Raw genomic sequence first — 72089 nt, forward strand, 5'->3', positions numbered from 1 at the left:
CAGACATATGTATTATATTGATAAGCTAGGTCTGTTCTACTAATACCTGAAGAACTTTTATATTGCACTGTTTGCTTTGGTTTCCTTCACGGGCTCTGGTTTTCAGACATCAGTCTAAGATCATTGGTGGGTTAATTGGTTTCTGGTAAAATTGGCCCTAAGTGTGAGTGTGTGTGTTTGATTTCCATCTGGCATCCTCAGAAGATGTCTTTTTTTTCTTTTCTTAATTGCTGTTGATTACTAGAGTTTATTTGGCATAATACCTTTGTGATGAATACTTTCTTTTTTGTCAATAGTCTTATTTTAATCAACAACGTCAATGAGTTAGTACCTTAACCTTAAAGAACAAGCAGTAAAATTAAAAAAACACTTCAGATGGGTTATAAGCTGAAGTTTTTGTAAGTGAACCGAGATTCCTGTGCAGTGCAGAGACACGTCTTTAAAATGCTGCATGTATATATGGTGGACTTAAAATTTGTTCAATTTTGTCACAATGTAAAAGTATATTAAACAGGTGACATACTCCATCTATAAAGATTTGACAAATTTTAATTCCATACTTCCATTGACTGCTTTGGAATACATTCCTTAAATTTCCCTGAATAATCATTGTCTCACAGAGAAGACCTGGGTGACACAACAGGGGTCAGGGCTGTGCTGAATGAAGGTTTGTGTAGACTGGCCAGTGTCTATGGGTGACTGTGGGATCACCGGGGATTCCCCCAACGCCTGTAACATTGCCAGGGGGTGTAATCACAGACAAAACCTAAAGTTTCCTTCATTGAGGGGTCACTATTTGTCATACATCCTAGCTGAACAAGAGACAAAAGATAAGCCTCCCACTGTCACTGACAGAGCAGTCTGGGACACTCTAGGCTGGACTGGACCATTGTCTTTGGAAGATGGGGTAAGAGGAGATGAAATAGATCACACAAGACTGTCAGTCCTGCCTAGCTGTTATGTGACTGACGGACTCACCCCCACATTGAGAAGAGACAACTGGCTTCTGTGTAGAAAGCAGACCATTTCATTTTAACTGGTTAGTCAGATCTAATGAGCTATATTACCCTTGACAAGACTGGACACTTTACATCTAACTTCCTCCAGCTCTCCCTCTACAAACAGCCCCACTTGCTCCTAGTGGAACCAGCCTGGAGCAGCAGAACAGAGGTTTTTGTTTCTTGATAATGTCTGCTGTTGTAAAACAAGTCATCCCTTGGGGATAAAAACTCTCCTTTGAGGCTGGTGGGTGTCTCCTCTGTTTGCCCCATATTCCCAGGACTTCTCAGCTGAGTGATCAAAAGCTGAACTGCAATATGCTGAATTTCACACTAGGTTGCAACAGACCCTAGTGGGAGAGTGGGCAGGGGAAGGGACTCCCCACAAGGGGACACTCATCTTTATCTCACGTAGCCCCACCTACATTAATGCGCACGGAGTTTGCGTGAGTGAGGTCAATAACGAGCAAAATCAGACCCAATCTATGGCTTTCACCAACAACAACCCTTTATTTTGGGTTTTAACCTCCACCTATTACCCCTCAGACTCAATCTTTCTGAAACAGGGTTATCATTTTAGTTTTGCCCGGCACTGTTTGAGCAGAAGAAAGAAATAATAGCGCTATTACCGACAGTCTAGCACAGTAACCACTAACTCCAATAAGTTTAACTAGAGGAAGAACCCAGCTTCAGCTCAAAAAGAAATTTGAAATTTTAAAGTTTTTATTGATACACAAGCAATAACAATTTACACTATTAAGTTCTTACATAAAATTAAATAAGATACAAAAGCAAAGAATAAAAAACACTAGACAGATGTTGTGCAAGGCAAGAGGCATCATAAAAAAAGTTTCCAACATGACCTGCTGAAACATGACTTGTGATCCATCACCATTTGATTGCAACATGCTTGGGCCATAATGTCAACTCCCAGACCCTCTCAGTATCTTTCTCCCCAAATCTTCTCCGGTGGATCAAAATGTAGTCTCTCAAATAAGACACAGCCTTCTGTATCACTGACGGAGGCAGAGTTTTTTCCATTCTATATACCAATGTAGTTCTAGTCTTCCATAAAGACTCCCTTAGGCAACAGATGACCTGCCAGGCTTTGCTTTCTTCCGATTTCAATAGCTTCTCAAGTCCATGTCCATAGAGCACTACCTGGGGGTCACTTATACCGCAAGCCAGAAAGCACCTTATCCAGCTGTTAGCCAATGTCCACACCTCTTTTGCGATGCCACAGTCCCACAGGACGTGCCGGATGGATTCTTCTTGTCCGCATCCTTCCACTGGACACCTTGATGTCTTCACCATGCCTCTCGAATGCATCACAGCCCTTGTTAGTATTACTTCATGTGCAATCAACCAGCACATATCTCTGTGTCTATTCAACAAAACTGTGTGGCCAACCCTTTTCCAAACATGGCTGGGATCCCCAGCCACGAGGCCACGAATTTGACATACTGCACCTCTAACCTGCACAACAAGTTCCAACCTTCTTGCACTTGTCAACACATCCAGTGCCTCATTTTCCAAATTCTGTTCCCTTAAAAATTTCTTTATGATAAAATATGAATATGGGAGGTTAAAAGCAACAGGTGCCGTTAAAGGGATCTCTAAAACTTTCAATGTCCTTAAATAAAAACCACACAAAAAGCGAGACATAAAGGATACTTTCCCCCTGTTCCCTACCGCTAAAGACAAGTGTAATGATACATATTTGTACATTAGGAAAGTGAACAGTTCAGGCATGCCTTTTCCACCCATTTCCACCTTTTTTTCTACAACCACCCTCTTTACTCTCTCCCATTTTGACCTCCAGAAAAAATAAAAAATAGCCCTCTTTAAAACCAATAAAACAGACCTTGATGGCATAAATACAGCACTGACAAACAATAGTAATGGTAAAATTACAGTCTTGACAACTAAAACCTTGCCTTCCATTGTTAATTCCCGTAAACTCCACAGACCGATCTTGCTTTTGACTTTCCCTACCACCCTCTCCCAATTCCTACTCCCCATCCCATTTCTGTCAAAGTTTATTCCCAAGATCTTCATTTCATCTCTACGAATTGTGATTCCCACATTTTCCTCTTCACTCCAGTTTCCATATTGCATCAGCACACATTTGTTTTTATTCAGCTTGGCCCCTGATGCTCCGCAAAACTGGGTTGTCACCTCCAAGCTATTTCTGACTCCCTTATAATCTGTACAAAAAACATTTACATCGTCCATGTATAGTACAGTTCTCACCTCTTGGGCCCCACTCCCAGGGATTTTAATGCCTTCAATCCCATTCTCCATTCTCAAGGCTTGTGCCAGTGGTTCTATACAGCAAACAAAAAGGAGTGGGGATAACGGACAGCCTTGGCGAACACCGCAATTCACATTAACCACATTTGACATGCTGCCATTAATCATTATTCTACTTCCTATACCCTTATATAATAACCTTACCCAAGTGAGGAACCTGGTTGAAAGCCCCATCTTTTGTAGTACTCTAAACATACTCATAAGAGATACGATCATAAGCTTTCTCAAAATCCAAGTTTAAAACCGCCAATCCAATATTCCTCTCTCTCGCATAACCTATGGTATCTCTAATCAGTATCAGGCTGTCCGTGATCCTCCTCCCTGCCACTCCACAAGCTTGATCTGGATGAATGACTTCACTCAGGACAGATTTTAATCGAAGCGTTAAACACTTGGAAAGCAGTTTAAGATCACAATTCAATAAAGTTATCGGTCGCCAATTTGCCAGGTCTGTGCGATCATTCTTTTTGAATAGTAAGATCACAACTCCCGTCTTAAAGCTGTCCGGCAGTTCTTCTAAAAACTCAAATTCTTTAAAAATGGTTAAAAGATCCAATGCTAAAATATCCCAAAAGGCCCTGTAAAACTCAATGGGTAGACCATCCAACCCTGGAGTCTTACCCGTTTTGAAGGTCTTCAAACTTTCCATTAACTCTTCTACAGAAAGGCCTTTTGATAACACAGTATCATCTTTTACACTTTTTGGAATGACTTGCACAAATTTTTCTAACAAATCCTTAGACACTTGTTTCTTTCCAAACAACTCCCCATAGAAATCCTCAGCTACAGTCAACATGTCTTCCATACTAGTTTGCAAAACCCCCTCTCGTCCCTTCAATGCAGACATTAGTCCCCTCCCTACAACCCTTTTCTTGAAAAAGAATCTTGTACATTTTTCACCTTCTTCAAGCTCTTTCACTTTGCTTTGAAACATGATTTTTTTAATCTTTTCTCTAGAGAGATTTAAAAGCTCATTCTTTAATTCTTTGATTTCCTCACTGAAGTCCCACCCCTCTTCTAATAACTTAACATACCTCTGCAATCTCTTTTGTAATCCGTTTTCAACCCTTCGTATCCTAGCCTGTTTTCTCCTCCCCATCTCTATGAAAAATGCTTTTGTACGCTCCTTTACCTCCTCCCACCACTGTGCTCTTGTGCCAAACAGGTCGTACAAAGTCTGCCATTCCTTATATCTTTCCCTGAACCTGCTCCTCACTTCCTCATCCTCCAGAAGTGAAATATTCAGCTTCCACACACCCTTCCCCACAGTAACAACTGTTGGAATAGCAAGTGTACATGACAGTAAACAATGGTCAGAGAAAAAAACAGGGGTTAAGCCTGCAGTTGTGCAAGTAAAATCACGTATCAAAATAAAATCTATACGTGAGGCTTGGGTCCCATTAGACTTGTGCCATGTGAAACCTGCCCTCCCCTGACTATAAAGTTTGAGGGCATCTTTCAGTTTAAAATCTTTACATACAGTTTGCAATAATATTGATGATTTATCAAATTGGACCCGTCTCTCACCCCTCATTCTGCCTTCTCTTTCTAAAAGGCAATTAAAATCCCCAGCTAAAACCAGTGGTTCCCATCCCAATAAATATTCTCTCAATTCCTGAATTAGGACATATCTGTCGTGTGGGCAACTCGGACAATACACATTTAAAAGTTTAAATTTGACATTCATGAAACCCAGATTCACCACCAGTGCTCTCCCTGGTTTCACTACAAGGTACTGACGTACCTCTACCATCTTATTTTTAATTAAAACAGCTATACCATCAGATTTATTCTCATTGGACCCACTCCAAATTGATGGGCCCAATGTCCACAGTTCTTCCATATCCTTATAGCTGTTTTTAAAAGGTAATCCACACTCCTGTAACAACATAATATCAGCATTTACCTTACTCACAAATGATAATATAGTCCTTGCCCTTAACTTGGATAGAATGCTTCTCACATTTATGGACACAATGTTCAGAGCCATACTTAAAGTTAAACCAGGGGAGACTAAAAACTCTGGCTAGAATCATTCAATCTGTGACACCTACTATACAGGCCTTTTTCTTTTTCCATTTGCTCTCCTTGCCTCCTCCTCCACCACCCCCACCATCAATAGGATGGTTCTCCACCTGCCCTCCTTGAGTCTCTAGTTCTAAAGCTGGATCAGTAGGATTGGAGAGAACTAATCCCATGGGAGAACCTGCCATCTGAGGACTCTGAAAATGATCTTCCCTCACTTTTCCACTCGGAGTTAGATCACTTTCTATATCAGATGTCTCAGCAGACCTTTTAGACTGCACCCTTTGTTCTATACATTCCATTTGAGCCCTTTCAGTCTCCACAGGTGGCAGACGATCAGGAGAGATGCTACCACTCAATTCAGAGTCCACCTCACTTTCCACATTATCATCATTCTCTTCTACCTCAGCCTCATCTCCTTCACTCCATTCTGAACCCTCGCTCTCTTTTCCACTACTTTCTTCAACGTCAACCACATCCAGTTCCTGATCCAGGACCACTGCTCCAGCCCTAAATGCCTCTTCAAACTCTTCCTGCTTTTGCATCGGTCTTCCCAGTTTTGTTCTATTTGCAAAAGAATTTGGACAGTCTTTAAACACATGACCTTCACACTCACAGAGATTGCATTTCCTCACGCTTGTACATTCAGTATATGCATGTCCAATTTCCTTGCACTTACCACACACCACCTTTGTACAGGCATCCACAAAGTGACCCAGCTCCCCACATCTCCTGCACAGTTTTGGCTGCCCTTGGTAGAACACAAGGCCTCTATTTTCACCTAATCCAATCAAGGAAGGAATGTGTTTAAATCCACCATAACCATTTTTGTCTTCATGCAACGAAATAGGTACTCTCCATGCACAGTTCCAGATGCCATCATCATCCAAGACTTTCTGAGGCTCACCTTTCACTAAACAATACTTAGACAACCATGTCACAATATCTTCCTTCATCACCATCTCATTAAACATGCGAACAATCACAGTTCTATTAGAAAGATCCGTCAGCTTCTGCCATTCAAACATTCTAATCAGGCCCACATCTTTTTTCTCCTCTATTTTTCTCCCAAATTCTTCCAATAACTTTGCCGATTTGAAACTAATGTCAAAACCAATTCCCTTCGGCAAAGTAATTAAGCAATTGACATCTAATGCCTTAACCTTTAACTCTTTCTGTAACACCTTCCTTGAAAAGTCCAACCGTGAAATATCACCCGAGTGAGCCGAGCCCTCACCACTCTTGTACACCAAACGCGCGCAAAAGTAACGGCGCATGCCGACCCTACAGGCCGCCATGGCCGTTACAAATGTGTCAAAACTAAACAAAAACCAAACCTCTTCTGTGCACCAAACCCTATCCCCTTAATCTTATAATCGTACACAAACTCTACTCTCAACTTCTGCGCTTTAACCCTATAATTCTCCAACACTGGCTGGAGACTCTGTTTGTCCATGCTCAGCAGTTATATAGGACAGGACTCGGCGCGCAGCAGGTGCGGCTCATTGCTCTGCGCTCCCCGTGCGGAATGCGCGTCTCCTCCCTCCTGACTCGTCACACCGCCTTCATACTCTACAGCGGGGAAAAAAAACTCCCCTTTACTGTCTTCATACATCCCTCTTAAATCCCAGAAACACAGAAACTCCGAGGCGTTTCTGTGAGTCAGTACTGGGTTTTTCTGTTCGAGGTTACAAGCAGAAACAAAAAAAGCGTTGAAAGCAGGAAGTTATTTCTGCTCGTAAAAATAAATTTTCTGATTCCTAAAACCTAATAAAATCCATGTAAGTCTCCCTTTCGTTCCCAATGCACATTACTGAATATAAACCAGTCAAGTTCAAGTACTTTTCTGATTTATCTGAATAGTTCTGGCGCAGCTGTTACAACACAGATACAAACTATTTTTTTTTTCAAAGGAGCTCTTGCCTTTTTTAAATTGAATATTTTTTTCAATTCGCTAAGTCACAAGAAACACCAACAACACTCATCGTAAGCTACTGACCAATCACATTCCTGAATTTTAAACCCATTTAGTATTTATTTTTAAATTGTTTTATTTTTTTTATTTTACACCTGTTTTACGTATTCTTGCTGCTGTCCTTTTACAGCCACTTGGACAGACCGCTCTGAGACATCTGCGTTCAGTAAGCGCTGAGCCTGCTCTCAGAGCAAATTGCCTCTTTTACATAGCAGCCCCGACACTGAGAAACGAAGAGTAATGCCTTCTATCTGGCATTTTTCATGTCCAATACGTTTGACATCTACCAAGGGCGACAGAGTTCTTTTGCGACACTATTTCTTTTTTTTCTTTCTGTTCTCTCTTTGAAAACAAAACTAGAAATCGTGCAAGGGAAAAATGTTTTTTTTTTCATAGAGAAAACGTGCACCAGTATGTGTGTTGAGAAGAAATGATTAAACATGATATGTGACCTAATTTACCAGAGCAAATGCTCACCCAGCAAGGTCTGGAGAAGTTGGAGAGGATGACTTTGCATGCACATGTGCTTGCATGCAGTCATATGTGCTTGCATGTGTGCTTACGTGCAAACGGGCGTGGATTCTTGTATGCAAAAAACTTTCCTAGGCTCTTCTGAAGCACATAAAATTATTTGGAGATATACATTTGTCTTGTTTTCCTCTTAGGCTCTAGATTTGATAACTTTTTTTTTTCATTTTTGCATTTTTCATCATTTTCCAGAAAATGGTTGCAAGCCCGATATCATGTGAAGAAACTTCAGGATTCGGGGATCAGTCAATGGATTTTCTTCAAAGTTGGATTTTTGCACTCTGTGGACCAAGAGATGTTGTTCTATAATGTTTTTTTTTTTCAAATTTAAAAATATCATTTTTTCATGGAGCTTTGAAGGGGATGAATTCACCCTCCTTTAGCCAGGACAGAGCTCCAGGAGCCTGGGTAGGATTCTAGCTTTCTCCCCTTGCAGGCACCTGGCACAAAAGACATAATTTTTTTCCTTAAAATCTTTTTTTTGTATTCCTTGTTGTTCCAAACGTAATTTTAATCACTTTTAATTGGAGATTATATTAATCATTAATAAATGACCAATTTCACTAAAAATAATGTAATATAAAACTGATGTTTTTAACTTTATTGTAGTGTTTTAGAATCGAATATATCTTCAAAAATGGTTATTTTTCACTCCTAGAAATGAAAGCTGTTGTTATATGATGTTTATTTTCAAATTTTAAAAAATCAAAGGCATCGGACACAGAACCTCATGGTTTTCCTAAAAATCTTTTTTTATGTTCCCTGGTGTTCCAAACTTAGTTTTAATCAATTTTAATTTGTTATTATGTTAAAAACAGGGTAATACATTCCTAATTGGACTATAAATAATGTCATATTGTCTGCTATAAAACTGATGTTTTCAACTCTATTGTAGAGATTCTAGAATCAACTAATAGAGAATTGAAATAAAAAAATGGCATAAGAAGACATTACCAACAATGACCACAAGATGGAGATATTGTCCAAAGAGGCAAGAAGGGCAAAGCCGCGATAAGGTAAAATCATTTTTTTAAAGAGATTGCTGTCAGAATGCACATCCGTATCCCAAACAGAATCTCTAGTAAAATATGATCATTTATGAAACAGGCAAATGAGTGTCTGCTACAATATGATTGCTACATATCTGCATTTGTTGGTTTTTAAGTAAGAGAATTGGGTTTGTAAGTTTTGAGTAAGAGTGCAGGGGGTTTAAACCTGCGATCCAGTGTGTTGAAGTATTTCACAACACTACCTCTAGCACATCTGGAAATAAATCCTCATAATGATTATTGCCCTGGGCATGTACCAAAAAATCACTGAGCATATATATATATATCACTGTGTTGAAGCTAGAGACACAGAATAACTGCAAACACATCCTAAATACAGTGTTCCTGCACCTTTGACATCATCCAGAATGTATTATTTTTTTAAAGGGATTGCTGTCAGAATGCACAACTGAATCTCAAACAGAATCTCTAGTCAAATATGATCATTTGTGAAACAGGCAAATGAGTCTCTCAGGGGCCCATTGCTCATTTTCAGACACATTTATGCAATACTTTCACCATGCGTTGAGCAATAGGGATTAAAGATACCAGAGGTAAGGTTTAAAAGTGATTCTGAGGTGCAACACATCAGCGATACAGCTAGGCATCTGAAATGCAGGGTTCGAGAGCCCTTCAGGGAACACCGTACCCTAAAGGTACCAGAAGTCCACTAGTATAAGCATTAAGTCACTGTCACCCCTGTTACAATGTGATTGCTAGATATCTTAATCTCTTTGGTTTTTAAGGAGTAAGAGTGCAGGGGGTCTAAATCTGCGATCCAGTGTGCTGAAGTATTTCACAACACTACCTGTAGCCCGTCTGGAAATAAATCCTCAGACTGCTTATTGCCCTGGGCATGTACCAATAAATCACTGAGCATATATATATATATATCACTGTGTTGAAGCTAGAGACCTGTATGTAATAATATAAGTAGAATAGATTATAATAACATAATGATCCAGTGTGTTACACTACTTCACTGCTTCACTGCTCTATGCCGTCTGGAAATAAATCCTCAGACTGCTTATTGCCCTGGGCATGTACCAATAAATTACAGGAGCACATCTATATATCACTGCACTGAAGCAGGAGACAGAGAATCACTACAAACACATCCTAAATACAGTGTTCCTGCACCTTTGACCTCATCCAGAACGTATCATTTTTTTAAAGGGATTGCTGTCCGAATGCACATCTGAATCCCAAACGGAATCTCTGGTAAAATACGATCATTTGTGAAACAGGCAAATGAGTGTCTCAGGGGCCCATTCCTCATTGTCAGACACATGTATGCAATGCTTTCACCATGCATTGAGCAATAGGGATTAAAGACGACTAAGGACATGATAATTCACCTGAAGAACGGGGTCATCGTGGATTACAACAGAATAGAGATCGTGTCTGGTGAGGCAAACAGGACAGTGGTTGTAAGACTGCTGGAGTCCTTGGGCCTTTTTGTACGTGGGAACCTGGTAAATGATTTGAACTAATTTAACGTCATATTCGGGAAATCCAGAGAACGTCTTCACACTTGTCGTGGCTGTTGCAGGAAACACCTGTTGAATCTCACTCGGGATTTCTTGAGAGATCATTCAGAGAGTGAGTCACAATTAGGAGATAATTTGGTATTTCTTAAGAGAACTCAGGATTTTTTTTTTCCTTGGTGGCAATGCGCTTCCGCAATAAATCATAGACTCGGCTTTCAAAATAGCTGCACCAGGTACTCGGACACAGATAAACACAGGGATTTAAAATTCAAGAATATGAATGGTCAACTGCTTCCAGTTGGGGTTTTTACGTTTCGTATTTAGTGATTTTTGTATCAATCTTTTAAAAATTCATTAAAATGCGAACAATATGTAAATTAAAAACAACAGCACCGACAAATGCTGGGGAGACAGGTAGTTTTTTTGTAATCAGATTCCAATGTCAAATACTGTGTATGAGAGCTTACTGTACGTAACTTTCCTTTTCTCACATTTTCTGACGACTATTCCGAAGGGGCACCCTGTCAACTCTTAATACTTTTAAAAAATCTGTCTGCGTGTTTGATTATTTTAAAAAAAGATCAATGTTGATTATAACTAAAGAAATTAATGATCACAAACAAAAAAAAGGGCTGAAGATGCGAGTCGCTTTTGTATTATAGCTGGATGACACGAGCTTATAAATAAATAAAAAATGTTTTCTTCCAATAAATCATACATTTTGTTCCATCCTTCTTACTATACTTCTCTCTTGTAGTAGTAAAGCATTTTGATTGAAACCGAACAATACATTAAAGGTTTCATCTATACACTTATACTTCCGCTGCTGTGCAGCGGAGCCTGATACACCCCAGTGGGCAAAAGACGTATATTAAACGCACACCTTAGACGTATAAATGTGGTCTGAAATTCGTCTAGAATGAAATTCTAATATACGTCTATTGTTATACGTCAATTATACGTCTATGATTAGATGTTCATTATACATAAATGGTTGGAGTTCTATTATATGGATAAATTTAGAGGTCTATTATACGGATAACTTTAGAGGACTATTATACGTATATGGTTAGAGGTCTATTATACGTATATGGTTAGAGGTCTATTATAACATGAATAACAGTTGTGAATAACATAAAACTGTCACTACACATGATTGAGTCCTTGAGTCTGGCACCTAAGACCATTCAGCCATCCTGACAAGCAGTGGAGGCTGGTGTTTTGAATGCGCCCGTTTCTTTGTCGAAGGATTATTAACTACTACTGATAGTTCTTTTCTTCTTATTACAGAGATTTCTGCATTGCAAGACAATTGACGATATAGATAAAGTAAAGTCTTGGCAAACGAAATACGCACGGACAGGGTTGGACTCCGCGATCTTCGGTTTACGAGACCGACACCTTACCGATTTATAATGACATTCACAATAGATTTAAGGAAAACACATCTGCCTGAACAGGGACTTGAACCCTGGGCCCTCAGATTAAAAGTCTGATGCTCTACCGACTGAGCTATCCAGGCTCCAGAAAAGAGTCAACACTGTCGGGATCCTCGCAAGTCACATGTCTCTTCTTGTGCCGAAGCGCAGTCGTACCTGACCCGTCTGGAATGACCACTGACGGACTTTATCCAGAAGTGACGGCGCACTCCCAGTAGAATGAGAGAGAAATACAGTACGACGTGAGGAGTCAAGGGGCTCCCACAATTCATCTTTCCTCACAATACACACTTTTTCACTAACATTTTGACCTTTTCACAATCAGATTTTTTCACATTTAATAAGATCTTTTAATCAACAACATTTAGGAAGGAAAGAAATGGAACATTTTTTGGAACAATAAACAACAAAAAACTTTCAATGCCTTGGTTGTATACGTGTGCACACCCTTTATAAAGGGGGTTGCAACTGTACTGAAATTTAACCAGTCACATTCCAGATCATGTACAAAGGTTATTTGCCTTTGCCAGACGTCAATTGTATTGATTCTGATTAGTCCTAATTTATATCACTTGATCTCATATAACCAACCGATCTGGGAGAACAAACGTTCAAACTGCACAGCGGAACATGAAAAGAAATCCGACTGCTGGTTGTCAGCAAAGAATGTCGTTACAGATTATCCACCGAGCTGTTTTATGTATCCGGCCACCTCTTTCCTTCCTACTTTGCAGTGAGCACAATTCTTTCCGTTTCTTCTCTTGTATATTCTTTTCTATTGTACTGTCCCTTTCCCCCATGTGGAGATGGATTCACAACCGACACCCTGTTTTCGCCCTGTGTTTCTGCAGCGTCAGTCTGTATGAGGAGTGGGTGTTTCACAGCTCCAGTGGCGCAATTGGTCAGTGCGTGGTACTTATACGGCAGTACACAGCGGAACTATGCCGAGGTTGTGAATTTGATCCTCACCTGGGGCAGTATGGCCTGTGTCTTCAGCTACTGAAAGCAACTGGCGAGTTTAGGGGCTGGAGATGAGGTTTAAATTAATTTGAAAGAAACAAGTAAAGGTTTTTTTTCTATATCACACCCAAAGAAGGCTCCACTGCTGAAACATTTCCTGTTCGTTTCAGCATGGAATAAGTAGTTGCAAGAAAATCAGCCACCTGAATAGGGACCCTGAGATGAAAAGTTCGATATTCTACTGACTGGGCTATTCCCGTCTACTCAGTTTCTTTCTGAAACAGCGTTTTTCCAGAAATACTTACAATTTGTGAAATTTAAAATACAATCTTGCTTAAAAATGCAGATGATTTTTTTCCCAAAAACCGTAAATGGAGAAAACAGACCCATTTGAGTCTCTGTGGTACAATTGCTTAGTGCGGTCAGGTTGGGACTAAAATGATAGTAAGGTGCTGGTTCAAGCACAACCTGGCATGCCTTTCTCACTGATCCAACATGAACATCATCTAGGGAAGAAGTGGCATGTAATGTTTAATACATTATTGACTTTATTGATAATTGGAGGGAATGCAAATGCTTTGCATGTATCGAATTACAGCACATAACAACTGAGTACTGTACCTGAGTCGATATCACTGGGCAATTTCCAGTAGTGACCAACATCATCAACTTCACGTAAAATAAGATTCACACATGGAGTTTTATCTTGGAATGGAGGGCGGGAGAATTCATTTATACTCCCGTTGCATCTTGAGCTAAACTATTTTAAAAATATGACGCAGATTTGTTCAAGACATTTCTAATCGCCTTAAAGAGCGTTTTCATGAAGACATACGTCGGCTAGCTCTCCACTGTTAATTGACAGGACTTTTGAAGAAACTGTTCTCATACAACCAACATACAAATTACACATCTTAATAAACATGAATGGAAATCTGTGTTGTGAATAACATAAAACTGTCACTACACATGATTGAATCCTTGAGTCTGGCACCTAAGACCACTCAGCCATTCTACCAAGCAGTGGAGGCTGGTGTTTTGAATGCGCCCGTTTCTTTGTCAAAGGATTATTAACTACTACTGATAGTTCTTTTCTTCTTATTACAGAGGTTTCTGCATTGCAAGACAATTGACGATATAGATAAAGTCAAGTCTTGGCAAACGAAATAGGAACAGGGTTGGACCCCGCGATCTTCGGTTTACGAGACTGACACCTTACCGATTTATAATGACATTCACAATAGATTTAGGAAAGCACAACCACCTGAACAGGAACTTGAACTCTGGGCCCTCCGATTAAAAGTCTGATGCTCTACCGACTGAGCTATCCAGGCTAAAGAAAAGAGTCAACACTGTCGGGATCCTCGCAAGTCACATATCTCTTCTTGTGCCGAAGCGCAGTCGTACCTGACCCGTCTGGAATGACCACCGACGGACTTTATCCAGAAGTGACGGCGCACTCCAAGTAGAATGAGAGAGAAATACAGTACGACGTGAGGAGTCAAGGGGCTCCCACAATTCATCTTTCCTCACATTACTCATTTTTTCACTAACATTTTGACCTTTTCATAATCAGATATTTCACATTTAATAAGATCTTTTAATCAACAACATTTAAGAAAGAAAACAAACATTTTTTGGAACAATAATTAAAAATAAACTTTCGATGCCTTGGTATCACACCCTAAGAAGGCTCCACTGCTTTCTTCTCGTTTCAGCATGGAATAAACCTTTACTTGTTCCTTTGCAGCCCATGCATGCTAGCACAGCTACTTACTTAAATTACCATCAGCTGTGGACCTCCAGCTGACCTGTACACAGATAGATGAGAGATATCTTCTTAAATGAGAGGAGCACGATGGAGTACCGGAAACTTGATAAAGCTCTCGCAGTTAGATTCTGTGTTTTTGTTGCTCCTTAGATATGTTTTTAATGTTTTTTTTTCTTTTTAAGTTGTTTCATTTGATTGTTTTTAGAGCTGTTAGATTACTACAGGGATTTACCTAGGTTTCCGGAAGACTTCTCGTGTTGTGGTTGTTGTGTTTTCGGGTTACAACTATTTTTTTTCTATTGATAGGACCCCACGCATTACTGTGGGACTAGTTAACTTTAGTTCTTACATTCTACCTGAAATTACCTCAATACCTACAACTCTGTTTTTCTTTTTTTTTTTTAAAGGCACAAGTGATGTTTTTTTCTTGAGGCTGATCGGTATCTACAACGGGTCGATTGCAACGAACTTGGCCGCTGAAATTCGTCTTCATCTCTGTAATAAAGACTAGCAATCTGGTATTTGCGATGAAGTTCAGTTTCACATTTTTCAGCACTCTCACGGTTAGTATTGCCTGGAGCGACATAATACCTAACGCATTCGTTTTTGCAGCTACATCCGACGGTAACAAGAAAAAATAGTTGTAAAACCAACAGAAAGCACAGACTGCTATAACTAATCTAGTTATATAACGATTTTAAGTATAAGGATAAACTACTGCAAGGAATCGGTCCACCTGAACAAACAGGATCGTAATGTTGACACCCAATAATGACACTGATATGTGCCGTTCCTGGACGGATAGCCCTCCTTCACATCAAACAGTCCGAGTGACTGTTAGTGTCAATTAGTGTTATCTGACCATTGACAAAGTACAACTTTTTTTTAGGGTGCAGGTTAAGTTAGAGAAAGTGTTCAAAAATCCTTTTGTCCAGAACTGAGAGGGCGACACTCCTCCCTCCCCCCGTGACGCCAGGCCTGTCCCCATCCTATTCCATAATGTCATTATATATAATACCTTACAACAGTGACCATTTCCTTACTAACTGCATGCCTTAAAGTTGCACATCAGCACACAGCAGGGAGCACATTGCTGCGATGTATTATCAATGTTAAATTGCAATCATAATATCGACAACATTAATAAACGCATATATAATTGACATTGCAAACAGTAACTTTTCCGGTTATATACCACAATACATTGCTGATATTCGTTAGTCGCCATTTTGGTTAAATACTTTCACGTTTTTCAACGAAGAAGAAATCTGCAAAAATCTCAGCAGTCCTCTTTTGACAAGTAAGTATAAATAATAATAATACTATTTGAATACATACAGGTCTTACTTAATAGTATTTTGGTTAAAAATAGTACATTAATAAGCAATAAATGGCACATAAAATAGTGTGAAGGTGAAGATCACACAAAACCAACTACAAATGTAGGAATTTTAAAATTTTAGGATTATAAATTGCATGTAGCACATTAGCAACACTACAGTAATGCTAATATAACAATAGTGTAAGAAAATCCTCTTGAAAGACTTACCTCAGGACAGACTGTCAAATAAATCTTTCACTGATTTAATCTCTAGGGATTGGTGTTGATCAAGTAGAGTCAAATAGAGGACTTATTAATAGCCGACAGTCGAAAATGAACCAGCGGCCACAATGGAGAAATTAGCACTATGCCTGATCAGTGATCACATTATTCCTATCCTGTAGTCCTTGCACTGGCTGCCTGTCAAGTTTTGTGTCGACATCAAAATCCTCATGCTCACATATAAGGCTCCGCATGGCTTGGCACCTCAGTACCTTTCTGAGCTGTTATTGCCCTACTCCCCACCTTGCAATCGTTGCTCTTTTAATTTTGGTCTCCTATATGTCCCCCAAGCCCGTCAACATTCCCTGGGTGACAGGGTCTTCTCCCGTTATGCCCCATAGCTCTGGAACTCTCTCCCCAAGGATATCAGAGAGTCACCTTCTCTAAGCTCCTTCAAATCCAGACTCAAAACCTTCTTCTTTAGAAGAACCTTTATTTAACTGTTCCTTACCCCTCTGCTTCTACTGTACTTAGTACCACCATCTACTGTCTCCTCTAACTGTATATCCTCATCCTGCTTATCTTGTGCATTTTTTTATTTTATTGTTGTTATCATTCTGTAAAGTACTTTGAGAAGCCACCTTTAAAGGAGCTATATAAAATAAGGTTTATGATTATTATAAATGATGAACAGTGTATTTAACACAGACCACACACAGTCCTTCATTGCGAAAGATTGCAGGGAATATTCTTTTCACCCGTTTTGTTGGCTTTGTTGCAGGAATTGTCTGGATGCCATCATTGAAGGAGAGGATCAGGGTTTAGGAGAGTCTTTTTGACGCCTGACACTGTGTGGTTCTCTAAACAAGCTTTTCAATTGTGTTGTTGAAGACTGTATCCCGGCTTTGTTGCAGGAAATGTGTGGATGCCATCATCGGAGCAAGGAGAGAATCAGGGTTTTGGGGAAGTCTTTTTGACGCCTGAAACTGTGTGGTTCCTGGTTGTAACGGCTGGCACTCTACACCTAAACAACAGAGAACACCGATGAAATTGCTGAACTGCCTAGCGGACATTATGTCACTTTCTTCTGACCTGTATTTAACGCAATTCTCTGAAAACGTGGCACGTTATATGTGTGCTACCTTTATGAAGGGTCATAGATCTGATCATAGATTCGATCACAATTATCTTAAAATAAGCATGAGAAAATGACATTACACTCTAAGGCTGAGTTCTCCTGTTCCCTTTGCAGCAAATGTGTGTTTTAAAGGAGGTGTCATGTTATTTTTTTTTGCCGTGCCATAAGAACAGCATGGTTGTTTAAATTAATTGGTCTGAAATTGGTTTAAACCACAGGGATGTAACAACGAAAAAACAAGTTCTTCTTGACACAGAGATAGTTGGAGATATTTGGCAGCAGTGGGAATCCAAGTCAATGCCCCCAAAGAGACTGGAGCTTTAATCCAGCTCTTTAGAGCGCTCGGCTGTGTTAGCCTTGACTGCCTCATACTTCACACTGTTGGCTCAGAGAAAACTGGGTGACTTATAAAGGGTGGTAGGAGAGGAAAGGAACAAATGCTTCATTTTTGGACAAAGACTTTATCTACTAAAAGAAGGAAAATATTTGATTATTGTTTGTTCATTAGACATTTTGATCAAATTATTGTAATGCAGTGCCAGGTACAATTAAGGTATAATATGTACACGAACATCATGTCTGAGTCAGTGATGGCAGCTGACTATCGCTGGAGGACAGTTCTTCATGAGTGGGTAAGCCTACATAATGAGGGAGAAGAGATCAGCCATCTGTGACGCAGTGTCCAGTGACACTATCTGTCCTTCTTTTGTCTGCTAATGTAGAGGGTGAATGTAAGGTTTTTCTTGTAAAATATTTTCGAGCGCATTTTTGTTGCTGAAAATAAATCTTGTGCATTTGAATTATTCCAATATTGTCACCTAATTCTATACATTTTATCACCAGTCTACAACATTTAGAGGAGCTCAATTGCATAATGATAGTATTTCTTGCCTTTTAAATACATCAGTCAAAAATGTAGAGAAGGTTCTCCTGTTTTCACCATTATAAGAACTGTGATGTACCACTAATATTTACGCTCATAAAAGCATTGTAATTGTATTGTTCTGTTCTGTTACAGTCTTGAATGACACAAACCTTCTCTTTTACTGCACTACACAGTTCAGCACACAAGGATCCTCAGTCAAACAAACACTGCAATCACTTGATAAAAGCCATTTATCATCCTTTCTCTTGGTGTTGGTGCTACTATTGTATGCAAAGAAGGCGACATGACAATGAAAGGTGTAATCATCTTAAAGAGAGTCTTCATGAAGGTGTGTGTCGTGAAGCTCTCCACTGGCAATTGACCGGGCTTGTGAAGAATCTCATTCAACAACCATACAAATTGCACAGCTTAAGGCACATGAAGTGAAATCCATGAGCTGATTGACACAAAACAATGTCGCTTCGCATTATCCGCAAAGCTGTTTTGCTTGTCTGACAACCTCTTCCTACTTTACAGTGAGCGCATATATTTCAGTTTCTTCTTTTGTATTTTCCTTACTATTTTACTGTCCCTTTCCCCATGTGGAGATGTATCCACAGCCAAAACCCTGTGTTTCACCCTACGTTTGTGCCAGTTTTACAATCTGTGTAGGAGCCTGCCTTACAGAGGTCCAGTGGTGCAATCGATCAGTGTATGGTACATACACAACTGTGCACAGTGGATGTTGGTCTGGACTCTAGAAAGTGTTTAAATTCACAAGCTAATCTGGACCTCAACAACTGTTGATGGGTCACTTCTGTCGGACACACCAGTGGAGCCCACACTCATTTACACACACTGACAGATATACACTTACACACTCACACACATTTACATCCACAGACACAACACACTCTCACAGACACAACACACATTATACACACAATCAGACACTCAAACACTCACAGATACACACCCACACACTTACTCACACACATTCACAGACACACAAATAAACACTATATACACAAATAGACACCGCATACACTCTTAAGTACAGATGCACTATAACTAACACTAATGCAGATACTGCTAATATTACAACAATAACACCATCACCAAAACTTATACTATCATTGTTACTAATACTGACAAAACTACTACTAGACTAATAATACTTATAATTACAGAAATACTGTCATGAAAACTAACATGATGATACTCTGATACTAACAGTATAATTATCACTATTATTAACATGAATACTAGCATTAAAACAAAAATTAAAAGTATCTATCATCACAAACTCTCACATGTATACTTATATTATTAGTAAAACTACCAGATATACTCTCACTAATATTAACATGAATACTAGCATTTATACTAAAACTATCAATAATGCTATCATCATTAATACTCACATAGACACATAGACACTACACATATCCACACATACACTTACAAATATAAAACTACATACTGACAGACACCACACACTCACAGACACACACCATACACACACATTCACAGGCATGCATTCACAGAAACAAATAGACATTACACATACTCACGGACACACACTTATAGACACCACACACTCAGAGACCCCACACGCTCACACACTAACAGACATAACAAGCTCACAGACAACACACACACACAGATACCACAAACACACTTATCTACAGATACATAATAACTAGCACAAATTGATTCTACTAATTTTACAACAGTAACACTATCACTAGCACTGACACAAACTACTAATAATAACAGTAATGATATTATTAAAACTAACATTACTACTGGTGTTAATACTCTAACAGTAACACTTTAGTTATAATTAATATTAACATGAAAATGAACATTAAAACTAAAACTGTCAGTAGCGTTATTGTCATTAATACTCACATGAATACTAGCATTACAACTACCAGTTGTACTCTCATTAATATTAACATGAAGAAACTGGTATTAGTATTACTTGCTGCCCGTGACGTCACACCGCTCTCTGTGACGAATGTGAGACACTTAGAGGCGCACAGGGACGGGGCGCCTGTTGCCGTGGTTACCATTCTTATGATTTATAAACATTGGAAAAATGCATTTAAACTGTTACATACATTTATCAACTTGGAATATAATTTTCTAGCTCTAGGATACAGTTGCCTAAATAATAATATGAATAATCATTGTTTAATTTCAGATTGAACATTATTAACACTAAACGCATTATGGTTATTGATCGATACAGTCTTTATTGACTGTTTTCTAGATATTCAAACAGGCACAAGAAAAGAATCAATACTCACCAATTGGTGAAGTTAATCGATTTTTCTACGGTTCTTCAGTTGAATTAATTGGTTGTCGATAGATAAGTGATCAATAACTCTCCTGCGTGCTCTCTGCGTGCCTCCCGCGGTCTTGCTCTCTTATCCCGGCGATCCTGTTAGTGTCTGTGACGTCACAGCGCTCTTTCTGACAGAGCAGAATGCGTCTCCGCTGGAGGAGACTCCTGTCCGGAGCCCGGGGGGCTTTTCTTACAAATATAACATCTCCAAATAAAAAAAAAAACACCGGGCTGTGAAGAGAAGCAAATCATCACAGTTGGAAAAGGAGAGCGATGGACCTAAGAAAGATATTCATTAAACAGAAAAAAATAGTTTACTTAGCAGATTAATGCGTTACAAAGCGTACCCATGTGGATCAGTAGAGAACGAGCACGAGTCCCTGAAATAAGCGCTTTTAAGGGTTTTACACGAATCTTCAGTGTAATCTTCAGACTCCTGATCTCTCAGTTCCTCTGCAGGTTTGATTATTTAATTAACTGTATAACTGTTATCAGACTCTGTTTAACTGGATATTTATAAGACTCTGAGAGACGTGTGGGAGGTCTTCTGTGTGATCTGAGTCCCACTGCTCAGAGCTACAGACTGGTCAACTGGTCACTATTGTAGACATGACCTTCAGACCATTGGCTACTGATTATCAATATACTGATCACAGTGTCACTACTGGTGTTAATTACATAAATACTAAGATAATTTCACACTCACTTGTGTTATAAAACGTTTATAAAAAACATCTTTGGAGGCTGACATACAGTAAAGAAAGTAATACTGAAGGGCTGGAAGTCCTGGAAAGGGTTAATAGAAACTTCTTGCTTCTGACCTGGAACAGAGCCCACAGCTGCCAGATCAGTGACCCCTGAGCCCAGTTCACAGAGAGGAGAACCAGGAGCTCTGCTCTGTCTCTAAGAGGCTGTGAGGAAGGAGAAAAGGAGGAGATGTGACCTGAGTCCAGGCTGTTCTGTCTGATATTATTCATGTAGTAGCACTGATTGTCTGAATGTACTCTTGTTCTGGATTGTGAGGATAGAGAGCAGTATGGAGTTGAACTTCAGTCTGAGTGTGTGTCTGAGCTGTGAATCTGACTGAGAAGAGAATAATGATTTTTTATTCTGCCTCAGAAATTTTCTTCTTTGCCAAGTGGTGTTACATCCCCTTCAGAGACTCTGCACAGACTGCCAGAGTGAGAGAAGAGAGAGATGGACAGATAAGAGCACACACAGCGAGAGAGATATGTCTTGATTTACTTTAAAGCAAGTGTTCATTTCTTTTCTAGAACAAGCTGTTTCCGAACTTCAAGAAATTCATACAACTTCTGGAAGATAAAATACATATCTTGCTTATTAGGACAGAAGAAATACTGCAAAAAAAATTGCATCTCCGTCGGCTTGATTCATCTTAATACAAGTATTCACTTCCTTTTCTGGAAATTATAGCCTGTGAAAGATTAAATAAAGTTCTTGATTATTCTTCGTCAGTGCAGAAGAAATACTGCCAGCTGGCTGGAAAATGCCAGTATTTTATTTTCTTTAACTACAAACGTATGAATGGTGAAAAACCTGTTCCTGTGCAGCTGTTAAACAAAGGGCTAGTGGTTCAAGCTCAGATTGTTTGTAAAGAAGTAAAGAATTAAGTACCTACGTCAACGTCCAAGAACCATTTTCACGTGTGGAATTTTATCTTCAACTGGCTGTCAGGAGAATTTATTTATACACCTGTTGTATCCTTAGCAAAAATATTTTAAAATTAGAAAACAGATTTGTTAGAGAAGTTGACAATCCTTGACAATTATTATTAAATGAGCACTGTACAAATGTACGTTGATATTTTTTATATGTACCTCAACTGGAAAATATATATATAAACATAATTGCTTTGATATGGATGTTCATTTGAAGGATTTGAGGAAACTATCAAGGATCTCAGAACATCCAAAGATACGTTTGGGCATCTGCATATTTGTAAAGATTAAAGAGCACCAAAAGTGTGAAGTTTCCACACACGAGAGAAAAAATCAGTTTCAATGCACTTCATTAAACTGATGGTGTACTTATCAATCATGCGCATAGCAGAGGATGGTTTCCATTCGTCGACTTCAGGGTAAGGGGCCCGGCACACTTTTGCTGAGGGGAGCTATTCAATACAACTGCTTTTTCACCCGAGATGAAAAGTTTCAACGGTAAACGCAGACGTCACGTTGAGCACTTGGTGTTTTGTAGTACAAATCATCACACGCTGCTCTACATGGGCGTGTCTTCAAGATCATTGAGAACCAAAGCTTCTGCCTTCTGAGGCAACTGATTCTTTCGTCATTAATTCCCAAATCTTCAATGAGAATCAGAGAAACGAAAACCAAACACATGTACACACTCGCGTCCTAGCGTGAAAGAAAAATGATGGAAGCATTTGAGAAATAACAAGAGTAGTCTGAACAGCTCCAGCCTATCAACTGCTCTACAAAGTGATCGCTACCTCCACACCCAGTTTATAACACTGAAAATGACGCAGGAAGCACAGCAAAGTTCTAAAACCAGTGGTTGAAAAGTGTTTAGATACATAAGATGACAATTTCTCATGAGTAAAATCTTCAGCTTTAAAAGATTGTCATCCATATATTTTTGTTTTTCTCTTTTTTACATAACGTGCTTTCGAGAAATAAACTGTCTTGTAATGAAGGCTGCATTAGAAAATGTGTATCTAGCTTTGTTCAATTAAAATCGGGACATCCCAATGGGCAAACGATGTAGAATATACGTCTATTAAACTAATATCTTAGACGTACTGTATAAATGTGGTCCATAATTCCTCCAGAATGAAATTCTAATATACGTATGTCGCTATAGGTCAATTAGACATCTATGATTATATGTTCATTATACATAAATGGTTGGAGTTCTATTATACAGATAACTTTAGAGGACTATTATATATATACTGTATGGTTAAAGGTCTATTATACATCAAAGATAGATGTTATAGGGGTAGAAACTAGTAAATCAAGCCAATGATTTGGTTTAGAAATGTATTCTGAAAATATACAATCATTCACACCTGCAAAATATGTAGTTCAAATTATACATTATATACAATATTGTAATCAACATATGGCTGATCATCATATAAACACAACTAGTAAACTTCAGCTACAAGTTCTAGTAACATGGCAATATATATATATAGTAATGACAAACACAGACTAATTACATGAACATGCTAATATCTAACTCAAAACCACATTTCGATTCAAATATGTTTTAGAACTGACAACTTCTGTATTTCCAAGAAAATATTATTAATGTAGTACAAATGCTACTTTCAACGGCACAAACACAGCACTAAAGACTGAGGTGGGTTTCATCGTTTGTGTTGTTTGTAGGGGGGCCAACTTTACGGAGCTGAAACAAGCTCATCCGTCAGCTGCGGGGTTGAAGGTGAACATGTATCATATTCTAATGGCTTCTATTTCCATTGATGAATGAGACAAGGAGATCCTTCACGCGATTAAACGAACACATTACTATTTCAGTCTGATGTAGAGACTACATTTGTGTCAGCAGTACTATGAATTCAGGGGCTGCATCTCTAGCGCTTCATCTAAGAGGGTTTTCTTTACTTTAGCACACGGTTACATTCACCTACAAAACATATTCTCTGAATGCCAAATGGCTCAATAACCCTGTTTTCCCCTGGGAATCACCAACCTACAGTCCCATCCCCTTCAAACTTATAACAAATATATTTAAAGAACTGTGTAACACAGAGCTGGAAAGGTGAACCCAGGATGGCTGGGCCATTGATTAGTTGGAGTGATCTTTTTATAGGTGAATAATTGCAAATGTTTGAATCCGATTCATATTGAAATGTTAAACAACTGACAATCTGTTCAGAAATGAACCCATGTAAAAGGGGCTTTACTGTAGACCTGGATGGCTGAGTGGTTAAAACATTAGATTTTCCATCAAATGGATAAATGTCTGCGTGGGTACAGTCCCCACTTCCGTTATACTCCTGTAACAAATTTCCAGTGACAGAACACTGAAGATTTACACTCTATTTAAATATGAATTTACTAAATTTCAGTTATCTTCACTCCCCGGGATAACTGAACTCTCACTATCGCATACCGAAGGCTTTACATGCATTCGTTCAGGTGGGTAGCTGTGTCAGCATGCGTAGTTTGCAAAGGAATAAGTAAAAGGTTTATTCCATGCTGAAAAGAGAAGAGAGAAAAGATAATGTTTCAGCTGTGAAGCCTTTTTCAGAAACGTTGTTTTCTCTCTTCTCTATTCAGCATGGCATAAACCTATTACTTGTGCCTTTATATGCATTAGCTGTGATACAGATTCTAATAAAGACAGAATGAAACTGTTTGTTATGTGTATCATGGTGATCCTCTTCCCGATCCAAATGAAATGTTTAATATGATCCCACGAGAAAGAAAAGGAGTCAATTTCCGCCTGGAATGATTGATGCCCCATCAAATCTTTTGTGATATCCCTGGAAGTGTATACAGTAGAATCCTGGTTCGCTGCTTAAATTCAAGGTAAACAAGACTAAGGAACGATTTGGAAACCTGATGTCGAAGTGGGATTTAAATCACCCGGAACATTTCACTACATTCGGCCGTATATGCCAGAGAGAAATGCCTGACAACCCTTTGATAGCTCAGTTGGTAGAGTGGAGGACTGTAGTAAGAACAGTTGGGAATCTTTAGGTCACTGGTTTGAATCTGGCTAGAAGGCAGGTGCTTTTTGTGTACTTTAATGAAAGAGTTAAAATTGTGAATCTTTTTCACTCAGACTTCGATCAAAAGCTCAATAAATGACAAAGCAGAGGCGCTTGTTCTGAATTCAGCTCACGTCTGATTGTCTTGTTTTGGCCAAGATCTGATCTTTGAATTCAGGGACTACTCTGTCTGCTTTGTAATTCAAAAGTATATACAAATGTCACATTTTTTTTTTGTAGATAAGGTGTTCTCCGTTTTCAAAGGATAGGTACTTAATTGGCTTTATGGTTTGGTATTGATTTTGTATCGTTATATTATTAAGTTTGTGCTTTCTGTGTTTTTTTATCATATTGTGAACTTATTTTTTAAACAAATGCTTACAAAGGCAAACACAGCACACATCTGTTTATACCAGCGGTGAATTGTACATTTTTATTAAGTACAATCTACTGTATTTTTAGAAAAAAATGGCGCACTGTGCACGATATGTTGCAGAAACACAACCTGATATTTTCATCATTATTATTTTAATCATTTGACAAGTATGAGGTCCCGGATCCAAATCTTCAGTTCTGATTTTTTTTTTGTGATATCTTCTCTTCCTCTCGTGGAAATCACAAGATGTGAGCAAATGTTTTTTGTTCTTTTTTTTCACGTTGCGATCCTAAGAGCCTCAGACGCACAGTCTGACAGAAACCAAACCAGAATGGATTCTGCTGGGAGCCGGACTGAGCTCATTCTCACTCCCTGTGCTGAAAACAGAATTATCTCTTCCCCGAACATCGTCTACAGCTGCTAGATATTGCTCTGCGTCCTACTGCTCCAGCAATTCCTTTGACCAAAGACAGATCACTTGTGCGCTTTTAACCGTCTTGTAGCTGATGGCTCATGCTGATCATCCTGTGGATCCAAAAGAAATCCACATTTAAACAATGTTGTGCAATGTTCTGGATGATTTAAATCACAGATCGACATCGTTTCCAACTCGTTTCCTTAGTCTTTTTTACCTTGAATTTAACCCACGAACCAGCATTCTACTGTATAAACTTCCGGGGATATTACAAAATGTTTGATGAGGCATCAATCATTCCAGGCGGAAATAGACTCATTTTTTTTTTCTCGGGGGATCATATTAAACATTTCATTTGGATCGAGTAGAGGATCACCATGAGGAACAAAACTAAGTTTCATTATGTGTTTATTAGAAGCTTTATCACAGCTAATGCATGTAAAGCCTTTAGTATGCGACAGTGAGAGTTCAGTTATGCCTGGGAGTGAAGAGAACTGAAATTTAGTAAATTCATATTTAAATAGATTGCAAATCTTCTAAGTGTTCTGTCACTGCAAAATTACAGGAGTCTACCAGCTGCCAGACGTGCTTGTTTTGGGACTATTTCCAATAAGTATCACATTAGTAGTTGTGTGTCCTTACTGGTATCTTTTAAACTGTGAGGGACATTCGGTTATATACAAACGAGACAGAGACACAGTAATAATCCTATTTAACAGTGTCCTGCATTTTAATTTACTGATCAGATAAATTGAAATGTTCTGATTCAGAACCCCTGCAGTTCATACTAATTAGAACTCAACAATGCTCCTGAGTCCTGAGCACTACACTGAGCACACGTTCAGCTGGGCTCTGACTTTGTTCAGCATGACTTGTTGTTGCATTTGAGCTCAGAGCTGGAGATGATCTCCATATTCTACCGCACTAACTAGTCCGAAACTTAGTACACAGTACACACTTTTTAAGGGAAGTCAGGTTGTTAAAAAATTAAACCAGCGCCCTGTCACAGAAACATACCCCGGTCTCCCGCGCAACAAGCGGGGGTACTCAGCACTGTACTAACGAGGAGCTCTTGTCCGGAGCTCAGCGTGAGCTCTGTTTACTGTCAGTTGACATTTCCTCATTTCAAAAGACGTTTTCACCTGCTCTCAGCTTTTTATAGACGGTCATAAACGCTCAAGAAGTAATTAATTTCAGTTTGAAGTCTGTTTCTGTTGTCTCCGCTCTTGATGAAGAAAAGGCGTGCGTGTGAGACTCCCTCTCTGAAGACGTTTGCCGTCGCCCTGCAAGAGAGAAGATCCATCAATCACCGAGGCAACCACTGAGACAACTAACATTAAACACGTGAAATGAGAGATGTTTTCTACCTAGGGATTTTATCGTTTCTACTCTAACTTCTTTGTCAGAAGTGGAATTTGAACAAACGCCTCAAGGAGAAACTGCAACCTGAATGCAACGCCTTAGACCACCAACCATCCTGCCTGGGGCTTTTATATGGAATTATATTTTATTTCTTTCTACTTGTTGAAAAGAAAAAAGTGAAATCATGTAATTAGGGAAATGTCTTTTGTTCATAGGGAAAACTAATACGAGCAAATGTAAAGTTTAGAGCAGCGCTCAATAAAAACGATCAGAAACCGAAAGCGCTTCTTATGCGGATCAATATATTCCGATACCGCTGGTTCTGCAGAAGAAATAAGAAAAGCTGAACTCCAAGCACTGTGTTGCCATTACTGCTACTCTGGCTGAAGCTGCTTTAAGATCTACTCCGCGGGCACAGAAAGTTGTAGGAGGTCAGACTGGTTTGCGATGTCTAAATAACAGTATGCGAATTTAAGCTTATTTAAATAAGAGTATTTAGAATATAATACATGCTCCAAAAGCGTTAATCCTTCACTGGCTGCTATTTGAAACGCCTTCATAAATGACACGTAATAGAGATTTATGCAGCTAGATTTTATGCTTCACCATACATTGCAGTCAGGAAAATAAATCAATTTTCTTTAACACCTCTGGATAAAGTTCTTCTGTGAAGCAGGTTTCAGACCTCTGCGTACAGCGCCCTTGATGTCATTTTATTTTTACAGCAGCAAGCATCCTGAAAGTTTTTTTTAATATTTTTTATTTGAACAACAAAAATACATATAATACAAAAAAGAGCACATATGACGTATCAACAACATCGTCAGGGGCACGTGCTATAATCCAATTACACTTTCTGAAAAATCTACTGTCCATGCAAATGTACATGCTAATCTACAGGGTTCTTTTCTGCACTGAGCTGCTCATTTGAAATCCAGAAGGCAACACAGACGCGCTTCTATACCAAGAGTATTATCTGGACCACCTGGATAAAAAAAACAGGAAACCTAAGCACTAATCTATACTGACAGCTTTTGAAAAGGAGCTCTGTAATATGCACAAATACAAAGACAAGGTATAAATACTCCATAGGTTTAAAATTCAGGAATATGAATGGTCAATTGTTTACAATAGGAGTTTTTATGTTTCGTATGATTTAGCGACTTTTTTACAACATGTAAAAAAAAAAAACAGCACACCTAAATGACAAAGCCTTAGAGCCACAGAGAAAAACAAATTGTGTTTAAAGTAATTTTAAAGGCTCGAGATAACATTGCACTATAAACGCAAATGTTTGTCTTCTTTGTCGCACTTACGTTTTGTTGCTTTAGCAAATTTCATGCAGTTTATTTCTGACACAAGACATAACAAGCTTGTGTATTTATGACAAAAAAGCAGGGAAACAATTTTCATTGACCTTGAAACTAAAATTGTTAAAAAGTAAGTTAAATGCACATATAGTAAATATATTTTCTCATATAATGGTGTGTTTTTTTGCCTAAGAATGCTTCATGAATGGTTTAACAGACACTTTGCACGATTAAAACAAATATTTACGAATTTTAACGTTTTATACAATAAAGTTTTATTGTGAACATGAGCCCTGTTTATCGATATCACCAATACAGTTCTGGATTTTATTCTGCCTTCCTACGCACATATGAATTTTCTTTCACACAACAGCTCGCATGTGTGGTAGCGTATTAGCGTCAGGGATAAAAAGAATGATGTTGGCTTTTAAATGATAAACCATTTGCGTTTATACAAAATCACAATGCGTTGTCGCAGACATTGGGACATACTCTGTTTAAACGCCTGTCGTTTTCTCTTATATTGGCTCCTGTGCTTCGGTCCATTTGAGAGAGGAAAAGACACTGAAAAAGTCTTGTGAAAGTGGATTTTGCACCTGCCCAAGGTGCTGTAGTGGTATCATACAGACGCCCATCTAAATCCATCACACGCTGGAAGCTCTGGAAGGCAACGTAAAATATTGCTCTGTCTGTTGGTGGATTAGGTATGCACGCTTTTTTCAATGTAAAATGCAATGTAAAAAGATCAAATTTGATTCAAAATCGATTAATGAAAAAACCTATAAAGCTCATGTTTTTTATCTAGTTTTATCTATATCTATATCTAGTTTTTCAAAGGTCTTTAAAAAAATGTTTATCGCGATTGTGAAAGTTAGAGAAGGTGTACCAGCGCGTGCCTTCATATCGTCAGCTTCAGTCTCGCCTGTAGCTGCGAGAAGGTTAGAAGCGCACAAGTAATCTGTCTTTCGTCAAAATAATTGCTGGGGCAGCAGGACGCAGAGTACCATCCAGCAGCTGTAGATGGTGCTCGGGGAGGAGCTGATTCTGTTTTTAGCACAGCGAATGAGCTCAGTTCGGCTCCCAACAGAATCCATTCAGGTTTGGTTACTGTCAGACTGGGCGTCTGAGGCTCTTTGGATCGCAACGTGAAAAAAAAAAGAACAAAAAACAATTGCTCACATCGTGTGATTTCCACGAGAGGAAGGGAAGATATCACTTTAAAAAAATCAGAACTGAATATTTGGATCCGGGGCCTCATACTTATCAAATTATTAAAATAATAATTATTAAAATATCAGATTGTGTTTCTGCAACATTTCGTGCACAGTACGCCGTATTTAACAATAAAACAACAGTTACAACGAGGGCTTTACAGGCAGTCCGGGGTATTTTCCCCTTTTATATTTTTGCCACTTTATATCGAAGCTGTTATATTCCCAAAAGTGCAGAGTAGCTTGTAAATAAAAATGTACAATTCACCGCTGGTATAAACAGATGTGTGCCTTGTTTGCCTTTGTAAGCATTTGTTTCAAAAATCCACAAAAAAAGTCCACAATACGTTAAAAACACAAAAAACACAAACTTAATAATATAACGATACAAAATCAATACCAAATCATAAAGCCAATTAAGTACATATCCTTTCCTTTGAAAACAGAGAACACCTTTATATCTAAAAAAAACGTGACATTTGTATATACTTTTGAATTACAAAGCAGACAGAGTAGTCCCTTAATTCAAAGATCAGATTTTGGCCAAAACAAGACAATCAGACGGGAGTTTAATTCAGAACAAGAGCCTCTGCTTCGTGGTTTATTAAGCTTTTGATCAACGTCTGAGTGAAAAAGATTTGCTATTTTATCTCTTTGATTAAAGTTCACAAAAAGCACATTCCTTCGAGCCGGAGTCGAACCAGCGACCTAAGGATGCCTCACTATTTCCTCTACAGTCCTCCGCTCTACCAACTGAGCTATCGAAGGGGTGTAGCGAGTATTGTTTCCCTTGAATTTAAGCAACGAATCACGTTTCTACAGTATGAACTTCCGGGGAAATTACAAAATGTTTGATGGGGCATCAATCGTTCCAGGCGGATATTGACACTTTTTTTTTTCTCGAGGGATCATATTAAACATTTCATTAGTATCGAGAGGAGGATCACCATGAGACACAGAACAGTTTAATTATGTCTTTATTAGAAAGTAGTGTTTGTGCTACATTAAACATATTTTCGTGGAAATATAGAAGTTGTGATTTTTAAAACTTATATTTGAATCGAAATGTGGTTTTGAGTTAAATATTAGCGTGTTAATGTAATTAGTTTGTGTTTGTCATTACTATATATATATATTACCATGTTACTATAATTTGTAGCTGAAGTTTACTAGTTGCGTTTTTATGATATATTGTAATAAACAATATTGTAATAAACATTATCATGTTTATTACAATATTGTATAAAATGCATAATTGGAACTACATATTTTTCAGCCGTGAATAATTGTATATTTTCAGAATAAATTTCTAAACCAAATCATTGGCTTGATTTACTAGTTTCTACACCTATAAGACCTATCTTTGATGTATAATAGACCTTTAACTATATAGGTATAATAGTCCTCTAAATGTATCCGTATAATAGAACTTCAACCATTTATGTATAATGGACATACTGTTTAATCAGAGATGTCTAATTGACTTATAACGATATACGTATATTACACAGAGATATGACGAGAGTCTAAAGGGACATTTTGAGCCGTAGAAACATTTTATCATTCCGTACTTTCCTGTGCAGTCAGGCCAGTTCCACTTCAACTGCGCACGACAACGGAGGTCGTTTTGAAAACAACGACAGTAAAGGGACACTGCATGTCTGCAGAACATCACGTCCGAGTTTCAGGACAGTAACATCAGAGATTGGAAGCTAGGGAGTTTCAGGTCTGTTTTTTAGTATAGGTTCATGAAAGTCTAAATACCTTTGCAAGAAGTATTTCAGAATCCCAGTCAAATCCAGTACAATTGCTGCACAGATCTGCATTCTACAATTAGAAAACTGTCCGTTTAATCAAACACGCCTCATAAAGCATTTTTAAAACAGGAATGCGTCTTTCTATAAAAATAAAATGACTTGAAGGGTGCTATAAGCTAAGGTGTGAAAGCCTGCTCTACAGAAGAAGTATATCCAGAGGTGCCAAAGAAGTCGAGGTTTCACCTCGTGAGAGAAAGCATCTCAGAAAACGAAGTTGCAGTCGCTTCCATGCGTCATAACACCACTAGGTCAGACAACAAGAGCTGAAGAGCCGCTGTCGAGAGTAACGCGGCCGAGCGCTCTAAGGAGCTGGATTAAAGCTCCAGTCTCTTCAGGGGCATCTTTTGGGATTACACCACTGCTGCGTATCTCCTTGTTAAAAATCCCTTTTTTGTTGTTGTTGCTGCCTCCAGGCGTTGTAAACCAGATTCAGAAAAAAAAAAAATTTAACCGTCCGCGGAGGCCAAGTGGTAAGGCGTTGGTCTTGTAAACCAAAGATCGTGGGTTCAAGCCCCACCCGTGCCTGTTTCATTTGTCACCACTTTCCTTTAGTTTCAAAGTCTTTAAAAAACTCGCAATGTTGAAGTCCCTATAGCAAGAAGAATACAACTGTCGCCAGTGATCAGTGTTCGTGCATATCCTGCCCTGTTTTGTAGTCAACAAAGCTTCTCTCTTCACACCCATCTTCCGAATGATCGTCTCAGCATTAGGAAGGAACGTGCGTTTGGTACAGCCCCCCACTCCATGGTCTGATCACAAACAGATCGGGTGAGCTGTCAGTCTAAGTTGGAAGTAAGGTTCGAAAGCACTTAAAATCTGACTTAGGAACGAGAAGACCGTGTTTTTTTTTTTAAACGAGTAAACGATAAAATTATATAAGTAGTGGGACAAAACATTGTTTGCCTGCAAGACTATGTCATGCTAAACGCCACAAATTGTGTTCTTCCAGTTGTGTCAATCGTACTAAAGTTACGGAAAATCGGATGCAACTGGTGCATTCAGCATACATTTCTTCAGGATAGTCGAATGGTTTAAAATAACGATTTCATAGATTAGCGTCTTTTAAGCTTTGTGTTCCGCTCTCCAAATAGAGGCGCGGATTCAAATCACACTGCCGACAGTAAGGCGTTTTACCCTGTCTTACACTGTTCCAGTCTTGTGCTCGCTGACAATCACAATAGGAGGAAAACGGAGAAACTGCTTAGCAAGAACATAACGGACAGAAAAAAGCTTCGTAAACACGTGAATGTGATTAGCAGCAGTAAGGTATGCATTCAAATGTTGAAGCCCGAATTATAAAAGCAGCAGAAGAAAGGTGCAGCACAAGGCAATTTGTGAGAATTCGCGGGTTTTTATGTGGCTTGGACTTCTTTCAAGCCTATGAAGGTGACCCCCTTTTCATTTTCATTTTCAAACTTCAGAACCGAATAACAAAAAGGTTTCATGTAAGACCGTTGGAAATACCGGTTTCATGATGTATTCGGCGAACCTGAATGAAATATTTTAGTGCGTGCTCAAATGCGAAGAATTAAAAAAAACCCTGGAAAATCAACTCTTGCAGTAAATGTCATAAATTTAAAGCGTGTAGTCTGCATGAACAGAGCAACGCAGCAGTCTGTAAAAACGAAGCCACAAGTCCTCTTTTATCTCGGGCAGTGCATTCCAATAAGATGGCTCTACAGAAGACATGAGAAATGCCGAACTCGTTGTTGCCATTATTGCTACTCTTGCTACTGTAGTTTTAAGCTCTAATCAGCGGGCATGTACAGTTGTACAGGAGCTAGACTATTTTGCGCCATCAAAATTCCATTATGTGAATTTAAGGTTTTATTAATAACAGCATTAACTATACAATGCCTGCTCAAAAAACGCTACCCATTAGCTTAAGAAGCAGCCGCGTTTTAACAAAGTGTGGTATTCAAACAGTAAATGCTGAAGTATTTAATACTTGTGAGCAGATCTTCCTCGAGTCAGACACACTCTTGCTCGCCCGATGCTTTCAGAGCAATATCTGAATCGAGGCTCAAAATGGAAAGAAAGCTGAATCAGGCAAAGGTCATAAGGCACTCGGGGTCACTGTACCCTATAACATCCTGCTTGAACTGTCCAACTAAAAGCTTAGAAGGATCAGGAAGGACACAAACAACCCTTGAATCCACAATCTTGAACTTAAGGGTCGCCAGCTCTCCTCTATTACAACAGTAATATTACTAGCGTTGATTCAACATAGTATAGTAGGCTGAGACTTTGAATGCAATGGGATGGTGGCCAAGAGCTAAGTTGTCGGTCTTCTAAACCTACTGTGGCTTCCTTATTCACCGCCATGTTATTTTATCTAGATTGTAAAGTAACTTGCAAAACGTCTCTACTTGTTACTCTGTCTCAAAATTGTAGAGAAAAGTTATCTGTTATAGCCTTAACAGAATGCAGAAATCAAATATATGGGATTTGTTAAGAACTTTATTGTCTTTTCACAAATTACTACAGAATAATACAAAGAAGACATTTTATAGTCTTATATTGAAACCATGAAACCTATGCACACATTCACAAGAGATTACAATAGAAAAACGCATTTGCTCCAGAAAATTAGATCACATATGATGTTAAATAATTTCTTAAAATCACACTAAATTGCAATCTTGAAACCAAAATTAGAAATATTGAAAACAACCTTTGTTCCCCAGGAAGAAAAGCTGTTTTATATGATGGGACCCGGTTTTACGTAATCAGGATTGGGAAGATAACTGTACCCTAGCAAAGGAAAATGTTACACAAACTTTGGAAAGCACACTCTGAATCCATCCTCATATTTGATTTCCAAGATCCGTTCAAAGCAACTTGGCTCTTCACAAGCAAATCATTTCAGGGAAGAAATTCAGTTTAGTCAACTACTGGTGCATTCAGCACACCTTTTACTCTCACTTGTCAGGATGGCCGAGTGGTCTAAGGTGCCAAACTCTAGAGTGTGTGTGTCTTTCTAGCTGGCTTGGGTGTTCTGGTTTCCAAATGGAGGGGTGGGTTCAACTCCCACTCCTGACAGCTTCTGTTTTTACCTCTCTTGAATTGTTCCAGTGCTTGCTGACAGTGAATGACTGTAAAAGCAGCAGAAGTAAGCAAGCAACTCAGTGCAATTTGCAGAGTATTCTGCACTGTTAAAATGCACAGGTTTTCATACTTTTTGGAATTCGTAGCTCAAGATGTGACTCCTGTTTCATTTTCTATTCACCAACTCGATTTGCATTCTGCCCCTCACACCTCACAACAGAATAACAAATGGCTTCATGAGCCAAAGGATTCCCATGCAGATACAGTTTGCACTATGTATTAGGTAACCGAAATGAAATATTTTAGTGTTGTCTCAAATGTAAGGTATTTCATGAAACCTCAGAATGGAACGCTTGCAGAAAATGCCAGCAATTCAAAGCGTGTAGGCAGCATGAACAGACTAAGGCAACTCTAAGTTACAGCGATCTGAAGCCACAATTCCTTATTGCGCTCGGCAGTGCTTTCAGAGTCGACGGCTCTGCATAAGAAATAAGAAATGCTTGACTCCAAATATGATCTTGCCATTCCCAGTGGGCAAAAGACGTATAATATACGTCTATTAAACGCATATCTTAGACGTCTAAATGTGGTCCGCAATTCGTCTAGAATGAAATTCTAATATACGTCTATTGTTATACATCAGTTATACGTCTATGATTAGATGTTCATTATACGTAAATGGTTGGAGTTCTATTATACGGATAAATTTAGAGGACTATTATACATATATGGTTAGAGTTCCGGATAACTTTAGGGGACTATTATACGTATATGGTTAGAGGTCTATTATACGGATAACTTTAGAGGTCTATTATAAAATATTTTTATTTCTTGTCCAGAGTGAACAGAAGGAATCTTCACATGGGCTTCTGTGTTCGGTGGGCACTGTGTGAGCACAGTCTGCCTCTTGGCACCCCTTTCCTTCTGTACAGAAGGCTGAGGAGCCTTGACCTGTTTCCACACTTTGCTTTTCTGGTGATCCACCAAAGGTTCCACTCTGAGTCGCATGCCCTTTTCTTTTTCTACCCGTTTGAGCTTGCCGTGTGACATCAAACACCTTTCAACTTCAATGTCAATCACTGTCTCACTGTGTAAGACATCTCCCATGGCAGTCTTGAGGTAAAAGCTTCTTGCTTTTCCTCTCTGTTTTACTGCCTGCTCTGTGACTTCAGGGGTGGAGTCAGCACTCTGGGAGTGGCTGGCCTCATCCAGGCAGGAACCCTTCCGCTCAATCAGATAGACTGAGGGAGGGCGAGGGGGCGGGTCTCCGCCTCCTCCAGTGGAGAGTATCAGCTCATTCACGCTTCCGGCAGCCTTGGGGAGGGATTGTCCCTGTCCTAATAAATCTTGTTCAAGCCTGGCCAGGTGGGCGGCTACTGAATCTTTTTTGTTCAGCCTTTTCTAGCTCTTTCCCTCCCCCGGTGTTCTCATGGCATTTAGGACGCTGGGTGCGGTCCTGTGTGCCTGCTTTGGAACGGGGCTTAGCCAGCTCAGGAGCCTGTGCTCCTTCGAGCAGGAGGGGATTAACCCTGCTGCCTCTGATGGCGAACACAGTCGCTTTAACAGCTTTTTGCTTGGAGCGACTTTGGACATCATATTCCAAGGCTTTCTGCGCAAATCTCCTAATATCAGTCATTTTCATGGTCTGTGCATCTGTATGCATTACGATCATCTTTCTGACTGATGGATGGAGATTTGCAATGAATAAACCCTTGAAATTTCTGTTCTCCTCACAACCCTCATCATTTCGCCCTGCAAAATAATTTCATCTAAGTCTCTCGTAATATTCGCGAGGGGACTCGGCTCTCTCATGCTTAATGTTAAGGGCGGAGGCTACGGCAGCAGTCGGGTCAATAAATGCACTTTATTCTTGGATAAGAGCTTGACACAGCTCCTCAAAATTATTACAGACTTCTTTCATCTGCCTAGCCATCCACTCATGTACGGCTCTGCTGGTAGTTTTCCAGAACAGAAACACTTTCTTCTGGTCTGTGGCATTTGGCAGGTACTGCAGGGTATACCTGAGGTCCTGAATATAACTCTCGATATTATTCACTGACACTGCGGGGTCAAATCTCTCTATGTCCTTCGCTAGCTCTCTCAGAGAATGGAGATTTATCCTTCTAGCTTCTCCGCTGACGGAGATATGGAAGAGATCGTGGTCAGACCTGTCGGTGCTAGAGAGAGTGCTTAATAGCGACTCGAATTCAGACCTTTTAGCAACCATCGTTAAACTTAAAGGGTATTACTTTTAAGTACGAACTCACAGTTTTACCACAGAAAACCACAAGATCAAGTATGCAATCAACCCGGTAGATCGCAAAAGATCACAAAACAATCAAGCACTGCTTAAAGAGCAAGGGGAACTTTTTTCCTTTCGGCTTTCAGCACACTGTATTGTCGTGTATGAAACCCGCAGCGTTTTATATGAATTATTCCGCTTGGTTGACTCATTTCAGTCTTACCACGCCCACCCAGGGACGCCAATTATGTAGTGTGCTCTCACGAGGCACCAGTTCTGTAGGGGTTTGGGTATTTACTGGGACAATTATTAATTGTAGCAGTAAATCACAAAATTGATTCTTTTAATGGCCTTAGAATCCAACTATGCGATATAACTCAAACAACGCACACACACAGGTACTAGTACACGAGGATACATTTATTAATACATAAAATGCATGTAAACCTAACAGATCTTATCGTGAAGGGTTATCAGAATACAAAAGGTATATATTCAGTCAGTTACGAAGAGTTACACATATCAAGAGGACATATGTTCGGTATATCATTCATTTAGACCGTTTCGTAATTGAACTTGGTTACAACTTCTACATCTCAATGCCGACGAGGAGCTTGCCCCTCACCCAAAGTCCGTCAAGGCCCTCTGCGCCCTGTGGGAGGCCTTGGAGGTAAAGGATGGGGTGCTGCGCCGGGGGTGGCAGGCACCCTCCAGTGGCGAGATACGGTGACAGCTGGTGGTGCCACAGTCGCTCCGCGCAGCTGTGCTCAGAGTGGTGCATGGCCAGCCGGGCGTGGGGCATTTCGGCTGTAAAAAAACCTGCAGCATCTCCGAGGCCATTTTTATTGGGGTCTTTGCCACCGGGACGTGGAGCGGTATTGCCGAACATGTGCGGTGTGCATGGCGCAGAAAGGTCCCCTCTCCAACAACACCAGGCAGGGGCTCCTATGGAGCGGGTGGGGGTGAACGTTTTAGGCCGAGGCCAGAAACCGCTATGTCCTGGTAGCAATGGACTATTTCACGAAGTGGCCGGAGGCCTATGCCCTCCCGGACCAGAGTGCCCCCACGGTGGCCGATGCACTACTGGAGGGGATGTTTGCCAGGCTGGGGGTGCCGGAGGAGTTACACAGTGACCAGGGGCCTATCTTCGAGTCCCAGGTCTTCGCCAGAGTGTGCCAGCGCCTGGGGATCTCTAAGACTCAGACCACCCCACTGCATCCCCAGAGCGACGGGTCTGTGGAGCGGTTTAATTGGATGCTCGCCACCCAGCTGGCCTCCCTGGTGTCCTGGCACCAACGGGACTGGGACCGCCACCTCCCCCTCGAGCTCTGGGCTTATCGGACCACAGTCCAGGAATCTACCGGGTGTACCCTGGCCTCACTCATGCTGGGCCGGGAAATGCGAACCCTGGTGGACCTGGTCTTCAGCCCGCCGCCCGGAGAGGAGTCGGCACCACCAGCTGGACCGGACTACAAGTAGGACCTGCAGCAGTGGATGCAGCGGGTGCACAGCTTTACGCGGACCCATCTGACTCAGGTGGGAGTCCGGCAGAACTACGACCTGCGCTGCAGGGGGCCTGCCGTCCAGCCCTGGGACTTGGTTTGAGTTTACAGCCCGCGCCGCCGCAAAGGCCTCAGCCCTAAGCTGGCGCCTTTGTGGGAGGGGGCCGCTGAGGTCCTCGGGGTGGTAGGCAAGGTCTGCTACCGGGGGAGAGTGGTGGTTCTGCACCGAGACCGCCTGGCCCCCTACCGGGACCGGGAGGAGGAGCCCCGCGGGGAGGCTCCGGAGGAGCAGCCAGGGCCGGAGCCGACCGACAATGGGGTGACCGCGGGCCGCCGGCCACCACCGCTTCATAACAGCTGCTCACGCAGAGTTCCACAGCCTTTAGCCTAGTATGAGTATAGCCTGAGGGGGGAGTTCGATGTCGGCGGGACGCCAGATGCTTCAGGTGGGGACAGTGTAACCCCCCTGGCCCGGTGGTGAGGAGGAAGCGCACCTAGGCATTCATGGTACCGTCTAGCCTTATAAGTGTATAGCCTGTTGTTAAGTAATTACCACCCTAACGATGTGAACGTGTTCCATCAGTCTCCTCATGTGTGTGTATGTCCTGTGTTTGGTTTTGTGTGGTTTAGATAAAAGAATAAAGCTGTCGCTTGGTTTACTATCATGTCGCCACTTGTCCTTTTCCAGAGGGAACCTGAAAACAGTACAGTATTATAGCATGAACCCCTGACGATGTTCTTGATACGTTTTATGTGCTCGTTTGTATTGTATGTAGTTTTGTTGTTCAAATAAAAAGTAAAAGACACAACTTTCCGGATGCGGCTGCTGTAAAAATAAAATGACATCAAGGGTGCTGTATGCAGAGGTCTGAAACCTGCTCCACAGAAGATCTTTATCCAGAGGTGTTAAAGAAGTCGAGATCTCGCCATGAGAGGGCAAGCATCTCAGAAAAAGCAGGTGCAGTCGGTTCCACGGTCATAACGCCACTCTGTCGGGCGACAAGAGCAAAACCCACCCGGCTTCCTCCAGGCAAGTAATGAGACAAAGAGAGAAGGCACAGCGGGTAGCGTGGCCGAGCAGTCTAAGGTGCTGGACTAAGACTCCAGTCTCTGCGGGGGTGTGGGTTTGAATCCCACCGCTGCCAGGTGCTTATGTCGAGACCCCCTTTCAGCTGAATTCAGATGAAAGGGAGGGAGCTGCTTTTTGGCAGTCTCTCGAGAAACTAAGCAAAGTGTTTAAAGATACTTTCTCAGCTTGACATCAAGGCAGAAACCGAAAACCTTCTTGCGTCCTCTCAACCTAAATGCGTTTTGCCACTTTTTGCGTTATGCAGGGAATGACGTCTGCCGAGATCACTTTTGTGTCAATGCAAATCGTAGTGTGCCCTCCGCTTTAATGTTGGTTGTACTGGCGTGCTACTTCTGTCTGTGAAACTTGAATGTTCTGCTTCTTCACACCGAATCGTTGGCGGGGGTTGAGCTTGTTAAATCTTTGCGCATAGCGCTCCTTGGAAGTACTTTGTCCAAGTTCAAAAGCGATCGTGGGATTTACTTCATGCGTTCAAAAAGCATGCCTCGCACGACAGATTTAAATGGGGAATGGAGTCTGCTTCTTGCTGTTTTTCCTGTGGTTGCAGTTACAAAGTTGATCGTGCTTTCACATTCTGTTAAATTCTGTATTCACTGGCTGAGCTTTATCAGTTGGTTCGAAAAGGAATCTCTGCTTCGGTTCCAGAAAAGTCATCTGTAGTGTGTTTTTTTCCATGCCCATGGCAGTCTTTTAAAGCTGGTAGTAATGGCGGCGAAGTTAATTTTTTATCCTCTTTAAAAGAATAAGGACGGGCTGGGGCGAGCTCCATTTACTACTCTTTCAGCTAACCGCCGAACTCGCAAACTGATTACACTGCAGAGCCACAGGCGCCTCGCTTTTCTCCATTCTCTGGGTCAGGGTGAAAAAAAAACTTTGCTGGTATTAGCTGGCTTGCTGGGAGCACCTCTTCTTCACTGATAAGCAAGATTTGTGTTTCATCTTTCGCAAGCTGTATAGATTTCTTTCAAAACAAGTTGTTCCAGAAAGGAAACGAACACTTGCATTCACCTGAATTAAAAGGCATGGGATTGCCCGTAAGGATAAATTCTGTACAGTAAGACAGGAAGAAAGGCACCGCTGGGAATCGGACCCAGGATCTCCTGTTTACTAGGCAGGCGCTTTAGCCAACTAAGCCATGGCGCCAGCAAAGGGTTGCCCTTTGACCGCCACTTGGACACGTCTCAACTGCTCTGAGACATCTGCGTTCGGTGTGCACCGAGCCTGCTCGCCTTGCAAGTTGCCTCATTTACATGCGATAGCTCCACCACTAAGAGAAAGGATGAGAAATGGCTTTTATCTGGCACTTTTCATGTCAGAGGATCTCAATCTGCTTTCCGTGTACAAGAGGATGTCCAACTCATGTAGCTTAAGACGTAGACGACAGTGCTCCACTGAAATCTTGATCTCACAACCCTCGGCATGACTCCGCTGTGTTCTGCTTTAGACAAAGGGGGGAAAAGACTTTTTTCATCACACATTTTGCACTGTTTACGGTGTTTGCAGTGCTCTTTCTTAAATGAAAACCAGGAATGGCACCATATGAGGTGAGACTAGATAATATTGGAACAAGTAGCCTCGCCATTCCATGCGTGACGTGAGCAAAGTGAAATTCCTGTCTTTATAGTGTGCTTGTTAGAGACTTGTTAGAGGCACCCAGAGTGCTTTAAATCCGGGAGTCAGCAGCCCAAGACAAGAGAGCTTCCTTCGTCTATGTTTTTTGCATGGAGGGGGGAAACCATGCGTGTGCTGCAAACGATCTTAGTATCGAAGTGCCATCCCACATAACCGATCCGAACAATCTGCTTTACAGAGGAGCACTGCCGGAGCTTATTGTTGGCAAACTGAAGACCGGGCCGACCTCTTCTGTGACTCTTGAACACTGAATCTCAAGATTGTTAATTCAAGCTCCACGCTGGCGGGAAATTCCATAGGTAATGATCAAATTTTCTTGCATGCTAATCAAAAGAAATATTAAGAAACTTTTCCCGATACCAGTTTTTTACAAAAGTAAAGGCACACGGCGCATGTGTGCCACATCACGTCCGAGTTTAGTGACAACTACTTCAGAGATTGTAAGCTGGGTAGTTTCAGATCACTTTTTTATTAAAGGTTCAATCTAACCCAAATACCTTTGCAAGAGAAATTTCAGAATCCCGGTCAAACCCAGTACGATTGCTGGATCCCTCGAATTCAGCTGAACTACAGCACAGATCTGCAGTCCATGGTTAGAATACTGTGGGTGTGTTGCATAAGCCATACCACCCAAAATAGTTCTAAAACAGGAGATGCATTCTCGTTTAGGAATGTGAGATAAAGTGAAATGGTCTGGGAAGAGTCCTACATTTGAACAGTTCAAAAAAGACGTAAAGGGGTATTTACGGACTCTTTCGAAATGTAAGAACAAGCTGTGCGGACCTTATCTTTATTTACCTTGTGTAATCCTTTTTCATAAAGTGTAATTGTATTATAGCATGTGCCCCTGCCGATTTTATTGATATGTTATATGTGCTCTTGTTTGTATTTTATGTAGTTTTGTTGTTTTCAACTGACTTCAAATGAAAGGGAATGAATTGCTTTTTCACAGTCTCTCAAGAAACTCAGTTTTAATGCCCTCCATTTTAATGTTGGTTGTGCTTGCGTGCTGCTTCTGTCTGTGAAACTTGAATGTTCTGCTTCTTCACACCGAATCGTTGGCAGGCGTTGAGCTTGTTATATAATAATAATAATAATAATAAATAACTTTATTTTATATAGCGCCTTTAAAGGTGGCTCCTCAAAGCGCTTTACAGGATGACAACAACAATAAATAAGAAAAATACACAAGATAAAACACAATTAGAATATATAGAGGAGACAGTGGATGGTGGTAGTAAGAAAAGCAGAGGGGTGAAGAATGGAACCAATTAAGTAAAGGCTTTTCTGAAGAAGAGGGTTTTGAGTCTGGATTTGAAGGAGTTTAGAGAAGGTGACTCACTGATATCTTTGGAGAGAGAGTTCCAGAGCTTGAGGACATAACAAGAGAAGGCCCTGTCACCCATACAATGTAGACGTGGTTGGGGGACAGTAAGGAGAGCAGAATTAGAAGAGCGAAGGTTGTGAGGTGGGGAGTAGGTTGATAAAAGTTCAGACAGGTACTAAGGTGCCAAGCCATGCAGAGCCTTATAGGTGAGCATGAGGATTTTAAAGTCTACACGGAATTTGACCGGTAGCCAGTGCAAGGACTCCAGGATAGGAGAGTAATGTGAACACTAGACCTGGTCAGGACCAGTCAGACATCCTGACAAGTGAAAACAAATGGTGTGCTGAATGCACCAGTAGTTTACGAAACTACGTTTCTTCCCTGAACTGCTTTGCTTGTGAAGCACCAAGCTGCCTTGAACGGATCGCAGAAATCAAATATATGGATGGATTCGGAGTGTGCTTTCCAACTTTTGTGCAACATTTTCCTTTGATAGGGCGCAGTTGTCTTCACACTGTGGATTAAAGTGAAAGGAGTAACGTCAATATAAAACAGCTTTCCTTCTCGATGCACCATGGTTGTTTTCCATATTTCTAATGATTTTGGTCTCAAGATCTCAATTTAGTGTGAAACATTAAAGCCAGCTGTATAAATCTCTTACAAATCATTTATAATGGCCTTTCAACTAATAGCCCGTGCAGGGATCAAGCCCCAGCTGTTGTTATGAGCTGCGTTACGCTCTGCAACATTCAGATGAGAAATTTACCTCTGCTTCTTCATTATATACACAGTGAGCAATATTTGCAAACCTATTGCCCCCCGTGGACTCTGTATTTGACTGTGGTACAGGACCGGTCTTGAAGTGAGGAGGGTGTGTTCATTAAAAGGCTCACAGAGTCCCTGGGAGGGCTCAAACCACCACCCCTTCAGTTAACAGCTGAGCCACAAAGACTCAAGTAGAGCTTTACACTTCTCGGTCTCAGTGAAATTGATACACTCGATGAATTTCTGGAGATTCAAGGAAAAGAACCAAGAGTGTCTGAGATTTGCAGGTTTATTTCATTCCATTCTGTGATTTCTGAAGGGAACCCTGTGAAAACACAAGTTTTGACGAGAAGGGATGGACATATAAGGTCCGCAGGCTTGGACAGTATGGTGAGGGCTGCAGGTTGCGGGTTCGACAGCAGCAGCAGCAGAACCTGATCAGTATCACTTACCTCCGATATCCTCCATACATCCATACACCAAACATTGAAAATGATACACTTGTGTGTAAAAATAGGTGGATGAATTTCCACCTATTTTCATCAAGTTGAAAAGAAGAACAATCAGTGTCCCTGGATCTGTTATCAAAAACACCACCTTAACTTCTTGTTATGTCATGTAACAATGTAAACTGACATAATCAATGGAGTCATGCCGAGGTTGTGAGTTTAAGCCTCACCTGGAGCAGCTTGGTTTTCTGTCTTGACAGGTAAACAGTGTTTTGTGTTATTTGCTTAATGGAGAGATGATTCTCTGTTAATTGTGCTCCTCCTGGAAGAGGTAAAGATGTGAATTTCATGAGGACATTAGTGGAGATGGTGTATCTACCCTCTGTATGAGTGCTGTGCAGGAAGTACAGTCTGTGGTCTGGGAAGAAGGGACTCTCTTCGGAAGAGCGGCACTATTCACAGGAGAGAATATACATTTAAAAAAATCTTTTTCAGGATGCTGATTTTTCTTCTTTGGGGAATTAAAAGGAGTGCAGTTTGTGACCTTGCAACGGTACCACGTCTGACTCCCAATCACAAGGTTTTGTGTTCAAATCATGTCGAGATCAGGCAATAATCTTTCAGGTTCTGCTGGTGCTGAATCTGGAATTCTCACCATGCAGTTGAGTTCTATCTGTACACCACATAGATAATCTTAATGAAATAACAGAGCAGTGCAGGACATGCGGTGAGGAGCTCATGCAGCGAATACTCTTGAAAATGATAAAGTCACTCTGCACATCTGGGAAACATCACGTCTGACTTTAAAGAGAGTTTCATCCGAGAATGGAAGTTAAGAAGTTTCACACCACTTTTTTTTTGACAGGCTTAATACATCACCCCATCTAAAATGAAATTCTAAGTGAGAAACGTGTTTTCTAAATTCTTATCAGTTTTAAAATAGCATCTCTTTAAAACAGACAAAGGGTTTATGTCGCTCTGAAATTCTGATTGATTTAGAATTAAAAGAAAAGATGATCAAATCTTTCACTCTACTTCTCTCTTGTAGTTGTATTGGGTCACGTATCATGTTTAATCACTTCTAAACACTGGTGCACGTTTTCTCCATGAAAAAAAAGAAATTTTTCCCTTGATGATTTCTCTTTTTTTATCAAAGAGAACAGAAAGAAAAAAAAAAGAAAAAGTAGTGTCGTAAAAGAACTCTGTCGCCCTTAGGATATGTCAAGCGCATTGGACATGAAAAATGCCCAATAAAAGCCATTTCTCTTTGTTTCTCTTAGTGTCGGGGCTGCTACTGTGTGTAAAGGAGGCAACTTGCTCAGCCAGCAGACTCAGCGCTTACTGAACGCAGATGTCTCACAGCGGTGTGTCCAAATGGCTGTAAAAGAGGAGCATTCTGCTGGCGCCGTGGTTTAGTAAGTTAAAGCACCTGTCTAGTTAACGGGAGGTCCTGGTTCCAAATCCCAGCGATCATTCATCAGGACTAGTGTTAATATCAATGGAAAGTACTTCAAAATAAAAGTTTTAACTGAAATATTTCAAGAGTAGGAAAGCATTTAAAGTAGAAAAAATCAGTTCAGATGATGTCTTTTAATTTTTGAGAAATGTGCACACACATCACAAGACACTTAACTTTTTCTTCATTAGAGCATGCATATAAACAGCTTATCTCAAAATGTTTGTAATCATTATTTTAATCAAATTAAATACATCTTCTATCAATAGTAAGAAAGTAAGAAAAATATTTTAGAAACTATGAACTATGAAGAGCGCTTAGCAGGTCGTGTCTTTATCTTAGTCGGTAAAGCATCAGATTTCCAATATGGGGGTCCAGGTTTTAAGTACCTGTTTGGGTAGCTGTGTTTCTGAGGCTTTTGTGAACGCCCAAAACAATTGATGTATTGTCCTTCAATTTTTCAAATTGTGCCATGGATATTTTAAATGTTCAATCTTTTCAGGCTCTTTAGCATTTTCTTTCAAATGCGAAACAAGTTCAAGGTGTTATTGTCACTGGGCTGCAGGTAGATAATCTACATGAGAGCGCATGTAACAGCACAGGACACCCAGTTAGGAGCTCACACAGCTTTCAGCTCAGTGTGCAGCGCTCTCTTGCCTTCCTGAAGATGACGTTAAATTAGTTAAAATCATGTGATAGTTAACAAAGCTTTATAGTGAAACAGCCAGCACAAATGGTTGCGTTTGTGATTATGTCACTTCTCTACTACAGCAGTGTCGATAAAAGAAACTCTGAAACAGCTAAAGCACTGCACAACTGAATTCGGGAGAATAATATTAGGGATTCTGAGCGATATCTGCATACAAGCAATCCAATACAGATGCTGAAGTCTTTAAATATTGACTCTCCCTGTTGTGCTGCCTTTTCCTTGAAGGAAAACTATTCAACTGGAAGAATGTTTATCGCAGGTTTAAAACTTGCCGTTGCTATTTGGAGAAATCCACAAACTCGTGTTTTTTATGTGTTTTAAAAGACAGCCATACCCACTGACAAAATAACGACACTGCTGCTGATTTTTTCCGGACCTGAATCACAGTTGACCTTTGTGAGCCAATTGATGAAGCCGACCCGTGAATACTATAGCAGAAGGTGGAAGAGCTTTCAACTTTATAACTACCGCAAGCACAGGAACAACAGCAAGAAGCAGAATCAATTTCCCATTGAATGGTGTTGTTGTTTGAGGTATGCGTTGTGAACGCATGCAGAGAATCCCACAATTTCTTCTAAACTTGGACAAAGTATTTCTGATGGAGCGCTGTGTGCAAAGATTTCATAAACTGTACTCCTGCTGACAATTCGGTGTGAAAAAGCAGAGCATTCGAGTTTCACTGACAAAAGCTGAATGCAAGCCAAAAGCAATATTAAATGGAATAGACAGCACACTACGATTCGCACTGACTGAAAAGTTATCTCGGCAGCTGTTGTTACCCGCATGAAGCTGAAAGGGTCAATGAGCATTTCTGTTGAGATGACAAATTAAAGCTTTTTTCTGCTTTGATGTTGAGCTGACAAAGACTATCTTGAAAGATATCGCAATCTCCCGACAGACTGTCAAATAAATTCTTAACTGATTAAATTCTCATCGGAAGCAAGGTCTTAACATAGAAGAACCTGGAATTTGAACCCATGCCTCCAAAAAGACTGGAGCCTAAAATCCGGCACCTTAGACGACGCAGCCACACTACCTTCTGCAGCACATTCCTTCCTCACATTACTCGATCAAAGAACACTGGGCTTTAGCTCTTGTCCGACATGGAAACGACTGTACCTTCGTTTTATGAGATATTTCCTGTCACTTGTTGAAATCTCAACTTCTTTGGCAGCTCTGAATATAGTTCTTCTTTGGAGCAGACTTCGGACCTTTTATTTAATTTATATAGGAGGGCGCATTCCGAAATGTGTAATTCCTGTTTTAGAAATGCTCTGGGCGGTGTGTCTTCTTTTAACACACAAACAGTGTTCTAACTGTATACTGTAGATCAGTGCAGCTATCGTACTGGATTTAGCTGGGATTCTCACATTTTTCTTGAGAAGGTATTCAGGGTTGCTTGAAACTTGAATAAAAAAGTGATCTGAAACTACCAACTGTACCTTCCAATCTCTGATGTTGCTGTAACTAAACTCGGATGTGATCTTTTGCAGATGTGCAGTGTGCCTTTACTCTTGTCGTATTAAACACTAGCTCTGTTGTTGGGCATAGTTGAAGGGGAACAAACTGCACAGAAAATAGTGTCTCTCTCTGTGCCTTTGGAAATAAAAGAGCGGCTGAAGTGTGAGGTAACGTTTTGAACAGCCTCTTTGTCTTACAAAACAAGAAATGAAAATCAACTGGTAAATTGAACAGTGCAGTAATCAGCGCAGTATACAGTAGGAAGCAATTAAACAAAATGATTAGCAAAAATTGAAGTTGAGTAGATTGGAGTAAGAAATTAATTCTATTTGTAAGCAAACAAGAGCCTGTGCTGCGCATGAGACACACCAATCTTTCAGCATTTCTGAAACGTTTGATTGAATTGACAAAGAAATCCTCTCCCGATCTTCATCTTTGAAAAGGTTAACCTTTTGAGCCAGCAGGTGTAACACTGCAAAGCTGCCTGTTTCTCACAGATGTTTGAAGCTGTAGATAACATTTTGCATGTTTGGTGCCATGGCTTAGCTGGTTAGTGTGTCTGACTAAAAAACAAGAGATCCTGGGTGTGAATCCCAGTGGTATCTATTCATAGACACCAGGCCAATCACTGCCAATATTTTTGGAGCTCAATTTAAGGATGAAAGGATATGCATGTGTTACAGCTTTCTGCAGGTGTTTTATGTTTTAGCATGTTTTGGTCAGTGATCGCATTATTCCTATCCTGTAGTCCTTGCACTGGTTTCCTGTCAAGTTTCATGTCAACTTCAAAATCCTCATGCTCACCTATGAGCCTCTCCATGGCTTGGCACCTCAGTACCTGTCTGAGCTCTTATTGCCCTACTCCCCTAATTGCAACCTTGGCTCTTCTAATTCTGGTCTCCTATCTGTCCCCCAAGCCCATCTACACTGTACGGGTGACAGGGCCTTCTCCGGTTATTCCCCCAACCTCTGGATCTCTATCCCTAAGGATATCAGAGAGTCACCTTGTCTAAATTCTTTCAAATCCAGACTCAGAGCCTCCTTCTTTAGAAGAGCCTTTAATTAACTATTCTTTACCCCTTTGCTCCTACTGTATTTAGTACCACCATCTACTGTCTCCTTTAACTGTGTATTCTCATCCTGCTTATCTTGTGTATTTTTTCATTGTATTGTTCTCATTCTGCAAAGTGCTTTGAGAAGCCACCTTTAAAGGTGCTATATAAAGTAAAGTTTATTATTATTATTAATAATGAACAGTGCATTTAACACTGAGCACACTTGGTCCTTCTTTGAGAAGGATTGCAGGGGTAGGGAACAAGCTTTTCACTCATGTTGTTGGAGACCGTATTGTGGCTTTGTTGCAGGAAATGTCTAAATGCCATGATCGGAGCAAGGAGAGAATCATGGTTTTGGGGAAGTCTTTTTGATGCCTGAAACTCTGGTTCCTGGTTGTAACGGCTGGCACTCTACACCTAAACAACAGAGAACACCGTTGACATCGCTGAACTGCCTAGCGGACATTTTGTCGCCTTCTTCTGACCTGTATTCTCTGAAAACGTGGCACATTATATCTGTGGTACCTTTATGGAGGGTGAGCGCACTCATAAGGATCATAGATTCGATCACAAGCATCTTAAAATGAGCGTGAGAAAATGACATCACGCTTGAATGGCACGAGTTCTCCTTTTCCCTCCGTAGAAAATGTGTGTTTTAAAGGAGGTGTCATGTTATTTTTTTGCCAGGCAAAGCAATGCCGTAAGAACAGTGTGGTTATTTAAATGTATTGGTATGAAATTGGTTTAAATCAAGGGATGTAACAACAAAAAATTAAGTGCTTCTTAACACAGAGATAGTTGGAGATATTTGGCAGTAGTGGGATTCCAACTTACGTCACCAAAGAGTCTGGAGCTTCAATCCAGCTCTTTAGAGTGCTCTTGACTGCCTCATACCTCACACTGGCTCAGAGAAAACTGGGTGGCTTGCAAAGACTGGTAGGAGAGGAAAGGAATAAATACTTATTTTCTATCTGCTAAAAGAAGAAAGGAAATATTTGATAATTGTCTAGCAGTTGTTTTGATCAAATGATTGTAATGCAGTGGCAGGTACAATTAAGGTATAATATGTACATGAACTGAGTCTGAAACCTGAGTCGGTGATGGCAGCTGACTATCACTGGAGGACAGTTCATCATGAGTGGGTAAGCCTGCATAATGAGGGAGAAGAGATCGGCCTCTGTGACGCAGTGTCCAGTGACACTATCTGTCCTACTGTTCTCTGCTAACGTAGAGGGTGAATGTTGTTTAAGGTGAATCTAAGGTTTCTTTCTTGTAAAATATTTTCGAGCGCATTTTTGTTGCTGAAACTTTATCTTGTGCATTTGAATTAATTCCGATATTGTCACCTAATTCTATGCATTGTTTCACCAGACTAGAACATTTAGAGGAGCTAAATTGCATTAATGAATTATATAGTGATAGTATTTCTTGTCGTTTAAATATTTCAGTCAAAAATGTAGAGAAGGTGCTCCTGTTTTCACCATTATAAAAACTGTGTTTCACCAGTAATATTTACTCTCATAAAAGTATTGTAATTGTATTGTTCTGTTCTGTGACAGTCTTGAGTGACACAAACCTTCTCTTTTACTGCACTACACTTCTCCAGAGGCCAGTTCAGCACACAAGGATCCTCAGTCAAACAAACACTGCAATAGCCTGATAAAAGACACTTCTCATCCTTTCTCTTAGTGTTGGTGCTACTATTCTATGCAAAGGAGGCACCTTGACAATTAAAGGAGTCTTCATGAAGGTGTGCATGGCAAGCTCTCCACTGGCAATTGACCGGGCTTTTGAAGAAACCAATCTCATTCAACAGCCATACAAATTGCACAGCTTAAGGCACATGAAGCGAAATTCGTGAGCAGATAGACACAAAACAATGTCGCTTCACATTATTTGCAAAGCTGTTTTGCTTGTCTAACCACCTCTTCCTACTTTGCAGTGAGCACATATATTTCATTTTCTTCTCTTATATTTTCCTTGATATTTTACTATCCCTTCCCCCCATGTGGAGATGTATCCACATCCAAAACCCCATGTTTCACCCTACATTTGTGCCAGTTTTACAATCTGTGTACAAGCCTGCCTTGCACAGGTCTAGTGGTACAATCAGTCAGTCTGTGTTACTTGTATAGCTGTGCACAGTGGAGTCATGCTGAGGTTATAAGTTCAAGCCTACCCTGGAGCCATTAAGTCTTCTGAATGTTTTCCACTCATAAAAAGTTCATTCGCCGTAGCAGTTTCACTGTGACTTTGCAGGTAAAATATTCTTAATGAGAATAATATTTTGAATGCGATAAATAACCGCACCAGAAAATATTGGAGAGAAATGGCTTGTCGCACTATTTGCAGTAGACACTCAGACACAGAAATGTCCTGTCATTAAAGAAAATTTATGAAGAAGAGGTGTGACATCATTGCAAAGGCGATATTTTCTGATGTCTGTCTTGGTTAATAATCATTTGCGTGGGAATTACTTCTGTCGTTATTACTAATACTGATAAAAACAGTGAACTCACAGCTCTCTGGATGTTGGTCATGACTCTAGAAAGTGTTTTTATTTGCAAGCGGCTCTGGAACTCAACACCTGTTGATGGGTCACTTCTGTCAGACACATCAGTGGAACCCAAGCCCACCTACACACACGTTCACACACACTGATAGATATACTGTACACCTACACTCTCACACATTTACAATCACAGACACATCACACACTTATACACACAATCAGACACTTACACACTCACATATATACACTCACACATGCTATCATCATTAATACTCACATAGACACAGGCACTACACACACTAACAGACATACCAACACATACACTTACAAATATAAAACTACACACTGACAGACACTACACACTCACAGACACACACCATACACACACATTCACAGGCATGCATTCACAGAAACAGACACTACGCATACTCACAGACACACACTTATAGACACCAAACACTCAGAGACCTCACACGCTCACACACTAACAGCCCACACATGCACAGACACCACACACTTCCAGACATGCACCCACACACGCACAGATACCACAAACACACTTATCCACAGATACACAATAACTAACACAAATATAAATACTACTAATACTACAACAGTAACGCTATCACTAACACTGACACAAACTACTAATAATAACAGTAATGCTGTTACTAAAACTAACATTACTACTAGTGTTAATATTCTAACAGTAACACTATAATTATAATTCATATTAACATGAATATGAACATTAAAACTAAAACAATAAGTAGTGCCACTGTCATAAATACTCACATGAACACTAGCATTAAAACTACCAGTTGTACTCTCACTAATATTAACATGAAGACACTGATATTAGTATTAGTTGCTGCCCGTGATGTCACACCGCTCTCTGTGACAAATGCGAGACACTTAAACGCGTGCAGTGACGGAGCGCCTGTCGCCTTGGTTACCATTCTTATGATTTATAAACACTGGAAAAATGCATTTAAACTATTACTTACATACATTTATGAACTTGAAATATCATTTTCTAGCTCTAGGATACAGTTACCTAAATAATAATATGAATAATCATTGTTTAATTTCGGATTGAACATTATTAACCCTATCTATCTATGAATTGGCTTCATTACTCTGCTCTCCCCCTCACTGATAGCTGGTGTGTGGGGAGTGTTCTGGCGCACCATGGCTGCCGTTGCATCATCCAGGTGGATGCTGCACATTGGTGGTGGTGGAGGGGAGTCCCCATTACTGTAAAGCGCTTTGAGTGGAGTATCCAGAAAAGCGCTATATAAGTGTAAGCAATTATTATTATTATTAACCCTAAATGCACTATGGTAATTGGTCGATACAGTCATTATCATCCTGGCCAAATTTCCCATTGGCCCTTACCAATCATGGCCTCCTAATAATCCCACGTCTATGAACGGGCTACATTACTCTGCTCTCCTCCCCACTGATAGCTGATGTGTGGTGAGTGTTCTGGCGCACTATGGCTGCCGTCGCATCATCCAGGTGGATGCTGCACATTGGTGGTGGTGGAGGGGAGTCCTCATTACCTGTAAAGCGCTTTGAGTGGAGTGTCCAGAAAAGCGCTATATAAGTGTAAGCAATTATTGTTATTATTATTATTTATTATTATTAACTGTTTTTTAGATATTTAAACAGGATCAAGAAAAGAATCAGTACTCACCAATCGGTGAAGTTAATCGATTTTTCTACAGTTCTTCAGTTGAAATAATTGGTTGTCGATAGATAAGTGATCAATAACTCTTCTCCGTGTGCTCCGTGCGCCTCCCGCGCTCTTTCTCTCTCTGATCCTGGCTGGTGTCTGTGATGTCACAGCGCTTATTCTGACAGAACATAGCGCGTCTCTGCTGCTTTTGTGTGTCTTTTTCAGGAATGCCAGAGGTACTCGAAATGTTGCAAAAAGAAAAGCGTCTTTTTCGTTTTGTAAAAAAGTGAGTGCTGATTTTTATTTTATACAGGAAATGCATGCATGTTGAAACACTAAATTCTATAAATAATTGAGAAATAATAAAGCCAGGAAAACATATATGTAAAAATACAATTTGATCACATAATTTACTTCATTACCTCTGGTGGTTAAATGTTTTTTTTCTGTTGTGTTTTTTTCTCTTGTACCTGTTTCTGATCCTCTGGTTGTAGTTATATTTGTAAATTCTATACGTTTAATTAAAAAAAAGAGCGCGTCTCTGCTGGAGGAGACTCCTGTCCGGAGCCCGGAGGGCTTTTCATACAAATATAACATCTCCCCCAAAAAAACGGGCTGTGAAGAGAGGCGATTTATAACAGTTGGAGGAGGAGAGCGACAAACCGAGGAATTAAATTCATTAAACAGAAAAAAAAAAGTTTACTTCACAGATTAATGCGTTACAAAGCGTACCCATGTGGAGCAGTAGAGAACGAGCACAAGTCCCTGAAATAAGCGCTTTTAAGGGTTTTACATGAATCATCAGAGTATAGAAGCCAGGAGGATCAGACTCATGTTCCTGGAGGTTAAAATGTGTATCCTGGTTTCATTTCCACCCAGCTCTCAGCTCTATAGGTAGTCTGATGATTTAAATTAACTGTATAACTGTTACAAGACTTCATCTAATTGTACATTTATAAGACTGTCTGTGAGACACTTGTGAGAGCAGCTGAATCCCAGGGCTGGTGTAGAGTCACCAGAGCACTGCTCAGAGATACAGACTGGTCAACTGGTCACTATTGTAGTCATGACCATCGGCCCATTGGCTACTAATAATCAATATACTGATCAGAGTGTCAATACTGGTGTTTATTACATAAATACTAATATAATTCCACACTCACTTGTGTTATAAAACACTTAAAAAACATGTTTGGAGGCTGATATACAGTAAAGAAAGTAATACTGAAGGGCTGGAAGTCCTGGAAAGGGTTAATAGAAGCTTCTTGCTTCTGCCCTGGAACAGAGCCCACAGCTGCCAGATCAGTGACCCCTGAGCCCAGTTCACAGAGAGGAGAACCAGGAGCTCTTTTATGTCTCTAAGAGGACTGGGAGAAATGAGAAAAGGGGGAGATGTGACTTGAGTCCAGGCTGTTCTGTCTGATATTGTTCATGTAGCAGCACTGATTGTCTGAATATCTTCTGGTTCTGGATTGTGAGGATAGAGAGCAGTACGGAGTTGAGCTTCTGTCTGAGTGTGAGTCTAAGCTGTGAATCTGACTGAGAAGAGAATAATGTTTTTTTTTTATTCTGCCTCAGAATTTTTCTTCTTTGCCAAGTGGTGTTACATCCCCTTCAGATACTCTGCACAGACTGCCAGAGAGAAGAGGAGAGAGAGATGGACAGATAAGAGCACACGCAGCGAGAGAGACATACGTCTTGATTTACTTTGAAGCAAGTGTTCATTTCTTTTCTGGAACAAGTTGTTTCTGAACTTCAAGAAATTCAAACAACTTCTGAAAGATAAAATACAAGTCTTGCTTATCAGGACAGAAGAAATACCGCAGGAAAATGCCAGTGATTTTTCTCCTTTTAACGAAAAGTGGAGAAAAACAATGGCAGTGCATTTCCGTCGGCTTGATTTAGCTTAATACAAGTATTCACTTCCTTTTCTGTAGATTACAGCCTGCGAAAGATGAAATAAAGTTATTGGTTATTCATGGTCAGTGCAGGAGAAATACTGCTGTCTGGCAGGAAAATGTCAGTATTTTATTTTAACTACAAATGTATGAATGGCAAAAAAACAACGGGAGTGTGTTTCTGTGCAGCTGTTAAACAAAGGGCTGGTAGTTCAAACCCACTCAGGGATGCGCTTCAGATTGTTCCGCTATAACCATAATCTCTGTTTAAACTTGATGGGATTTCTTTGCAAACCCTCTTGATCTTTGCAGGAAATGTGCATTTTACTCGTGTGGAACTACATGTAAACAATTAAGTACCTAAGTCAATGTTCAAGAGAACCATTTTCACGTGTGGAATTTTATCTTCAACTGGCTGTCAGGAGAATTCATTTATACACCCGTTGTATCCTTAGCAAAAATATTTTAAAATTAGATCACAGATTTGTTGGAGAACTTGACAATCCTTGACAATCATTATTAAATGAACATTATACAAATGTGCGTTGATATTTTTAATATGTACCTTAATTGTAATATATATATATACATAATTGCTTTGATATGGATGTTCATTTGAAGGAATTGAGGAAACTATGAAGGATCGCAGAACAACCAAAGATACATTTGGGCTTCTGCTATTGGTAAAGATGAAAGAGTACCGTAAGTGTGAAGCTTGCATACACACGAGAGAAAAAATCAGTTTTAATGCACTTCATTAAACTGACGGTGTGTATAGCAGAGGATGGTTTCGATCCATCGACCTCTGGGTTATGGGCCCAGCACGCTTCCGCTGCGCCACTCTGCTAACAGCTGTCAGAGCGTGATTCAACACAACTGCTCTATCCTTGCTTTCTAAAAGTGCGCCCGAGATGAAAAGTCTAAACGGTAAACGCAGACGTCACTTTGAGCACTTGGTCTTTTATAGTACAAATCATCACACGCTGCTCTACATGGGCGTGTCTTCAAGATCGTTGTGAACCAAAGCTTCTGCTTTCCGAGGCAACTGATTCTTTCGTCGTTAATTCCCAAATCTTCAATGAGAATCAGTGAAACGAAAACCAAACACATGTACACACTCGCGTCGTAGCGTGAAAGAAAAATTATGGAAGCATTTGAGAAATAACAAGAGTAGTCTTAACAGCTCCAACCTATCAATTGTTCTACACCCACTTTATAACACTGAAAATGATGCAGGAAGCACAGCAAAGTTCTAAAACCAGCGGTTGAAAAGCATCTAGATACATAAAATGACAATTTCTCAAAAGTAAAATCTTAATCTTTTAAATATTGTCATCCATATATTTTCGTTTTTCTCTTTTTTACATAACACGCTTTCGAGAAATAGACTGTCTTGTAATGAAAGCTGCATTAGAAAATGTGTATCTAAATTAAAATCGGGAATATGTCTTTTGCGTTATTCAGCTTTCTTAGCGCTTGGGTCTCGATTCAGATATTGCAATGAAAGCAACAGGGGAGTACGTTTTCCTTTTCTAAATCAAAGGTGATCTGCTCACAAGGAAGTATAAAAACTTCAGCGTTTACTTTTTGAAGACCGCAAATGGTCGAAACACTGTTGCTTCATAAGCTAATAAGTAACGTTTCTGAGCACGCATTGTATTACTAATGCTATTATTAATTAAAAAAAGCTTAAATTCACATAATGGAATTTGGATGGCTCAAAGTAGTCTATTCCTTGTACAACTTTACTTGCCCGCTGAGTAGAGTTTTAACCAACGGCAGCAGATGTAGCAGTAATAGCAACAGCGTGGAGTGTCACAATACACTCTGTGAAAGAATTGCGGCTTCAGATCGTTCTGTTCTGTTGAAGCTACCTACAGGCTCCGAATTGCTGACATTGGCTGTGATCTTTTTTCAGGTTTCATGAAATTCTTCACATATTTGAAATATTTCATTCGGGTTCGCCCAATACACGGTGCAAACCGTACCTGCAGCAGAATGCTGTGGCACATGAAGCCGTTTTGTTTATCGGTTGTAAGGATTGAGGAGCGTACTACAAATCGAGCAAGCGAAAAGAAAATTAAACGGGAGTCACTTTTTGGATTGCTAATCCAGTGTGCTCTGCTCGTCTAGGTTCAAATCCCATCCTTGTCATGGTTAAGGCCTGAGACGTGTGTGTTTTTTCTAAACGGTGTTTGCATTTGTTTCCTCTTTTACTACTGTACTAGAGCAGTAATATTTCTAGCGGTGGAAGAACATGGTATCACAGGCTGACAGCAGGAACACGTGGCCACAAGCTGCAGTACATTGGTTTGGGAACAGCAATAACTTTCCTGTGGAGTCAGGTGCGCCGGTATTAATATAGCGCTTTCGAGCGGAAAGAGTTACAAGAACTGACTTAAACTTACCAGTTATGTTCAATAGCTAAAAACACAAAACCAACCTCTTCAGTGGTTGAATCTAAATAACAGAAGCCAATGCTGCCATCAAGGAAAAAAAATCCTGAGTTATGTAGTTTTGAGACTAAATATCTGACTTTCAGTTTGAAGCGGTACAATGGATTCTAGGTCACATTCGTTATTGATTCAGGATATATATGAGTGTGCTAATGGTTAAAACTGTGTTTACATGAGCTACAAACGGTAACATTTTCATTGCGAGAAGAAAGTCAGTCCGTGCGCATTTCTCAGCATGCACATTGTCAGGAAAACTAAACCCACAGTGCCAGCAAACCTTTCGATAGCCTGTAGGTACTGCCATTACAAATGTAACAGGTTGTTCATACACACATATGATATCGTTGCTATCTCGTAATTAGGCGATAATTTGGTATTTATTAATTAAGATTTTTTTCCTGGGTGGCAACAATGCGCTTCCGTAATAAATCATAGACTCTGCTTTCAAAATAGCTGCACCAGGCACTTGGACACAGATAAACATAGGGATTTAAAATTCAGGAATATGAATGGTCAATTGCTTACAGTTGGGTTTTTACGTTTTCTTATTTAGCGATTTGTGTATCAATCTTTTAACAATTCATTAAAATGCTAACAATATGTAAAATAAAAACAACAGCACCGTTAAATGAAGGGGAGACAGATAGTTTTTTTTTTACAATCAGATTCCAATCTCTAATGCTGTGTGTGAGAGCTTAGGTAACTTTCCTTTTCTCACATTTTCTGACGACTATTCCAAAGGGGCACCCTGTCAACTCCTAATACTTTTCAAAAGTCTGCTTGCATGTTTGATTATTGTCGTTTTATGTAGAAAAAGTTCAATATTGATCATAACTTAAGAAAATTATGATCACGAATAAAAAAAAAGGGGCTAAAGATGTGAGTTGCTCTTAAATCAGAGCTGGGTGACACGGGCTTCTGTTCTGATATGGTTGTACGAGAAGCAGGAGGAATCGCTTCACTCCTATGGAGCATGAGCTGAATCAAGAGGGAGACATTTCGTATGCTCGTGCATATGTTAACGCATGACCTACATCGTAAAACTAAATTAAAAACTAACATTAAGTTGTCAAAGACATTCATTTATATACAAACAAGAGACAGACATAGCAATGGTTCTACATTAACTTGTTCTACACCGATGAGACTAATTGAAATGTATGAAAGCCCGTTTCTGCCAGGGAGTTAAAAAAACGCGCTATGGTATCGCAGAATTCCGACTAAGTAACTCAAAATTGCGACTTGGTACTCAGAACTCCGACAATGAAATATGGGCTATTTCGAAGTCGCAAATGTGAGATCAAAAGTCAAAATTCTGAGTTTTTAGGTCGCAATTCTGAGATTCTAAGTCACAATTCTGAGATACCATAGTGCGTTTTTTTTTACTCCCTGGCGGAAACGGGCTTCCATTGGTTCTCAGTGCTGCGAAGCAAAAGCAATCTCTGGAAAATCAGACAAATTATTATCAGATCATGTCAAAAGCTGATCAGTATTTCTTTACTGGGAAGCAAAGAAATGCTTGTATTACACATTTTAATGTGACATGCAATTACACATGAAAAATAGTAAAATTATTTTCATTGCGGTACATGTTGATAGAATAGCCCCCTCGATAAAAGAAAGTGTGGACGGACGTGTCGCATGTTCCGAACTCTGTCTGACAGCGAGTTTAACACACTGTCCTTGGAAATTAGAAACTAATTGAACAATAAATTAATCTGAGCAAATTTTACACGTGTGGGTGATTTAATTCTGTCGAAATTGCGTGGAACTCCTCCGCTGAGCTCAGATACACACGGGAAAGTTTTCAGGCGGCTTCACGGAGTCCCGCCTCAGACTGGAAGCAGGTTCTAATTAGACGCTGAGAACAATCCGGGTCTCTGTATGTAATTGATTGTGTTGATTGAGCGGTAGTGTGACCATGTGTGTGGTAGCATAGTCCTGCTAGTATAAAAACCTAGTCACCGCGTTCACACTTTATGCTCTCTTGCTTTAACACAGTTTGGTGGTTTACTTGTCTTACTTCTGTAGCAGTTTAGCGGGACGTCGATTTGGCAATGCGCTCGTTTCTCTTTGTGCTGTGCCTGTGCGCAGGGGCCGGGCTCCCCGCACTGATCTCTGCCGGGCCGGCTGGCTGGGACTCTCGGGAATTAGCGCTCCAGGCCGACCTCCCGGCTCCTGAAGACGCAGCCCAGTCGGAGGACTTGAGCCTGGCAGATGCGCCCTCCGAAGACCTGTCTGCAAGTGAGAACGACTCGCAGTCCTTGGCTCCCGACTTTCGCCGCCTTCCCGTGTCCAGAGACGCGTACTCGCCCTACTTCGACAAGGAGAAGATGAAGCCCGAAGCCGGCAGCCGCCCCTTACCCGCCTACATCAAGAGCGTCCTGTTTCCTCCCCAGCGAGGGCGGCAGCCGGCTCGCCCGGCCATCGGGAGCACCCAAGGAGTGGCTGTGTGGTGCGACTCCAGCAGGATGTACGTGAGGGTCAGTCGGCTCCTGCTCGGCTTCAGCTGTCGGCCATCGGAGGTGACCTTGGGCAACTGCAGCGTCAGCCGAACCACACGCAGTTACTTCTACTTCATCTACGGGCTTCACGAGTGCGGCACCGAGCGATCGGTAAGCGGGTCTTCATCTACATGCAGTGTATCAATGCGAGCTGTAGGGCTAGTGTCGGGGTTGCCTTTCCTGGGAATATCCCTTCCTCTGTGACCCTGCAGGTTGTCCAGGGCCGCCTGGTGTACTCCAACACTCTCCGCTATGCCCCACCCTCCTCCAGTGCACCTGTGCATCGCTTCATTCCCTTCTCTGTGCCGGTCAAGTGCTCCTACAACAGGTAGGCAGGGCTCTGCTGCTGCTGAGAAGCTGCTGGGGAAAGTGTCCAGAAGCCCCTCATCCCCTCTGTCCTGCAGGTTCCACTACTCCTACAAGGTTGGCTATGTCCCCACGTGGGCCAGGAGAAGGACCTTCTTCAAGGACCTGAAGAACAAGCACAGCTTTGTCCTGCTCACCACCAACTGTAAGCTCCTTGAGCGAGTGGCTCCTCCTGCCTGCAGGGGGTGCTGTGTACAGGTGTAATGCTGCCTCTCTCTCTCCAGCCCACTGGGTCCGGCTCTCTCCTAGGGATGAGTACATCCTGGGTCAGCCCATGTACTTCCAGGCCACTGCCTACTTTGCCACAGTGGAGCAGAGGCTGTACATCCACTCGTGTTACGTAACGGAGAAACCGGACCAGCACTCCCAGCCCCGTTTCCCTGTGATCGACAACTTGGGGTACGGCCCCTTCTGGGAGGAGAGGTGGGTAGGAGCCCCGAGAACCTGCAGGGGTTCATCCTTGTCCTTGTCCCCAGGTGCATGGTGGACAGCAAGGCAGATGGATGCCTGTCCAGGTTTGTCCCCTCCAAGCAGAAGGATGTGCTTCGCTTCACAATTGATGCCTTCCTCTTCCAGAAGAAGCTGTCCAGGAAGGTACTACTCTCAAAGGCTGCTCAGCCTTCTTGCTCTACTGATCCATGGTCTGCTTTCACGTCCATGATCTAGATGTGAACCAGACTGTGGCAGCTGTAGTGCCTAGAGCTGCCAGCTTGACTTCACTGATGGCAGAAGGTCCTTCTCTGTCCCTCTATTGGCCTTGATCCCTTAATGCTGTGACTTTCCCTCTTGCAGCATGAAGTGACTGAGCTGTACATGCACTGTGTCATGGCTGTGGCTCCTGCTAAAGCAACACCAGGGACCAAGTCCTGTACCTACAACAGGGAGGCTAAGAGGTACTTCTGCAAGGAGCCTGCTGAGGGTGCTCTGGGACATGCCAGGTGGAGGCCTCACCTGTCCTCCTCTCCTCCAGGTGGGAGGAGCTGTATGGTGACCATGAGGTCTGTGCCTGCTGTGAGTCCCGGTGTGCTGGCAGCTGGAATGAAGGTGGGTCTGGTTCTCTATCCCTTGTGGATGCATCTCTGCTCAAGAGACAACCATGCTTGGACAACTGAGGAATGATCCCATGCTGGACAAAGGGACTGTTTAGATGAGTAGCATCACTGTGGGACTCTGGGTATAGCGGATCCCTCACTCCTGGGTGCTGCTTGTCCATAGGTACCAGGAGCCTGGTGACCAGCAGTCGGGTGGCTGTGGCACCAGTAGAAGCTCCTCTGGATGTGGGAGCTGACTGGACTGAGGATGAGGAGGGAGACCCTCAGAGCTCCAGTGAAGATGCTGAGAGCACCAGTGAGGATGTGGAGGGAGCAGAGGACTTTGGAGATGTTGGCCAGTGGACAGGTAGGGTCTGGCAGGAGGAGCTCCTGTAGGGGTGGGTGTCCTGCAGTTCAGCTGGATTGTTCTCCTTCTTCCTCCCCAGGTGCCTGAATGAAGGCTCCAGCCTGGCCCTTATGACTCTCCTGCCTCCACTCGGCTTGTAATGGCAACATCTCAATAAAGCTGTGAAAGACCCTTCTGCCTGCCCTTGTTTCTTTATGGTTTATAGGTTTGAATGGGGTGGAGGATTGCAAGGGAAGTGAGACCCATTAATAAATGGAAGTATTTGTGGGGGTTCCCCTTTCAAGAATGCTTCCCGTATTGCTGCCAATGAGGACTGAAAATGGCTGGAGTAATAAAGCGTTGTACTGGGGGAAGATGGCCGCACTATTCCTTGGGCAGGGCAGTGTGACTTTTTTTTTACTGTGGGAGAGACAGAGGTGTTCAATATACTGGAAATCCTCCCATTTCTGAGAGGGGTGGTGCTAATGGAGTGTGAGTTGCTACTGTAGTGCCCAGTAAGAGTGAGATCTGGTGTCCTATTCTAGGCTGCACAAACTTCCTAAAAGAAACACAAGGAAGGAATTGTCAACAGGGGCTTGGTATAAAGTAGCCCTTCCCTTCCTTAGTAGAGGAACAATACTGGTGTACAAACATCAGTGAATAATGGTGCAGTTAGAATCTTGGAGGTCTTATCTTATGGGTGTTGGTTTCACAGTAGTGGTATTGGACAGTCATGGGAAGTATTAGGATTGAGACTGGAGATCCCAGTACTAGACTGGGAAGACAAGTGTTCACAACCACCTCTACCAGCAGCACAGACTGTGTAGATTGGGACTGAACGCTTATTACACAAAGCCTCTCCCCTGTTTCAGTGTCCCATGTCATGAATTTCAAGTGAATCCTAGTCTTCTTTTGTGACTACCTATAATTTGCACAAATCCTGCTGGCCCACTAACACTGTTAATTCTTAGCCCTACTGAAACGTCCTATTAAAGCTTCAAGGATTTAGGATAAACTATTTTATATAATGGTTCTGAAGGTTAACTAAGAAAAGTAGAAGCAGAGGGGTAAAGAATAGAACCAGTTCAGTAAAGGCTCTTCTCCAGAACAAGGTGTTGAGTCTGAATTTGAAGGAGTTTAGGGAAGGTGACTCTGGTATCCTTGGGGAGAGAGTTCCAGAGCTTGGGGGCATAACAGCAGAAGGCCCTGTCACCCATACAGTGTAGACGGGCTTGGGGGACAGTTAGGAGACCAGAACTAGAAGACTGAAGGTTATGAAGTGGGGAGTAGGGTGATAATAGATTAAACTGCAACTGAAATGTGAAGGCACGTTCTACAGTTTATGCAAGAAAGGGTAATGTTAGGCTTTTATGGGACTGGGAAAGTGGCAGCACTTTTGAGGACCGTTGGTACAACAGCAGTGCTCAAGGATTCATTTCTAAGATTGAGGACAATGGGTTATATACCCATCGTTCTTACCAAAGGATCAGAGACCTTTTGCTATATAAAAAGACTCCTTTCCACCACTAATTTATTCAGGTTTGGTTCATTTGGGTTTTATCAGTTAAACATTTAATATTGTATGTCAGTTTGTTGATGCCTGTATATCACAGTGATCTGCACACACACCTTTGACTGAATATGGGCTGCCAAACCTCTCCACCAAACTTATGTATCACGGTAGGTACACAAGAAGTTTATTTTTAATAACAGGGTTGTTGGTGCCAGTAGTCAGATTGGGTCAATTGCAAGGTAAGAACAGCATCACGTTAACTGGAGATGATCCAGAGATTAGCATGCAGCTCTGTACGCCAGATTAATACAGATTTGCAACTCGCTCGTCTGCTGACTTTAGTCCCCTGCTCAGTAATCACAATGTTCCCAATTGCAATGAGCCCAAGGAAACAGCTGCTGCTCTCTAGAGGACACTACAGGACAGGACTAAGTACAATTCCTGCAATAGACTAAGCAGTTTAGTGCCAAACTAATAGAACACTGAATCCTATGGGACAGTTCCGAATGTAGTAACATCTTAATACTGAAATAATATCGTAAACACCTCGTGATCTTAAGAATCTGTCGCTGTTAAAAAGTATTCTAATAATAAGCTAAAATTGTACTGGAGCCACAACACAGTGGACTTGCAGCTCCTGTCCTGATCATACAGAAAGATGTCATCACTATAACACCTGTTAACAAACATAGCTCCTGCAGTCTGTGAAAGAGAGCTCTGAGGTAAATATTCCTTGCAGGGAAGTGAACTGAAAAACAGGCAAATACATCACTCAGATGAAGAGCAACGACTGTCGCTAAAGAAAGTGAGCGAGGGTACACCTATAGTAGTTCATCCACAGAAATTCAAATATAAATTTGTGACGCACCAGAGTACCACAAAGCTAGAAGCGTGCCTTCAACTGGAGTATTGTAGTACGACTATTTATAAGTAATATTAACTTATTCCAGGCGTTCATCTGGTTTAAGAATACGAATCGATGCCTTCAGATAGACCTTTAACAGTCCTTTGATGTAGAATTAAGAAAATGGGGAATTATTTGATCCCATTCTCAATCCAGTAGTTTATGGACAGGCGCTCTCAGCGGACTGTGTGCAGGAGTGAGGGGTGATGTGGAATTCTATGGGCTCAGTGGGACTCTGGGAGTCAACTCAGGGCTCTGCTATAGATTCCTGTAGAACCGGTGTGAAATGATAATGTATCGTTGGCTGGTATTGTTAATGTAAAGTTTACTGGTACGTTTTGGCCAAAACATATTTTCTTTCTTCTTTTTTTCAGCATGGAATAAACCTATTACATGTTCCTTTGCAGCCTACGCATGCTGACGCAGCTACCCACCTGAACTAAAAATTGTATGTTGGCCGTTCCGTTACACTATATTGATGAATCGTACAAGATCATAGGATCAATAAGCCTGAAGACTTGTCATGTACAGTGCCCTGATAAAAATCAAATTAATTACACTAATTTTTATGGAATCCCATTTCCGGTAGTGAGGCTTCCATAGTACACAGATGGAATAGTGGACGGTGGGCTTTTAATTTTTTTTTTATTTAAACACCAGAAATACAAAAACGAAGACAGAATATGAAATAAGATACAGAAATAGACACTTCACATCCAGAAGAATTCACAATTATAAAAGCTGAAACTTATACTTTTTAAATATTTCCATTGTATGTCCTTTTTCACTTTAAAAAGAAACTCCTTTAGCTCAGCTGGCAAGGCCTGGGTTCGAGCCAATGCAGTGAGGCACGAACTAGGGTGGGAGCGGCGAGGGCACAAGCCCTGGAACCCGAATCCGTTACAATAACAAAAGGACAGACAATGAAATATGGGTTATTTCGAAGTCCCAAATGTGAGATATATAGTCGGAATTCTGAGTTTTAAAGTCGCAATTCTCAGTTACTAAGTTGGAATTCTGAGATACCATAGCGCGTTTTTATTTTTACTCCCTGGCGGAAACGGGCTTCCATAGAAATGGTCAGATTCAGAGCCATTGCAGTTCGTGCTAATTAGAACAACGCCAGTACTGAACCCTCAGCACTGTACTGACTACTGAGCACAAGTTCAGCTGCTCGCCATCTTTGTTACGCACAGTTTTGCATTGCTATTGAGCTCAGAGCAGGAGCTGATCTTCAGACAGTACCGTGTTAAAAAAGCAACATGAGCCAGGCAGGAGTCAAACCTACAATCTTCTGTTCCGAAGTCAGATGCGTTATACATTACGTCACTGGCCCTAATCTTACGGTGCTCAACTGCACCATAGTGACCTCAGCGCCACTACTAGTAATACATCGCCCCCGGCCAAAATTGCTTAGTAAAAAAAAACGTTTTCTATACTTGTCTGTTTAAAAATATTATATCTTTAAAAAAGACAAAGGGTTTGTGTGTCGCGCTAAAGTTTCGATTCATTTCGAATGCAAAGAAAAAACATTTTATTCCAAGAAATCATAAATGTGTCTCATCCTCCATACTATAATTCTCTCTTGTAGTAGTAAAGCATTTTGAGTCAAACCGAACAATATATTAAAGGAACAAGTAATAGGTCTATTCCATGCTGAAAAGAGAAGAGAGAAAACACAACGTTTCAGCTGTGAAACCTTCTTCAGGGTTGTTTTCTCTCTTCTCTTTTCAGCATGGAATAAACCTACAATATTACTTGTTCCTTTGCAGATACGCATGCTGACGTAGCTACCCACCTGAATATATTAAACGTTTCATCTATACGATTAACATAATGTTCTCCTGAATAACTACAGTAAATGACAAAGCCATAATAAAAAAAAATATATTTACGAATTTTAACTTTTTATACAGTAAAGTTTTGTTGTGAACATGAGCCCTGTTTATCGATATCACCAACACAGTTCTGGATTTTATTCTGCCTTCCTATGGACATATGAATTTTCTTTCACACAACAGCTTGCATGTGTGGTAGCTTATTAGCGCCAGGGAGAAAAAGAATATTGTTGGCTTTTAAATGAGAAACCATTTGCGTTTACACAAAATCACAATGCGTTGTCCCAGACATTGGGACATCCTCTGTTTAAACACCTGTCGTTTTCTCTAATATTGGCTCCTGTGCTTCGGTCCATTTGAGAGAGAAGACACTGAAAAAGTCGTGTGAAAGTAGATTTTGCACCTGCGCCAGTGCTGTAGTGGTATCATACAGACACCCATACAAATCCATCACACGTTGGAAGCTCTGGAAGGCAACGTAAAATATTGCTCTGTCCGTTGGTGGATTAGGTACTGTATGCATGCTACATTTCAACGTAAAATGCAATATAAAAAGATCAAATTTGATTCAAAATCGATTAATGTAAAAACCGATAAAGCTCATATTTTTTATCTAGTTTTATCTATATCTATATCTAGTTTTTCAAAGGTCTTAAAAAAATGTTTATCGCGATTGTGAAAGTTAGAGAAGGTGTACCAGTGCGTGCCTTTATATCGCCAGCTTCAGTCTCGCCTGTAGCTGCGAGAAGGTTAAAAGCGTACAAGTGATCTGTCTTTCGTCAAAATAATTGCTGGAGCAGCAGGACGTAGAGTACAATCCAGCAGCTGTAGATGGTGCTCAGGTAAGAGCTAATTCTGTTTTCAGCACAGGGAGCAAGAATGAGCTCAGTCCGGCTCCCAGCAGAATCCATTCTGGTTTGGTTGCTGTCAGACTGTGCATCTGAGGCTTTTTGGATCGCAACGTGAAAAAAAAAAAGAACAAAAAACAATTACTCACATCGTGTTACTTCTACCAGAGGAAGGGAAGATATCACTTAAAAAAAATCAGAACTGAATATTTTGATCCGGGGCCTCATACTTATCAAATTATTTAAATAATAATTATTTAACTATCAGATTGTGTTTCTGCAACATTTCGTGCACAGTATGCCGTATTCAACAATAAAACAACAGTCACAACGAGGCCTTTACACCCAGTCTGGGGTATTTTCCCCTTTTATATTTTTGCCACTTTATATCGAACCTGTTATACTCCCAGAAGTGTGCAGTAGCTTCTACTTAATACAAATATACAATTCACCGCTGGTATAAAGAGATGTGTGCCATGTCTGCCTTTGTAAGCATTTGTTTCAAAAATAAGTTCACAATATGTTAAAAACACCAAAAGCACAAACTTAATAATACAACGATACAAAATCAAAACCAAATCATAAAGCCAATTAAGTACCTATCCTTTGAAAACAGAACACCTTTATATCTACAATAAAAATGTGACATTTGTATCTACTTTTGAATTACTGTACAAAGCAGACAGAGTAGTCCCTGAATTCAAAGATCAGATCTTGGCCAAAACAAGACAATCAGACGTGAGCTGAATTCGGAACAAGAGCCTCTGCTTCGTCGTTTATTGAGCTTTTGATCAAAGTCTGAGTAAAAAAAGATCGGCTCTTTTAACTGTTTGAATGAAATACACAGAGGATACCTTCCTTCGAGCCGGAGTCAAACCAGTGACCTAAGAATTCCCTCTTGTTTCCGCTACAGTCCTCCGCTCTACCAACTGAGCTATCAACAGATGTCAGGAGCTGCTCTCTGGCACATACTGTCCAATGTAGTGAAATGTTCCGGATGATTTAAATCCCAGATCGACATCGTTTCCAACTTGTTTCCTTAGTCTTGTTTACCTTGAATTTAAGCCACAAACCAGGATTCTACTGTATAAACTTCCGGAGATATTACAAAATGTTTGATGGAGCATCAATCATTCCAGGCGGAAATTAACTCCTTTTCTTTCTCGAGGGATCATATTAAACATTTCATTTGGATCGAGAAGAGGATCACCATGAGACACAAAACAAACTGTTTCATTCTGTCTTTATTAGAATCTGTATCACAGCTAATGCATGTAAAGCCTTTAGTATGCGAGAGTGAGAGTTCAATTATGCCAGGGAGTATGAGAAAAGAGAACTGAAATTTAGTAAATTAATATTTAAATAGAGTGTAAATCTTCAAAGTGTCACTGCAAAATTATTACAGGGGTCTACCAGCTGCAGGACGTACTTGTTTTGGGACTATTTCCAATAAGTACCGTATTAGTAGTTGTGTGTCCTTACTGGTATCTTTTAAACATTCGGTTATATACAAACGGGACAGAGACACAGTAATAATCCGATTTTAACGTGTCCTGCATTTTAACTTACTGAACAGATAAATTGGAACGTTCTGATTCAGAGCCCCTGCAGTTCGTGCTAATTAGAACCACAACAATAGTCCTGAGTCCTGAGCACCACACTGAGCAAAGGTTCAGCTGAACTCTGACTTTGTTCAGCACGACTTGTTGTTGCAGTTGAGCTCAGAGCTGGAGATGATCTCTATATTCTACCACACTAACTAGTCCTAAACGTAGTACACAGTACACACTTTTTTAAAACAATTTAAAATATTACACAAAGGCTGTAAAGCACACTCTAAATCGATCCGAATATTTGATTTCCGAGATCCGTTTAGGCAACATTAGGCAACGTGGCGCTTCTCCAGCAAAGCATTTCTCAGTTTTGTGAACTACTGGTGCTTTTAACACACCAGCTTACATACAGTACCTCGTCTGGATGGCCGAGTGGTCTAAGGCGCCAGATTCAAGGACTCCTGTCTTTCCATTGGTTGGGTGTTCTGGTCTCTGAAGAGAGGCGTGGGTTCAAATCCCACTCCTGACAGCTTTTCCCTCTCTTGCATTTTTCCTGTCTTGTGCTCGCTGACAACGACAGAAAGAAGAAAACGGAGAAACCGGCTTGCGGGCACATGATGGGCAGGGAAATGCTTCGTGAACACTTCAATGTGATTAGCAGAAAGTCAAATAGGCTTCAATTTCTCCCTTAAGAACTGTTTGGGGTGCCTGTAATCGAGTAAAGATTTACGGTCAAGGTATGCATTCAAAGGTGAAAGACCGAAATATAAATCCAGAAGAAGATGTATTAAAACATATTGTTTTCCTTGCGGTTTCCCATGTATTTCATTAAATGTGGCATTGTGAAATCAGCCTGTAGCCCTATGGAATGCAGCCACTCTCCCGGTGACAGCGGCAGGAGCCGAGAGGATTAAATCAGAGCTCGAACAGAGAGTTAAAAAAAATATGGGCAACTAGAACATAGATCATATAACATTTTTATTAAACTTTCCTATCTGCTCGGCCTTACTGAAGTATTTTAGCTGCATTTTAGCTTCTATTTATATACTTTACAGTAGATAGTGTTTAGTAAGAGAAGAGAGATACAAGCGCTAAACCCCCACAATAACCAAACCTTAACTAAAGCAGGAAGATCAGTTTCTGCTCGAGACAGCCGTTTTCTGAACTGTAAACCTTCAACACTGGCTGGAGACGCTGTGTGTCCGGACTCAGAGGTTGTATAAGAAAAGACTCGGAGAGCTGCAGGCACGGCTCATTGCTCTGCGCTCCCCGTGCTGAATGCGCGTGTCCTCCCTCCTTCATTACCTTCATACACTCCTCTCAAACCACAGCAAACTCCTAGAATATTTCGGTGAACAGATACTGGGTCTTTCTTTCCGAGGTCATAGGCAGAAACAATAAACACGGTGAAAACAGGAAGGTATTCTGATCGTATAGAGAAATGCGCAAAAATACATTTCCTAAAATCCAATAAAATCTAGTTACATTCTGATGTATCTGAATAGTTTTGGCACAGTTGTTACAGCAAAGAGACAAATAAACTTTTTTTAAATTTCATTCGAGCTGTAGTTTTGAAAATGTTTTTTCAATTCTCTAAATAATACAAACACAAACACCCGTTGTAAGCGTCTGACCATTGATATTCTTGAATTATAAGCCCGTACACACGCTGGCAGGCAGTTCAGCGAATATGATGCCCCTGCAGGGGCCGAATATTAGACAGACGTATACATACAGTCATCGTGTGGAGTTTATTCCTCCTCTACCGCAGTCTTTGCCTCTTGTCACATTTGCGCTTAATTGTCGATTTTTTGTATAGAACACCGAATATCTTGAGGAAGCCTGTCAAGCGAAGACTGATGGATTATTGAGGTGCAAACACTGGTTCAAAATCAACGCCCTCTGCTATTGCCGTTGTTTCTTTGATACTTTCTTCAAATTCGTCATCTGACCTTCAAAAATCGAGGGATATTAAGCATAATACCATACAAATTGTAACTTTCTTTTGATTTCCAGTTTTATTAAAATGCCATCCTCTTTTACTGTTATTTTAGATGTTTGGCAAGACGTAATATCCCCCCTCTCACCCTCAGCTAAAATATTTTAAAAGTACAACAACATTACATTATATTGAATAGCACTTCGGTTAACATTTATATTCAACTTAAGGTAAATTTACAAAAATATTAAAATAGAACTCCGGCGATCTGTTGTTTTTGCTTGTCAAGTTCTCAAACAATTTTGCATTGTTTTTTAAATTACTTTAGCTGAAGATGCAACGGGAGTAGAAGTGAATTCTCCCGCCACCCATTGGAACATAAATGAACATGGGCGAATACTATCTGCTTGGAAGTTGCCAATGTCGGGAATTATTGGAAGTTCCCGGTAATGTTGACTCTTTTCTCAATTGTTTACTACTGCAAATATCAAAATAGTTCAGGTTTTGCGGAAAAATAAAATTTTTGCGGTGATGATGTTTACTACAGGAAGAAGTGCGTCCCTGGGTGGGTTCAAAACACCCACCTTTGGGTTAATAGCTGAACATGCGAACCGATTGCACCACAGAAATGCTTGCACCTTGCTTTTTTTTCATTTACATGCTTTTGGTGAACAAAAAATTCGCTCGCATTTCATCTTTCGTAAGCTATATGGTTAAAAAAAAGCAAGATGGGTTCTGCAAGGAAATGAATACACGCATTAAACCAAATCAAGACCTCTGTAAGTGTCCCAAATTACATGTTCTGTAAAACAAGACAGGAAGAAAGGTACCACTGGAATTCGGATCCAGTATCTCCTCTTTATTAAACAGGTGTTTTAATCAACTTTGTCATGGCGCCAGCAGAGCGCTCTTCTTTTATAGCAGCTTGGACACACCGCCATGAGACATCTGCATTCGGTGTGCGTTGAGCCTACTCACCGAGCAAGTTGCCTCCTTTAATGCACTAGCAGCCCCGATACTAAGAGACAGGTTGAGAAATGGCTTTTATCTGGCACTTTTCATGTCCAAGGAGATCAATGTGCTTTCCGTGTACAACAGGGTGTCCTCTACACCCGCCACCGAAGGATAGCACAGGCTTGGTGGCTTGACATCACCAAGGAAAATAGTGAAATTACAGGTGGAAGAGGAAAATGACCCTCAAGAATGCAGAAAGATGGTCATCTTAAGGGTGCCAAATCATGTCTGAAGAGAGTGGGTTTCTAGGTGAGGTGGCTGAGTGGTTAAGGTGATTAACTACTAATATATTGTGCTCTGCACGCATGGGTTTGAATCCCATTCTCATCAGTAACAATGTTTTTTTTTTTCTTTAACGTAACCTTACATTTGCCCATAAAGTTCATATATTTTTCTGTAGCTGCAAATCCCCAATATTTCTGCTGTCTCCCGAGAAACACAAGCGTGGAGTCAAATCATATTAAATAACACAACACATCTAATAATTTAACACCCAGATGTGACAGAACACATGTAAGACTTACACACAATGTGTGGATTTTTTTTAAAAACAAGTTGTGCCAAAAACTAAATGAACACCTCCATTAAACTTAATGCAGAAGCATGTTGTCTATACTGATAAATGGTGCAAAAAGACAGGAATAAAGGCACCACTGGGATTTGATCCCAGGATGTCTTGTTGACTAGCCAAGCACTTTTACCAACTAAGCCACAGCAAAGCACTACCCTTTCCCAAGTGGTTGTGTTTTCGTTTCATTTTTCACTCTTGTACTAGAGTAGTAATGTTTCTAGATGTGCATGAACGTGGTATAGTAGGCTGACAGCAGGAACACGTGGCCCACAAGCAGTGACGGTATTAGAGGGACCTGCAGTATGTTGGTTTGTGAGAAGCGATAAAGTAACTTGCCGAGGAAGCAGGTGTGCCTGATTTAATAGAGGCCATCGAGCAGAAAAAGTAACAGAAGAACCAACATAAATTCAACAGCGATCTTCTGCAGCTGAAAACACAGGCGAGACTTCTCCAGGAAACTCACAACCTGGGCATGACTTCACTGCACACTGCTGTTGAGAACGATTGGTGCAGTGGTGCACTGGAGCTGTGCAAGTATTTCTCTCTACACTGACTGACACTGCAGAAATGCAGGGTTTTGGCTGTGGATCCATTTCCTCGTGGAAGAAAGAGACAGTAAAATAGCAAGGAAAATACAAGAGAAGAAACTGAAAGAATTGTGCCCACTGCAAAGTAGGAAGGACAGAGGTGGCCAGACACTTAAAACAGCTCAGCAGAT

The 72089-nt window shown here is 40.8% G+C and overlaps 1 protein-coding gene and 5 non-coding genes across 6 annotated transcripts; 4 read left to right on the forward strand and 2 right to left on the reverse strand.

Moving 5' to 3' along the window:
• Window positions 1-11827: 11827 nt before the first annotated feature.
• On the reverse strand, window positions 11828-11900 carry trnak-uuu (transfer RNA lysine (anticodon UUU)). Its single transcript has one exon. It is a non-coding gene; the product is annotated as a tRNA-Lys (tRNA).
• An 18624-nt stretch (window positions 11901-30524) lies between these two features.
• trnay-gua (transfer RNA tyrosine (anticodon GUA)) lies at window positions 30525-30612 on the reverse strand. Its single transcript is given in 2 exon segments — window positions 30525-30560; window positions 30576-30612. It is a non-coding gene; the product is annotated as a tRNA-Tyr (tRNA).
• Window positions 30613-32113: 1501 nt separating this feature from the next.
• trnat-ugu (transfer RNA threonine (anticodon UGU)) lies at window positions 32114-32186 on the forward strand. The gene has a single exon. It is a non-coding gene; the product is annotated as a tRNA-Thr (tRNA).
• Window positions 32187-59001: 26815 nt separating this feature from the next.
• LOC148825592 (zona pellucida sperm-binding protein 3-like) lies at window positions 59002-61241 on the forward strand. The gene is made up of 8 exons (XM_088926329.1): window positions 59002-59559; window positions 59661-59776; window positions 59853-59959; window positions 60039-60213; window positions 60291-60408; window positions 60607-60707; window positions 60785-60858; window positions 61030-61241. Exons 1-8 carry the CDS (start codon window positions 59002-59004, stop codon window positions 61239-61241), a joined length of 1461 nt encoding a protein of 486 aa, XP_088782455.1.
• A 7024-nt stretch (window positions 61242-68265) lies between these two features.
• trnal-caa (transfer RNA leucine (anticodon CAA)) lies at window positions 68266-68376 on the forward strand. Its single transcript has 2 exons — window positions 68266-68303; window positions 68331-68376. It is a non-coding gene; the product is annotated as a tRNA-Leu (tRNA).
• A 2672-nt stretch (window positions 68377-71048) lies between these two features.
• trnas-acu (transfer RNA serine (anticodon ACU)) lies at window positions 71049-71130 on the forward strand. The gene has a single exon. It is a non-coding gene; the product is annotated as a tRNA-Ser (tRNA).
• Window positions 71131-72089: the final 959 nt, after the last annotated feature.

The sequence above is a fragment of the Atractosteus spatula genome, chromosome 10 (assembly GCF_055471065.1).
Source record: "Atractosteus spatula isolate fAtrSpa1 chromosome 10, fAtrSpa1.hap1, whole genome shotgun sequence".
In the NCBI taxonomy this organism is placed as follows: Eukaryota; Metazoa; Chordata; class Actinopteri; order Semionotiformes; family Lepisosteidae; genus Atractosteus; species Atractosteus spatula.

What these genes read in the sequence shown, in the direction of transcription:
- LOC148825592 (XM_088926329.1), top strand. Translation starts at nt 59,002, where the DNA reads ATGCGCTCGTTTCTCTTTGTGCTGTGCCTGTGCGCAGGGGCCGGGCTC. An exon ending in CCTGTGATCGACAACTTGGG is followed by an intron (nt 60,214 to 60,290) that starts GTACGGCCCCTT and finishes CCTTGTCCCCAG; the next exon opens with GTGCATGGTGGACAGCAAGG. An exon ending in AGAAGAAGCTGTCCAGGAAG is followed by an intron (nt 60,409 to 60,606) that starts GTACTACTCTCA and finishes TCCCTCTTGCAG; the next exon opens with CATGAAGTGACTGAGCTGTA.